At 35.7% G+C, this 72,089-nt stretch overlaps 3 protein-coding genes across 3 annotated transcripts; all 3 read left to right on the forward strand.

Moving 5' to 3' along the window:
* The first annotated feature begins 2,116 nt into the window (after positions 1 to 2,116).
* On the forward strand, positions 2,117 to 2,533 carry LOC140154446 (uncharacterized protein B0403.1-like). The gene has a single exon (XM_072177012.1). It carries the CDS (start codon positions 2,117 to 2,119, stop codon positions 2,531 to 2,533), a length of 417 nt encoding a protein of 138 aa, XP_072033113.1.
* An 18,171-nt stretch (positions 2,534 to 20,704) lies between these two features.
* LOC140155229 (nondiscriminating glutamyl-tRNA synthetase EARS2, mitochondrial-like) lies at positions 20,705 to 36,097 on the forward strand. The gene is made up of 15 exons (XM_072177981.1): positions 20,705 to 20,954; positions 22,006 to 22,078; positions 22,461 to 22,498; positions 22,707 to 22,754; positions 23,358 to 23,528; positions 24,010 to 24,084; positions 24,658 to 24,750; positions 25,232 to 25,326; positions 26,179 to 26,233; positions 26,867 to 26,971; positions 27,791 to 27,951; positions 30,600 to 30,669; positions 33,594 to 33,699; positions 34,924 to 35,090; positions 35,999 to 36,097. The coding sequence occupies exons 1-15, from the start codon at positions 20,730 to 20,732 to the stop codon at positions 36,086 to 36,088; spliced, it is 1,572 nt and encodes a 523-aa protein (XP_072034082.1). The 5' UTR covers positions 20,705 to 20,729; the 3' UTR covers positions 36,089 to 36,097.
* An 11,051-nt stretch (positions 36,098 to 47,148) lies between these two features.
* On the forward strand, positions 47,149 to 49,549 carry LOC140155230 (protein ABHD15-like). Its single transcript, XM_072177982.1, has one exon. The coding sequence runs from the start codon at positions 47,525 to 47,527 to the stop codon at positions 48,872 to 48,874; it is 1,350 nt and encodes a 449-aa protein (XP_072034083.1). The 5' UTR covers positions 47,149 to 47,524; the 3' UTR covers positions 48,875 to 49,549.
* Positions 49,550 to 72,089: the final 22,540 nt, after the last annotated feature.

The raw sequence follows: 72,089 nt of genomic DNA on the forward strand, positions 1-72,089 counted from the left end.
TTTATTAGTTTCTTTGCTTATTTTTTTCTTTCTTGCTGTTACCCCTTATTTTTATGCATTATGTATTTATTATGTCATGTTTTACTATTATTATGTTTGTTTATTTATTATTGCAATTTTATTTATTTCATTTATTTAATTAGCAATTAATTAATTTTTATTATTATTTACTTGGTTGTTTATCTAACATTTAGTATATTTCAACATTGCGTGAGGAATTATTTATGGTATATTGACGATAGGTTATAATAATAAAATTATTGTAAAAGATAATAGCTTGAAATAGCTCTGCGTAGGAAAGGGATGGGATATCTTGGAAATATTTTGGTATTGTCAACTTGATAAGGTGATTAGCGCAATGTCACATTGTACAATAGGAACAATAGCCGAATGGCTAGGATATTGAATTCTTTGGTATTAATCATTGACTAGTGTGCTATTATTTATCAATGGAAATCTATAAGTATAATCAGATTCTAATCATCGATATCAAGTTGAAGAAAAGTTATAACAGTAAGAAGAATAGTTTGGATTTAGTTTTGGAAATAACATAAAACATCAACAATCCCCGTTCATATCTTAAACGTATTGATGCGATGTCAAATAAAACACAAATCTCGTACTCCACCACCCCCCCCCCCCCCTGCCAACGCACCATGCTATGCATGCCTTCCGTTGCCCATCAACGTGCCTGCAAGTTGAAGCGATAGAAATTAAGTCTTATACTCCGTTGCCCACCAACGTGCCCCAGACTATGCGTGCATGCATGGGTTCCATTGCCCACCAACGTGCATTATGTTAAACGTGTCAAAATTAACACAAGTGCAGTGCTCCGTTGCCCACCAACGTGCTGTTAAACGTGTTGAAGCCTGTGAAATTAACACAATTCCCCGCATACTCCGTTGCCCACCAAGGTGCATATGTTAAGCACGGGTTCCGTTGCCCACCAACGTGCTTACCTATGTTAAACATGTTGAGGCGAATTGGAATTAACACAAGTCTCATACATGATGACAATAAACACGTACATACTAAGTGTATTAATGAACTTCTGTATTTTATAGACCCGCGCGCCGCGCCGTAAATGATGTGCTCAATTTCAGAGCATAAATTATAATAAATAAATAAATAAATAAATAAATAAATAAATAAATAAATAAATAAATAAATAAATATATATATAAATAAATAAATAATATAAGCAAGTCAATATTAATAGCGAAGCTTAAATCAAACCCAATGGAAAATACCGGTACATTGCTAAAATATTATTTCTTGGTACTGAAATCATTTTTATTTCATGTCAAAAATTTTATAGTCCTAAGACAATTTATCCATCCATTCCAATTTTTTTTTCATCCATTCCAATATAAAGAAGTTTTAATTAATTGTGTTTTAATAAATGCTCCGCGTGGTGGTAAGAGCTGTATTTAATTCGTACACGGAACCCCAGAAGTAACTACTAGAGCTTACTAGCAAGTATGACTTTTCTGTAGAAATACGCGGTCTGATCATGATTCTGTATCTGATTTTTCTAGTGATATTTACTCTCCACGAAAACTACTAGTTTCCTTTTTATCCGACTCTTTATTAAATTATAGATCCCAATGATCATGTTCATTGATAACACTAAATACCTGACAATCATTGATTTTATATAATACCAAAGAATTTAACCTACTGCGCCATTCTGCTATTGTAGGTAAGTGACAGTGCGCTAATCACCTTATCAAGTGGTCAATACAAAAATATTGCCATACCGTATCTCTCTATGCAGAGTTCTAATTATGATCTTGAAAATCATGTCTTGTTTATATATGGAATATTAATTCATATTACGATAGTATTATTTCACACAAAACATTTAAATGTAGGCCTACTAATTATGTTAGCTACTCAACAAAGTAATAATGATAAATAACAACAACTTCGTGCATGCATTTATCACTATTCATGAATGCACCAAGTGCACGGCGATTCTGGAGGTCGACTTGTCAGGGAGGTCGACTTGTCAGGGAGGTCGAGTTGTCCGTGGTCGAGTAGTCCGTGGTCGAGTAGTCCGGAGGTCGAGTCGTCCTGATACCAGCTAAAGTTCAATGTCGGGAAATGTGGAGTTATGCACTACGGGAGACAAGATGTTGGTAATACATATAGTATGAGAGATGGAGGAACGAGGGCTGATTTAGAAGTAAGAGATGAAGAGAAAGATTTGGGGGTTGTTTTTGACCCATCCTTGAAGTTCAGCAAGCATGTGGGGAAGGTGGCTAACAAAGCCAATAGGATTGCTGGATTAATTAGAAGGACATTCACGCACATGGATGAGAATATGTTTCTTCCACTGTATAAGACTTTGGTGAGGCCCCACCTCGAATATGCCAACTGTGTGTGGAACCCATTTCTTCAACAAGACATCACCAAATTAGAGAAGGTACAGAGAAGGGCTACTAAAGTGATTGCAGCTATCAAAGATCTCCCATACCAGAGTAGACTGGAAGTTTTGAACCTACCCTCCTTAGCATACAGGCGCCTATAAGGGGAGATATGATCCAGGTCTTCAAGATTATGTATGGTAGGCCTATCAATGATATGGACAAGAATAAGCTGTTTGTGATGAAAGATTCTGAAAGAGATCTTCGAGGTCATGGTCTAAGGATTCAAAAACAGCATGCCCGCCTGAACATAAGGAAATACAGCTTCACACACAGAGTGGTGGACCAGTGGAATTCACTTCCTAAGTCAGCTGTAGAGGCACCCTCAGTTAACTGCTTCAAGAATGAAATAGACAAGTTCTTCGAAGCTAAGTACAACAAGTTTGTCTATTAAGTTTGTAAGTGGCTAAATATCCCATGCAGTGGAGTTTGATTGAACTAAGGTGGGCATTATAAGCCTTTTGGTTTAATTGAGAGCCCGAGAAGACAGGTGAATACAGGTGAATACAGGTGAATACAGGTGAATACCAATAGATCATGCAGCCATCAATAATATTCATTACATCAAAAATTACAAATCAAATCTCCATTAATTGTGGAAATGGGCAGAAAGTTTGTCTTTACCCTTTAATAAAGTATTCTCTGTTTCCCTATTAAATTTAACATGGGCCCTAAATCCAAAAATACATAACATGCACGATTTGAGGTTGGAGATTCGGCATATTTTTTCGGTTCCCCGGGAACAAGGAACGGGATTAAAATGGTATAAAATAAACGTGCACTGTCTACAAAAATAGTTGGCTTATTATTTTGAAATTTGCAAATATAAATATAATATAATATAATATAATATATAATATAGGCTAAGGAATTTATCACCAAACATTTTATAATGTTGAACAGGAAAAATCAATATCATGCTTTATTGTTAACAATGACATAAATAAGCTCGTCCCAAATATGTTTCAAAGTTAACTGTCACAAAATACATGAACAATTGTCTCAGACATCTTATCACAAAAAGAACAATTTGGGGAATCTTTTCTTTTGATCTAAAGTGATACGGTAGCTCTATGAAATAAAATTATCTTAAAATAAAATGAACGGAGACGAGTGTCAATAGAACATTTAAAATTAGTAAGGTGAATTATTTCCCACTCTTCCCAAGACTCTAAAGAACCTGATTCTAGGTGCATTATTCATTTTCTTCGGAAGGGGCCAGGGCCGGATCATAAATATGTCGGTGACCGCAGTCAATTTTTCGGATGACCTCCCCTATCATATTTTTGCGAACCTATATCTCGGGTTGACAGACTCAAGAAAAATTATTCATTGCTGGAATTAAAGGCGCGGAGCGTGAAAAATTTTAGCGGCGTGAACTTGAGAAAGTACGAAGCGCGCAAGATAAAATCTTGATTGTATTAACTTGCCTGAGTGCACATTTTGACCGTGAAAGAATACGTGCGCAGCGCGCGAAAGCTGTTGCGAGTTGAAAGCTGCCCCTTGTTAACGGCTGGAACAAGGTACGGGTCAGAAAAGTTTTGGACCTATTAAAATAGCGGAGGAGGGGGTCAAAAAGCATTTGTACACAATATAGGGAGGATCGAATATTTTTGATGAAAATTAGCAATTTTAGCAATAAACATTTAAGGGTACATTCAGGTAAGATGGACCCTTCAGGTGAAATGGGCCCCTCAAACGTTTTGCTAATTTTTCGCAATAAAAAGGTCCATTCAAAATATTAACATTGTTATTTAAGGAATCGGATAGCAATGTTTGCACAGTATGTGGGACCTGTGAGCACATATCAGACATATCGAATTACATTCTGAATAATAAGAGGAATGCTTGTCCTTCTGATATCAAATATTTTTGGAAATTTGCGATATAAATAATACAGAATTTATGCATGAGGCAAACTTATTGAAGTTGATATTTTTGATACTTAACAGTCCTCGAAGTAATTTGTTATGAATAATGATATGTACTTAAAGTGTATGTAGCTATAGGATGAAAAGCCAATCATCAATTGAAAATATTGCCCTTTCATAATTATGAAGGTATACATTTTCCCCCCAAAGACCTAATTTTTGTGTGTGTTTTGGGGAAAAAATCTTTATCTTCAATACGAATTTTTCATTTCATTCCATCCTCGTTTTCAAAATCAGTGGCGTACCGTGGCCGCCCCTTCCCCGGGGGCCGAAGAAAATCCAATTTTGCCGCCCTTCCTCAACAGCCCGAAAAGGTTGCCCCAATTTTTTTTACGGTCGTTTGACCCCGGGGGACTGGCGCCCCAAATCCCCCTCCAAAATACGCGCATGAAAATACAATTCGATGTCTACCTCGACCTCATCGCCCCCCCAGAAAAAAATACGTGAAAAACATCGCTATCCGAGCCTTTATTAAACAATGTTGTTTTGGTTCACTTTACTTTACTCATCTCATACACCGCACACCGCCCCTGGATGAGGGGGACGGCACGGACCGTCATATTCGCCACCAGACCACCACACCCGCGCCCGCCTCTACATGGTGAGAACACTTTATGAAATGGAGGCGGCTGCCGTGAATCGAGTTCAGAGCAGGTGCCGTACTTTCTTGCATGCACTAGTAAAAACTTAGCATAAGAACGGCACCCAAGATGTGTGTAGGGGGATACTGGGGGAGGGGGCAAGAAAAATATTTTTGGGGGTGGGGTGGGAGGGGGATGACAAATTCCCCCTTGTCACCCTCCCCCGCGTGCCGCCACCGATTGTGATTGGGCCCAGGTTGGTGCAGGTGCACACAATTCGTCAAGGTCGGCTGCTGTGTTTTAATGTGTTACCGCCCAAGTCTAAGATATAATTGCATACGAGCTGTGTTTAGCTTAGTCGTCGGCTGCCGATTGCAGGGTGCACTACACTAAATCCTTCCGCATTTGGTGTAACCCTTCAAAGTTCCGGTAAAAATAGCACCTATGCGAAATATATCGGCGTCCCGAGGGAACCAAATTTGAGTGACTCTTGGTTGGTTTGATAAAAAAGATAGAATAGGAGCTCAACATTACATATCTGTTCAGAAAATTTTCTGGATCGAATGTGCATGGGTAATAGGCCCTCGGAACAATATCATGGCCGGAACTGGTAAGGAGGCGAGCGTGTCGGCTGAAATTCGGGATGGCGCTGTTCAGGAGTTCGTATCTCTCAAGTTTGTCTTAACTTGTCCCAAAAAATTAAATTTAAATAAAAGTTTAATCTTTATTTAAGACATTGGTTTGATCAAAATATTAAAAATGTTGTTACATGGGGTAGAAAAACAAACTTACTTTCTTGTATTTTCCCGTGTATTTCAATGGGACGATTATTTAGTGGTGTGTGCCCTTCGAAGACTCATTTTTAAATGCTATGGACATGATTCATACCTGATTTTAAGTGCCAAAAAGTTGAGATTTTTGACTGAAACTGATGTCTTTGCAAAGAAAAAAAGTCTGTTTTTCTATTTCCGTCTACAAATACGCGATTTCATTCTTAAACGCACGAGAAATTAGCTTCAAAACGCAAGTTCCCGTCGAATTGACAATTTAAGACCGTGCTTGAAATTGAGCTATTTTGGCCCCAATATCATAGAAGTGGTCACTTTTGGTTATCTCGGTGCAAAAAAATGAAACATCTTTGGAATTATTTTGATGCAAAATGTAATTATAAGATCAAAACTCAATTATAACCGTTTTGAAAATAATCACTGAACCTTTAATTGGGTCTCAATAGACATTTAAAGTCAAAGTATACTATATTATGGCCTAATGATGACAAAATAACGGCATTTTTATCTCATGACCAAATGTTCAATTCCCAAGAGAGAAATTTATCAATTAATTCTAATGATGGGGTTTCTTAATTTGAGATCTTGCAAAAATAATACACGCAACTTGGAAATTTAACATTTTAGAGTGTCAAATTACCGTTCTATCTACCCATAACACCCCCCCCCAACTTAAGGCATATACCTATTGACACGTCCTTATATTATGCATGATCTAAGAGTGGGGGGGGGGTGGGGGTGAAATGATCACATGTCGCTTTTCGGTCATGTTAAATTTGTGATTGTACATATATTTTTGTAAACAAAGTCACTTTCCTGATGTTAATGGGATTATAAATACAGTTTAACATGGTCAAAATGTTGCTCTGGCCCTTGAATGCTGAAAATTGCGAAAAGTATCATATTTTCACTCAGTCCGAGCTTGTTTGGAGCCCTGTTTTATAACTTAGGAGTGACTAGCGATTAAAAGCAATTACACTTTTTCAGGATGTTGACCACTGATTCCAAAAATAAAGAATATCAAAAATATTTTTTCTTATAAGGGTGCACTACACTAAATCCTTCCGCATTTGGTGTAACCCTTCAAAGTTCCGGTAAAAATAGCACCTATGCGAAATATATCGGCGTCCCGAGGGAACCAAATTTGAGTGACTCTTGGTTGGTTTGATAAAAAAGATAGAATAGGAGCTCAACATTACATATCTGTTCAGAAAATTTTCTGGATCGAATGTGCATGGGTAATAGGCCCTCGGAACAATATCATGGCCGGAACTGGTAAGGAGGCGAGCGTGTCGGCTGAAATTCGGGATGGCGCTGTTCAGGAGTTCGTATCTCTCAAGTTTGTCTTAACTTGTCCCAAAAAATTAAATTTAAATAAAAGTTTAATCTTTATTTAAGACATTGGTTTGATCAAAATATTAAAAATGTTGTTACATGGGGTAGAAAAACAAACTTACTTTCTTGTATTTTCCCGTGTATTTCAATGGGACGATTATTTAGTGGTGTGTGCCCTTCGAAGACTCATTTTTAAATGCTATGGACATGATTCATACCTGATTTTAAGTGCCAAAAAGTTGAGATTTTTGACTGAAACTGATGTCTTTGCAAAGAAAAAAAAGTCTGTTTTTCTATTTCCGTCTACAAATACGCGATTTCATTCTTAAACGCACGAGAAATTAGCTTCAAAACGCAAGTTCCCGTCGAATTGACAATTTAAGACCGTGCTTGAAATTGAGCTATTTTGGCCCCAATATCATAGAAGTGGTCACTTTTGGTTATCTCGGTGCAAAAAAAATGAAACATCTTTGGAATTATTTTGATGCAAAATGTAATTATAAGATCAAAACTCAATTATAACCGTTTTGAAAATAATCACTGAACCTTTAATTGGGTCTCAATAGACATTTAAAGTCAAAGTATACTATATTATGGCCTAATGATGACAAAATAACGGCATTTTTATCTCATGACCAAATGTTCAATTCCCAAGAGAGAAATTTATCAATTAATTCTAATGATGGGGTTTCTTAATTTGAGATCTTGCAAAAATAATACACGCAACTTGGAAATTTAACATTTTAGAGTGTCAAATTACCGTTCTATCTACCCATAACACCCCCCCCCAACTTAAGGCATATACCTATTGACACGTCCTTATATTATGCATGATCTAAGAGTGGGGGTGAAATGATCACATGTCGCTTTTCGGTCATGTTAAATTTGTGATTGTACATATATTTTTGTAAACAAAGTCACTTTCCTGATGTTAATGGGATTATAAATACAGTTTAACATGGTCAAAATGTTGCTCTGGCCCTTGAATGCTGAAAATTGCGAAAAGTATCATATTTTCACTCAGTCCGAGCTTGTTTGGAGCCCTGTTTTATAACTTAGGAGTGACTAGCGATTAAAAGCAATTACACTTTTTCAGGATGTTGACCACTGATTCCAAAAATAAAGAATATCAAAATATTTTTTCTTATAAGGGTGCACTACACTAAATCCTTCCGCATTTGGTGTAACCCTTCTTAGTTCCGATAAAAAATAGCACCTATGCGAAATATATCGGCGTCCTGAGGGAACCAAATTTGAGTGACTCTTGGTTGGTTTGATAAAAAGATAGAATAGGAGCTCAACATTACATATCTGTTCAGAAAATTTTCTGGATCGAATGTGCATGGGTAATAGGCCCTCGGAACAATATCATGGCCGGAACTGGTAAGGAGGCGAGCGTGTCGGCTGAAATTCGGGATGGCGCTGTTCAGGAGTTCGTATCTCTCAAGTTTGTCTTAACTTGTCCCAAAAATTAAATTTAAATAAAAGTTTAATCTTTATTTAAGACATTGGTTTGATCAAAATATTAAAAATGTTGTTACATGGGGTAGAAAAACAAACTTACTTTCTTGTATTTTCCCGTGTATTTCAATGGGACGATTATTTAGTGGTGTGTGCCCTTCGAAGACTCATTTTTAAATGCTATGGACATGATTCATACCTGATTTTAAGTGCCAAAAGTTGAGATTTTGACTGAAACTGATGTCTTTGCAAAGAAAAAAAGTCTGTTTTTCTATTTCCGTCTACAAATACGCGATTTCATTCTTAAACGCACGAGAAATTAGCTTCAAAACGCAAGTTCCCGTCGAATTGACAATTTAAGACCGTGCTTGAAATTGAGCTATTTTGGCCCCAATATCATAGAAGTGGTCACTTTTGGTTATCTCGGTGCTGAAAAAATGAAACATCTTTGGAATTATTTTGATGCAAAATGTAATTATAAGATCAAAACTCAATTATAACCGTTTTGAAAATAATCACTGAACCTTTAATTGGGTCTCAATAGACATTTAAAGTCAAAGTATACTATATTATGGCCTAATGATGACAAAATAACGGCATTTTTATCTCATGACCAAATGTTCAATTCCCAAGAGAGAAATTTATCAATTAATTCTAATGATGGGGTTTCTTAATTTGAGATCTTGCAAAAATAATACACGCAACTTGGAAATTTAACATTTTAGAGTGTCAAATTACCGTTCTATCTACCCATAACACCCCCCAACTTAAGGCATATACCTATTGACACGTCCTTATATTATGCATGATCTAAGAGTGGGGGGTGAAATGATCACATGTCGCTTTTCGGTCATGTTAAATTTGTGATTGTACATATATTTTTGTAAACAAAGTCACTTTCCTGATGTTAATGGGATTATAAATACAGTTTAACATGGTCAAAATGTTGCTCTGGCCCTTGAATGCTGAAAATTGCGAAAAGTATCATATTTTCACTCAGTCCGAGCTTGTTTGGAGCCCTGTTTTATAACTTAGGAGTGACTAGCGATTAAAAGCAATTACACTTTTTCAGGATGTTGACCACTGATTCCAAAAATAAAGAATATCAAAAATATTTTTTCTTATAAGGGTGCACTACACTAAATCCTTCCGCATTTGGTGTAACCCTTCAAAGTTCCGGTAAAAATAGCACCTATGCGAAATATATCGGCGTCCTGAGGGAACCAAATTTGAGTGACTCTTGGTTGGTTTGATAAAAAGATAGAATAGGAGCTCAACATTACATATCTGTTCAGAAAATTTTCTGGATCGAATGTGCATGGGTAATAGGCCCTCGGAACAATATCATGGCCGGAACTGGTAAGGAGGCGAGCGTGTCGGCTGAAATTCGGGATGGCGCTGTTCAGGAGTTCGTATCTCTCAAGTTTGTCTTAACTTGTCCCAAAAAGTTAAATTTAAATAAAAGTTTAATCTTTATTTAAGACATTGGTTTGATCAAAATATTAAAAATGTTGTTACATGGGGTAGAAAAACAAACTTACTTTCTTGTATTTTCCCGTGTATTTCAATGGGACGATTATTTAGTGGTGTGTGCCCTTCGAAGACTCATTTTTAAATGCTATGGACATGATTCATACCTGATTTTAAGTGCCAAAAGTTGAGATTTTTGACTGAAACTGATGTCTTTGCAAAGAAAAAAAGTCTGTTTTTCTATTTCCGTCTACAAATACGCGATTTCATTCTTAAACGCACGAGAAATTAGCTTCAAAACGCAAGTTCCCGTCGAATTGACAATTTAAGACCGTGCTTGAAATTGAGCTATTTTGGCCCCAATATCATAGAAGTGGTCACTTTTGGTTATCTCGGTGCTGAAAAAATGAAACATCTTTGGAATTATTTTGATGCAAAATGTAATTATAAGATCAAAACTCAATTATAACCGTTTTGAAAATAATCACTGAACCTTTAATTGGGTCTCAATAGACATTTAAAGTCAAAGTATACTATATTATGGCCTAATGATGACAAAATAACGGCATTTTTATCTCATGACCAAATGTTCAATTCCCAAGAGAGAAATTTATCAATTAATTCTAATGATGGGGTTTCTTAATTTGAGATCTTGCAAAATAATACACGCAACTTGGAAATTTAACATTTTAGAGTGTCAAATTACCGTTCTATCTACCCATAACACCCCCCACCCCCAACTAAAGGCATATACCTATTGACACGTCCTTATATTATGCATGATCTAAGAGTGGGGGGGGGTGAAATGATCACATGTCGCTTTTCGGTCATGTTAAATTTGTGATTGTACATATATTTTTGTAAACAAAGTCACTTTCCTGATGTTAATGGGATTATAAATACAGTTTAACATGGTCAAAATGTTGCTCTGGCCCTTGAATGCTGAAAATTGCGAAAAGTATCATATTTTCACTCAGTCCGAGCTTGTTTGGAGCCCTGTTTTATAACTTAGGAGTGACTAGCGATTAAAAGCAATTACACTTTTTCAGGATGTTGACCACTGATTCCAAAAATAAAGAATATCAAAAATATTTTTTCTTATAAGGGTGCACTACACTAAATCCTTCCGCATTTGGTGTAACCCTTCAAAGTTCCGGTAAAAATAGCACCTATGCGAAATATATCGGCGTCCTGAGGGAACCAAATTTGAGTGACTCTTGGTTGGTTTGATAAAAAGATAGAATAGGAGCTCAACATTACATATCTGTTCAGAAAATTTTCTGGATCGAATGTGCATGGGTAATAGGCCCTCGGAACAATATCATGGCCGGAACTGGTAAGGAGGCGAGCGTGTCGGCTGAAATTCGGGATGGCGCTGTTCAGGAGTTCGTATCTCTCAAGTTTGTCTTAACTTGTCCCAAAAATTAAATTTAAATAAAAGTTTAATCTTTATTTAAGACATTGGTTTGATCAAAATATTAAAAATGTTGTTACATGGGGTAGAAAAACAAACTTACTTTCTTGTATTTTCCCGTGTATTTCAATGGGACGATTATTTAGTGGTGTGTGCCCTTCGAAGACTCATTTTTAAATGCTATGGACATGATTCATACCTGATTTTAAGTGCCAAAAAGTTGAGATTTTTGACTGAAACTGATGTCTTTGCAAAGAAAAAAAGTCTGTTTTTCTATTTCCGTCTACAAATACGCGATTTCATTCTTAAACGCACGAGAAATTAGCTTCAAAACGCAAGTTCCCGTCGAATTGACAATTTAAGACCGTGCTTGAAATTGAGCTATTTTGGCCCCAATATCATAGAAGTGGTCACTTTTGGTTATCTCGGTGCTGAAAAAATGAAACATCTTTGGAATTATTTTGATGCAAAATGTAATTATAAGATCAAAACTCAATTATAACCGTTTTGAAAATAATCACTGAACCTTTAATTGGGTCTCAATAGACATTTAAAGTCAAAGTATACTATATTATGGCCTAATGATGACAAAATAACGGCATTTTTATCTCATGACCAAATGTTCAATTCCCAAGAGAGAAATTTATCAATTAATTCTAATGATGGGGTTTCTTAATTTGAGATCTTGCAAAAATAATACACGCAACTTGGAAATTTAACATTTTAGAGTGTCAAATTACCGTTCTATCTACCCATAACACCCCCCAACTTAAGGCATATACCTATTGACACGTCCTTATATTATGCATGATCTAAGAGTGGGGGTGAAATGATCACATGTCGCTTTTCGGTCATGTTAAATTTGTGATTGTACATATATTTTTGTAAACAAAGTCACTTTCCTGATGTTAATGGGATTATAAATACAGTTTAACATGGTCAAAATGTTGCTCTGGCCCTTGAATGCTGAAAATTGCGAAAAGTATCATATTTTCACTCAGTCCGAGCTTGTTTGGAGCCCTGTTTTATAACTTAGGAGTGACTAGCGATTAAAAGCAATTACACTTTTTCAGGATGTTGACCACTGATTCCAAAAATAAAGAATATCAAAAATATTTTTTCTTATAAGGGTGCACTACACTAAATCCTTCCGCATTTGGTGTAACCCTTCAAAGTTCCGGTAAAAATAGCACCTATGCGAAATATATCGGCGTCCCGAGGGAACCAAATTTGAGTGACTCTTGGTTGGTTTGATAAAAAAGATAGAATAGGAGCTCAACATTACATATCTGTTCAGAAAATTTTCTGGATCGAATGTGCATGGGTAATAGGCCCTCGGAACAATATCATGGCCGGAACTGGTAAGGAGGCGAGCGTGTCGGCTGAAATTCGGGATGGCGCTGTTCAGGAGTTCGTATCTCTCAAGTTTGTCTTAACTTGTCCCAAAAATTAAATTTAAATAAAAGTTTAATCTTTATTTAAGACATTGGTTTGATCAAAATATTAAAAATGTTGTTACATGGGGTAGAAAAACAAACTTACTTTCTTGTATTTTCCCGTGTATTTCAATGGGACGATTATTTAGTGGTGTGTGCCCTTCGAAGACTCATTTTTAAATGCTATGGACATGATTCATACCTGATTTTAAGTGCCAAAAAGTTGAGATTTTTGACTGAAACTGATGTCTTTGCAAAGAAAAAAAGTCTGTTTTTCTATTTCCGTCTACAAATACGCGATTTCATTCTTAAACGCACGAGAAATTAGCTTCAAAACGCAAGTTCCCGTCGAATTGACAATTTAAGACCGTGCTTGAAATTGAGCTATTTTGGCCCCAATATCATAGAAGTGGTCACTTTTGGTTATCTCGGTGCTGAAAAAATGAAACATCTTTGGAATTATTTTGATGCAAAATGTAATTATAAGATCAAAACTCAATTATAACCGTTTTGAAAATAATCACTGAACCTTTAATTGGGTCTCAATAGACATTTAAAGTCAAAGTATACTATATTATGGCCTAATGATGACAAAATAACGGCATTTTTATCTCATGACCAAATGTTCAATTCCCAAGAGAGAAATTTATCAATTAATTCTAATGATGGGGTTTCTTAATTTGAGATCTTGCAAAAATAATACACGCAACTTGGAAATTTAACATTTTAGAGTGTCAAATTACCGTTCTATCTACCCATAACACCCCCCCCCAACTTAAGGCATATACCTATTGACACGTCCTTATATTATGCATGATCTAAGAGTGGGGGGGGGGGGGGGGGAAATGATCACATGTCGCTTTTCGGTCATGTTAAATTTGTGATTGTACATATATTTTTGTAAACAAAGTCACTTTCCTGATGTTAATGGGATTATAAATACAGTTTAACATGGTCAAAATGTTGCTCTGGCCCTTGAATGCTGAAAATTGCGAAAAGTATCATATTTTCACTCAGTCCGAGCTTGTTTGGAGCCCTGTTTTATAACTTAGGAGTGACTAGCGATTAAAAGCAATTACACTTTTTCAGGATGTTGACCACTGATTCCAAAAATAAAGAATATCAAAAATATTTTTTCTTATAAGGGTGCACTACACTAAATCCTTCCGCATTTGGTGTAACCCTTCAAAGTTCCGGTAAAAATAGCACCTATGCGAAATATATCGGCGTCCCTAGGGAACCAAATTTGAGTGACTCTTGGTTGGTTTGATAAAAAGATAGAATAGGAGCTCAACATTACATATCTGTTCAGAAAATTTTCTGGATCGAATGTGCATGGGTAATAGGCCCTCGGAACAATATCATGGCCGGAACTGGTAAGGAGGCGAGCGTGTCGGCTGAAATTCGGGATGGCGCTGTTCAGGAGTTCGTATCTCTCAAGTTTGTCTTAACTTGTCCCAAAAAATTAAATTTAAATAAAAGTTTAATCTTTATTTAAGACATTGGTTTGATCAAAATATTAAAAATGTTGTTACATGGGGTAGAAAAACAAACTTACTTTCTTGTATTTTCCCGTGTATTTCAATGGGACGATTATTTAGTGGTGTGTGCCCTTCGAAGACTCATTTTTAAATGCTATGGACATGATTCATACCTGATTTTAAGTGCCAAAAAGTTGAGATTTTTGACTGAAACTGATGTCTTTGCAAAGAAAAAAGTCTGTTTTTCTATTTCCGTCTACAAATACGCGATTTCATTCTTAAACGCACGAGAAATTAGCTTCAAAACGCAAGTTCCCGTCGAATTGACAATTTAAGACCGTGCTTGAAATTGAGCTATTTTGGCCCCAATATCATAGAAGTGGTCACTTTTGGTTATCTCGGTGCTGAAAAAATGAAACATCTTTGGAATTATTTTGATGCAAAATGTAATTATAAGATCAAAACTCAATTATAACCGTTTTGAAAATAATCACTGAACCTTTAATTGGGTCTCAATAGACATTTAAAGTCAAAGTATACTATATTATGGCCTAATGATGACAAAATAACGGCATTTTTATCTCATGACCAAATGTTCAATTCCCAAGAGAGAAATTTATCAATTAATTCTAATGATGGGGTTTCTTAATTTGAGATCTTGCAAAAATAATACACGCAACTTGGAAATTTAACATTTTAGAGTGTCAAATTACCGTTCTATCTACCCATAACACCCCCCCCCAACTTAAGGCATATACCTATTGACACGTCCTTATATTATGCATGATCTAAGAGTGGGGGGTGAAATGATCACATGTCGCTTTTCGGTCATGTTAAATTTGTGATTGTACATATATTTTTGTAAACAAAGTCACTTTCCTGATGTTAATGGGATTATAAATACAGTTTAACATGGTCAAAATGTTGCTCTGGCCCTTGAATGCTGAAAATTGCGAAAAGTATCATATTTTCACTCAGTCCGAGCTTGTTTGGAGCCCTGTTTTATAACTTAGGAGTGACTAGCGATTAAAAGCAATTACACTTTTTCAGGATGTTGACCACTGATTCCAAAAATAAAGAATATCAAAATATTTTTTCTTATAAGGGTGCACTACACTAAATCCTTCCGCATTTGGTGTAACCCTTCAAAGTTCCGGTAAAAATAGCACCTATGCGAAATATATCGGCGTCCCGAGGGAACCAAATTTGAGTGACTCTTGGTTGGTTTGATAAAAAGATAGAATAGGAGCTCAACATTACATATCTGTTCAGAAAATTTTCTGGATCGAATGTGCATGGGTAATAGGCCCTCGGAACAATATCATGGCCGGAACTGGTAAGGAGGCGAGCGTGTCGGCTGAAATTCGGGATGGCGCTGTTCAGGAGTTCGTATCTCTCAAGTTTGTCTTAACTTGTCCCAAAAAATTAAATTTAAATAAAAGTTTAATCTTTATTTAAGACATTGGTTTGATCAAAATATTAAAAATGTTGTTACATGGGGTAGAAAAACAAACTTACTTTCTTGTATTTTCCCGTGTATTTCAATGGGACGATTATTTAGTGGTGTGTGCCCTTCGAAGACTCATTTTTAAATGCTATGGACATGATTCATACCTGATTTTAAGTGCCAAAAAGTTGAGATCTTTGACCGAAACTGATGTCTTTGCAAAGAAACAAAGTCTGTTTTTCTATTTCCGTCTACAAATACGCGATTTCATTCTTAAACGCACGAGAAATTAGCTTCAAAACGCAAGTTCCCGTCGAATTGACAATTTAAGACCGTGCTTGAAATTGAGCTATTTTGGCCCCAATATCATAGAAGTGGTCACTTTTGGTTATCTCGGTGCTGAAAAATGAAACATCTTTGGAATTATTTTGATGCAAAATGTAATTATAAGATCAAAACTCAATTATAACCGTTTTGAAAATAATCACTGAACCTTTAATTGGGTCTCAATAGACATTTAAAGTCAAAGTATACTATATTATGGCCTAATGATGACAAAATAACGGCATTTTTATCTCATGACCAAATGTTCAATTCCCAAGAGAGAAATTTATCAATTAATTCTAATGATGGGGTTTCTTAATTTGAGATCTTGCAAAAATAATACACGCAACTTGGAAATTTAACATTTTAGAGTGTCAAATTACCGTTCTATCTACCCATAACACCCCCCAACTTAAGGCATATACCTATTGACACGTCCTTATATTATGCATGATCTAAGAGTGGGGGGGTGAAATGATCACATGTCGCTTTTCGGTCATGTTAAATTTGTGATTGTACATATATTTTTGTAAACAAAGTCACTTTCCTGATGTTAATGGGATTATAAATACAGTTTAACATGGTCAAAATGTTGCTCTGGCCCTTGAATGCTGAAAATTGCGAAAAGTATCATATTTTCACTCAGTCCGAGCTTGTTTGGAGCCCTGTTTTATAACTTAGGAGTGACTAGCGATTAAAAGCAATTACACTTTTTCAGGATGTTGACCACTGATTCCAAAAATAAAGAATATCAAAAATATTTTTTCTTATAAGGGTGCACTACACTAAATCCTTCCGCATTTGGTGTAACCCTTCAAAGTTCCGTAAAAATAGCACCTATGCGAAATATATCGGCGTCCTGAGGGAACCAAATTTGAGTGACTCTTGGTTGGTTTGATAAAAAGATAGAATAGGAGCTCAACATTACATATCTGTTCAGAAAATTTTCTGGATCGAATGTGCATGGGTAATAGGCCCTCGGAACAATATCATGGCCGGAACTGGTAAGGAGGCGAGCGTGTCGGCTGAAATTCGGGATGGCGCTGTTCAGGAGTTCGTATCTCTCAAGTTTGTCTTAACTTGTCCCAAAAATTAAATTTAAATAAAAGTTTAATCTTTATTTAAGACATTGGTTTGATCAAAATATTAAAAATGTTGTTACATGGGGTAGAAAAACAAACTTACTTTCTTGTATTTTCCCGTGTATTTCAATGGGACGATTATTTAGTGGTGTGTGCCCTTGCATTGCGGAGATCATGATCTCGGTAGGGGAAATTTCAACGTTTTACCCCGTAGTATCTCTATATTAGCATGATTAGTCTCTGTTAAATCATTATTTTCCGTGGTGGAATAGTTCTAAAGTAGTAGCATGTGTAAAAATTAAAAATCATATCGTTTTGTCTAAACTTCCTCATTTATAAATAAAAGCTTGCCTTTGACTTTTTTGTGTTGATTACGTAGTGTGTTATGGCCAGGGACAGGCGATTTGCGCGGAAAAAAATAGCAAATTGCGCGGAATTGCGCGGAGCTCTTTTTTCATGTATCCCTGCCCATAGGAAAAAAAATACCCAATTGCGCGGAAAAAAAGTTCCGCGCAAATCGCCTGTCCCTGGTTATGGCAAATTGCAATAAGTACAATGTCAATGAAATAATGAGTAGGGCTGATTCCGGGGGCGGGTTTCTTCTTCGTCTTATGTAACAATACTGTTCTCCAAATAACCCGGTTGCTCTACCTATGGCGCTCTAGCTGAAATATAGGTATGCTAGGTGAATTCAAATTTGCCATCAAACTGCATCATTTTACATATCAAATTAAAGCCATTGAGTAAAGAAAGCCAAAACTGAAAACATTTTTGTCATAGCACTTTCCGTAACAAAGTTACCTCTTGTCAAAAATTGACTTTCATCAAAAAGATTCTGCTAGCAAAATTCCCCAAAACGGCATTTAGGGGTGTTTCTAGATCTTAGTCTCATGGCGATAGCAGCTTTTTTAAATGGAACTGCTATCAAAATCCCTCTAAAATTCCATGTGCGACTTGATTATCACCATAAAAAATCATATATTTGGGTCAAGTGAAGTATAGAAAACATTTATGTAGGTTTCCTTCACCGGCCTATTCTCGAAAAAATTTCAAATTTCTATGTAAATATGCATTGTGTTTGGGCCCCGGTCTCGGCGAATTTCGCTGACTAGCAAATGTGTTAACTAAGGTTTGCCTGGGATACCTATGAAATACAGCAAGATAATGTTAAATGTAAGAATAGATAGTAAATGTAAACCTGTATTTTAGCTAGAGTAGGCCTATCTTGAGCTAGTCATCAATCATCATCCATCCACGGACCATCCATTGCATCATCACCATGCATCATGTCCATGACATGAGTCTTGATTATCATTCATGAATTTGCAGATAATGTTGCATTGAAGTTCATTTACACGTCCAAATGATTAATGATATGGTTCGTTCTTCCTAGCTACTAGGACTAGTCTGCACGTTGGCTTATATACAAAGCTGCCTATTCTACCCTTGCCAACAGCTTAACGCGGCTGTGTACTCTAGCCATTGTTTCTTTCTCAAAATTGAGTTTTTATGATATGTTTGTACCTTGTTATGTTTTTTATAAATACAAGGAATGAAAATCCAGATTTGTAAACTCCAACTGCAATATTTTAAGGATTTTATTTCACTATTCCACTCGTGTTTGAAATTGAAAAGGAAAGAAAATCTTTGTTGTACCAGCAAGGTACACGCACAAGAATAACTCATCGCGTTGCGTATCGCGCAATTTGTTAACGCACAAATCGCGACGCATACGCTGACGCTTATCTCCATGCGCGGCGCATCTTATGGAAACACCACGGAAGCACTGATTTCACAAAAACCTAGTGGTCAAATGGCTCCGCTTTAGCTGATAAAATGTGGGTTTTTTCAAGTTCTTTCCCCGATTTAAATATCAAGTTATGAATGGATTTCGCTCAAACTTCTCAAGGGGCTGTGGATTTACCCGATGTTCACGTAATATAAGTTACAAAAACGAAAACTGTCGCATTCTCCTGTGAGATTCGATGAAAGTGCAAAATGTGACCACTTTAAACTTCAACGGCCATTATTTCAATGTTCATTTTCTCGGTAAAATGACGATTTAGGTACACGATAACTCAATAAATACAGCATCTATAGGTAAGCAAATATGATCATCGTAAAAAGCATGATCGACTCAAGAAACGGTTTTCTCATTTTTTATATTTTGGTCTATTTCCGATTTTGGGCATCATTTTGTGCAAATAGGCGTTTTTGAATTTTAAAAGTTCATTTTGATGCCTTATATGGTCAATATCTCAAAAAATAAGGCCAATATCAAAAAATAAAAAACCGTTTTTTGGAATGGAGCCTCAAGATTGAGCTAAAAACAAAATAAAATATTTTGGAAAGAGTGTTTTTTTGTTATGATGTACCTAACAAATATTGCCAAAAACTCACTTTTTTGTGATTTTCTTCAAAATTGTTGTTTTTACCCCAAATCTGTATTTATATTAAGATTTATTGATGTCTTGCCTTCATAAAAATGTATACTTTTATATGTTTTATGCTGAATAATTACAAAGTTATTGCACTTTTACTACATGCATGTCTGAGAGTACACAGCCACCTTAAGTAGTTTTATATTACTATTGCTCTAGTTGCCCAAACTTCCATAGCTCCTTTTTTTAAATTTGATTTGCTAAATTTCTCAAATACATTTTCTTCACCCAAGTCACACCACACCATTGACCAGTTTACACCTGTAAAGAGAAAATTCCAGTTGGTTGCCTAAAAACCATGGAAGGCCTTGGTGCCCTAGATCAAGGCATTCTTCATCACTTGTTGGCCTTGGTGCCCATATTTGTGTTTGCCCAGTAGCCTTTGAAATGGGTGCCCAAAAGAGTAAAATTCGAGGCCGGGTGGTAAACAGTGGTGTACTGGATGAAATGCTTTTAGTTGGTAAAATTGTGAGATCATCCTGCTGATCCAATCACAGATTTACTTCATTGGGACAAGTAAACATATGCAAATTTTCTGCTTTCTCATAGGCATAAGCTGTAGATTGCATGTTTTGGTCAATTTATTTAAGGGGGTACTACACCCCTCGATAAATTTGTGTCTATTTTTGCCTTTTTCTCAAAAACTAATAACACAGTGGTAACAAAAGTTATGTATATTATTGGGGCAAGGAATCCAATTACTACACTGGAATTTCAGTGACCCAAGACAAGCGGTTCGTTATTTATGATGAGAAATAAGGTACCGGTAGGATGTACCTCATTTCCGATCATATACTGAACCGCTTGTATTGAGTCACTAAAATTTCAGTGTAGTAATTGGATTCCTTGCCCCAATAATATACATAACATTTGTTACCAGTGTGTTATTATTTTTTGAGAAAAATGCAAAAATAGTCACAAATTTACCACAGGGGTGTAGTACCCCCTTAACCCACCTCCGGGGTCGCTTCAACTGGTAGCAATTCAGCCTACACTGGATTATGTCCATTTGGCAAACTTGTTATATCTTGTAATGTGGATGTGAATGACCTGTTAACTCAAGTTATGTGTATCATGATTTCAGATGTGACGGAACAGTAACAACCAAAATGTGGACAAAACTACTTAGATCAGCTTATCTAAGAATCCCAGCAAGAGTACAGCTAAGGTCTCTCTCTACGTCTTGTGTGTATTTACAAGATGTTCGGGTGCGTTTTGGACCAAGTCCAACAGGCTTCATGCATCTGGGTGGTTTGAGAACTGCTCTATACAACTACATATTTGCAAAAGCAAACAATGGTAAATTTGTCTTGAGAATAGAGGATACTGACCAGGTTTGTAGATGACATAACATTGTACCGTACTTTGGAATAGTCTCTTTTTACATATTTATGACATGATCAAGGGGAATGAGTCGGATGTCGCTGATATTGTTTTTGAGATATTGGCAAAAACAGTGTTTTTTATATTGTTTTCAGCCATTGATAAATTGCTCATAACTTGGTAACCAGATGACTGATTTTGATGAAGTTTGCATCAAAATGTAGCATTATAATTAGTAGACTGCCAGAAAATGATGTAAAAAACCTCTAATTGAAACTTGCCGACATGTGACATATTCCCCTTGATCACGTCACATATTTGTTTTTCAAGTATTGTGTAGATGTGCATCTGGAGGTTTTTTGTAAAACCAGTGCATTTGTGGTTATTATTTCCTGGGATAATTTCTGCATCCCTCAAACCTTACAGTGATGATCATTATGGACATACATCTGTGTGACCTACACAGCTTGAGATTGGTATATGACTGGGCATATAATGTATGCTTACCAAAAGTTCTAAGAGTAGACTTTTACAAACTTAAAAATTGATGAAAGTTACTGGTAGCCTATTTTCTTTGACACACCTGGTCCAGTTTACAATGTTCATAGTGGCTTATTATGTAAGAAAAGATGCAGTTTTGAAAGTTGCGTTTTAGTCCATTTAACTCTCAAACAATGCAGCAGGCCTGACTAATTCACATTTTTGTTTCTGCATGATTTGTGAGAGTTATATGGACCAAAGTGCAACTGTCAAAACTGCATCTTTTAGCAATAATTAGCCATTGTGAGTTTGTGACCAAATGAAATGAAGTGTGATGTTGTAAATAGGAGCAGGAATGTCAAAATAGGCTACCAATATGTTATATAATTTAGTAAAAAACATTTTGATTTACGGGGCGGACCTTAGAAGCCTTTATATTGGCTCAATAAACATGTGAAAATGGAAAGAGTTTTACATAATTGGGCAATATAACAAGTATATTTTTCTAAGTAGCCTAATTTATGAACTTTTGGTTCAGTTACATGTTTCGTATTAAAGTTATTTGTTTTGTTTTCCCATTAGTCCCGTCTTGTACAGGGTGCAACTAAAAACATAGAAGACATGTTGGAATGGTCTGGGTTATCTCCAGATGAGGGTAAGAGACTTCAAGCCAAGGTTGCTATAAAGACCAATAGATTTAATGCAGGGAAGGATTCAGGGTTTAGAAAATGATGTTAAAAACTTCAGACTTACCTGACTGAGTGTAATTCTCCTGACTGGAAGGCAAAAGTTGGGGTGCTATATAGTGTCCCTTACATGTTGTTCTGAAATAAATAAATAAAATGATAACATTAGGTAACAGAAGATTAATTATAGAGTTCCTATCAGGAGTGAATAGAATGCATTTGTGTAAAAGTCACAAATATGCCCAAACTGCACATTTGGATGCATTTTAAGGCATTGTGTAACAATCACTATATTTCTTAAAGAAACATTGAATTATTAGAAAAGATTCTATTGTTTTTCTATTGTTTTAGGTCCAACAAAAGGAGGTGATTTTGGTCCATATAAACAGGTAAGAGAACTGATATTATTTTTCCTGTGTTTAGTCTTTTCATTTCAGTCGCTTTTCAGCCATTACCATGATTACAAAGTTCTCTATGCTGAGACCTTTTGTTTGAGATTGTATTGGACATCATGATGGTAGTTTAGACCCAGGTTGACTTTAATTTATGCCCTGTATAAGAACTAATGATCCTTTTGTTCACATTAATTTATTACAGTCTGAGAGGCTACAGACATATCAGCACCACACAGAAACATTATTACAGGTAAGAATCAACTCAAGTTTATGTTTGAATTTTCTTCTTGGTGTTTGGTAACACAGGCAATCTTTCTTGAGGAAAAAAGTATTTTCTTTTGAGTATAAGCTCATCAATCAAAATTATTGTGGTAGAAAGCTTTGCATGATAAAACACATGTTTTTCTATATCAGGAAAAGCATGGTTTCACATTCCTCTGCACAAAAACGAGTTTGAATGAAGTGATTGACACATCGTACAAGACACTATCTGCAGACTGTATTTATTTGTTAAAGAGATGCAGTGTATCGTCAGCCTGCAACGCTAATTGCCCAAGTCATTTTTTGTAATGTTGAGAAAAAAGAACAAAATGTGGTTCAAGCATGCATCAGTTACGTAATCACCCTAATTATTTCGGATTATTCCCTTTCATTTGTATCATTATCATTTGTTCATGTGCAAAGATTGGTGAATAAATATGTTTAAATGCATGCTTGAACCATATTTTGTACTTTGTTCTCAAAATTACAAAAATTGACATAGGCAATTAGCGTAGCAGGCTGACAATATGCAAAACTTACAAACAAGATACTACTCGAAGACACAAATTATTTTTCTTGTATTAATCCACAGAATGGCACAGCCTATAGATGTTTTTGTACACCACAGAGGATAGAGTTAATAAGAAAGGAAGCAGTACGTAGTGGTCAAGTACCTAGATATGATAACAGATGTAGGCATTTATCAACACAACAGGTGCAAGAGAAATTACACAAAGGAATGACATACACTATCCGATTTAAGGTAAGTGAAATAAGGGACAAAGTTTGAAGGCATTTCACAAAGTGTTATGATGCTGCATCGGTTTCAAAAGCATTGTTGCCACACTCAACATCCTTGCTCCCCTAATGCAATGTTGATTTGGACAACATCATCACCATTTTTACATTAGTCTCCCAATATTCAAAATAGGGGTGGGGAAGTAGAAAGTATTTACTGAATACGTATTTTCAACTACTGTACAATATAAATTATGTGTAAGTATAACATACTTGGCTCTGGCGAGTGCATGCTTCTAACAACAATGCTGGTATGGGGGATTGTTAATCATTTTGTATATTTACGTTGCCAAAATTACAGCTGATGGCTTAACTATAGTCTGGGGTAATATGCTCTTGTCCTATCTGTGCAAATGTGTACAAGGTACTCAGTACACCACTGGATCCCCCCCTGTTCTTCAGAATGCTGTGATCACAATGATATGTTGTGTTCTTTCTTTGTTCAGTTAGATGATGCAGATGGATTTGATGACATTGTATTTGGTCACAATATTGGTACAGCAGCAGTTGAAGGGGATCCAGTAAGTATTATACAGGCTGCCATTGAATCATTTATTATTAAGTAAGAAATATATTTTTTGGGCTACCTACCTACCTACCTACCAGTCAGCGTCATGCATTTCTGCACCTGCTACCTGGCTCAAGAGATGCTTCCAAATCCTACGATCCATAGCTGCAACCTCAGCCTCCTCTACAGTCCATCCCAGGTCCAGCCTCAGCCTCCTCTACAGTCCATCCCAGGTCCAGCCTCGAGATGTCTCTGTGGTTCTTAAAATCCACTTGGCATAATTTTTATGATATCTGATTTGCAGATTTTGTGGTTCAGTAATCAAAAAGCTACTTTTTATTATTTTAGTGCTCAACTATTTTATTATCAATTGCCTTAAAACATTCTTATATTTTAATTGTTGAACAAAAATCAAGAATCAACAAAGTACAAAGAGTAAGAGGCTCATGGTCTCTACATCAGAATATCTAGTTTAAGGAAAGAGTATTAATGAAGGCACACATTAAGATTATGATTATTAACTATTTAATCCATTAAAGAAGAAACTTTAGTCACAGCTTTGGTTCCATTTTCCTTTTGTTTTTAGGTGCTACTAAAATCTGATGGTTGGCCTACTTACCATCTAGCTAATGTAATTGATGATCACCTTATGCAAATTACTCATGTCTTACGAGGAACAGTAAGTATATAGAAGTATCACTAGATGGTTTTAGTTTGTTGAACTTGTTAATTTGAATGTTCAATATTTGAGGACCTGTGTCTTAGACCCGGTCCCACAAGAGTGTGTTACAATCACATTTATGGGGATTTTTTTATATGTATTACTGTCCAATCATTTTTATACCGGATCTCTCTGTTATCTGGATGTGTGAATTTCACAGGAAACATGTTAATGTTTTGACATCTTAATTTCATGCTCTGACACATTCAGAATGACATCTGTGTTGCGTATATGACTCAAATACCATTTTCAGTATTATTACCCCATGTTGAGTAATCTTGTGTTCGATATTGGCACTTTGGTCATTCAATGAAGAATTACACATAATTCACTTATCAAGATGTTTTCACTTATCCAGCCAGCACTTAGTCCTATCATGATGGATAAAAGAGGTTAGCTAAATACTCTTTATGGCATTTTTGACATCTTTTTATGACAGGAATGGTTAGGATCTACCAGCAAACATCTATCTATTTACAAAGCATTTAACTGGACACCACCAACCTTTGCACATCTCCCACTCATTATTAACAAGTGAGTACCTTAAAGTTTTGCCATTAGTGATTGTCATAGCTTTTAGAAAGCACAACAAATGGGTGATTGAAATAGCACAGAATTGTACATTCAATAGCCTTCAATAATTTTTCAGCATGAAATATATTTTTATTCATTTTTTTTTATTCATTTTATTTTTCATCATCATCAATACATACATAATCAGCATAACAGAAATAAACAATGTTGAAACAATGTTACTGTTACTTCTTCATTGAAGTGACAATCTGCTGCCATGTCATACATATGTATGATGAATTAACCAATAGTTTGATGTTTGTCATTTGGTATCAATGTTTTTATTCTAAATTCTATTACAAACAAGCTGGCGATCGCACCTTTTCAACAGTGGGGCCGCACCTTTGGAATGAGTTGCCCACCACTGTCCGAGGTCAAGAAAATATTACCACATTCAAGAATCTCCTTAAAACCCACCTCTTTCCCACTGATTAGCTCTTTTTCCTTTCTTGTCTTTCTCTCTTTGCGCTTTCCCTACTTTTGTAAAAGGCGCTTTATAAATCGCATTGTTTATGTTTATGTTTAAGGGATCACAGACTTTCAGGCCTCTTCTCGGCCTTTCCTGTGATTCCTTCACTCTCACTTGTATTATGATTTTGTATGTATTCTGATTTTTTGCTATTTGATGAGTGAAAAAGTAAATGAATGAATGAATGTAAATGTAAAAAGGGGAAAGGCACATATTGTCGCTGGTTGCCTGTCCATGCTGTCAATCAATCCTGCCTTGTTCCCTTTTTGCCCTTTGTTGCACTTAAATTTTTTGTCACACTGATTTGATCAATAATTCATCATCTATTTTGTTTTGATCCCCAGAGATGGTAGTAAATTATCCAAAAGACAAGGAGATCTATTTGTGGACCATCTAAGGGTAAGAAGGGGTATTATAATCAACGATAGGGATAATTAAAGCTGGGAACTTTGATGTGATTGGATCAGATGGTATCACATAATTATTAACAAGCAACAAAATAGATTCAACTTGTCTTCTAAGATAGATGTGGCCTAAAAGTGACCAAATGGTGACCTAACCACTGGCCAGAAGTGGACACTTTTGTGTCTTGGTATGGAATGGGATCTTGTTTTGTGTCATATACTCCGGGGGTCACTCCCATTGTGGCCTGTACACCATCCGCGATAATGAAAACGCGTAAAAGGGTCATTTGTGGGTAAGCACGATCTGCCGTATCGCGTTTAGGGTGTCAAAAACATGAAAAATTGGAAAAAGGGTAGCAAAATTGCAATTTCTAAATACGCGGAAATGAAATTTAGGGTATGAAATTTGATGTTAGGAATGAAATCCCTGTTTAGGGTGTCGTTTTAGCCAAGGGTTAAATCCTTGTTTAGGGTGCTTTTCAAAAGTTGATTATCGCGGATGGTGTACAGGCCACAATGGGAGTGACCCCCGGGCATATACTGTGTTTGCTTTGCTTTGTATAACCAGTGTTTCTTAAAATGTTGATACATGTGTTTCAATATTTAACTCTGATATATTTTTTTGTAGAATTCTGGCTACCTTCCAGAGGCTGTGGTGAATTTCTTGACGTATTGTGGTGGGGGATTCCCAGATGGTCATGAGATTAACACATTACAGCAATTAATTCAAAAGGTGATTTAGTCTCTTGTTCTTATCAATGTTCTGTGAAATGACTAAATTCTGCAAGCATTTAATTTTTTTCTGATTTGTTTCTGAAGTCATTTTTTTTCTTTTTAATGCATTGCATAGAGTTAGAAGTTCTTTCATGGATATAGGTTTTGTTAGGCTTTTACCTCACCTTGTGTCCCGGGAGGTACTTGACCTATGGGAATGTGACGCAAACATGGGTCACAATTTGGGGTCTTTTGGTATATTAATGAGCCCTTTTCTAGGCCAATTTTAGTTTGTGGATATATCTTTTTTTGCCTCAATGTAGTGAAAAGTGGGAAATGTTGTAAAAATGCAGACAATTCGTGTTAAATTGAGCCAAACATTGTGACTTTTGGTACCGTATATCAATGGGTCACAAATTTCATGAATAATTGGTACATCGATGGGTCCACTTTCAAATTCTCAGCGGCACACTCTTACCCAAAGCAAACTTGAGTACCCTAGAGGCCTTGTGTACCAGGTGATGCATCATCAATATAATAATGCTATTGGACTTCTCTAGCAACAGAGGAGGAAGTGTTATACCATTTTTTACCCAAAGCACTTGAGTACACAAACTTAAACAGGCCACATGTGTGCGCGTGAAACAGCTGCCTTAAAATGTTATTGTTACTGCCACATCACTGTGAAAAATTGTATAGTATTGGAACACAAAACTTGGTTTCCATCTATATCACTAAGTTTCATATCTTACTTCATGTTCTTGATCTTACCATAAATGTTTGATGTTTGTCATTTGGTATCAATGTTTTTACTCCAAATTCTATCACAACCTTGCAGTTTGATATCAATGAAGTTAGAAGACAATCAGCAGTGCTAGAAATGGAATTGTTAGACCAGGTCAATAGAGGGCATATATTACAGCTATTGGAAACCAGTAATGGCAGAGAGCATCTTATAGCAGATGTAAGACATGAAGTGTTACATCAGTTACCAGCCAGGTAAAGGAGACTGAAGACATAGTTTTTACCCCTAGAAAAGAACTTTATTACATGTATTTAGGCCAAATTGAGTTAGTTATAAATTCATGGTGTATATGACAATAATGAATTCAACCATGAAAATAATCAATTTTATAATTATAATGTAATTAACTGTCATACACTTCAAACACTTGGTAGTACTCCTTTTAATTTAAATGATAATGATAACTTTAGTATATGTTTAATGTAAATAGAAACCTTGATCTTAATAAATTTAATGATAACTGTAATAAATAATTATTACGACTCCAATGATACATTAATGATAAGGTGACAGACAGAAAATTTAAGGCAAGCATAATTCACATTAACTCTCATAATTTAATTAGAAATTTTGATTCCCCTACAGACTTCCTTTAGCCTTGAATCATAAATTCTCCATAATCGCAATCAGTGAAAATTGTCATGATGTGAATGCTGTGCATCACTTTAATATGCACTTTTATGGGTACTATTTATTCACAATGTTTGCCAAAACAAAACAGGCATGAGTGTGGCATTATACATTAATAATAATCTAAATTTTGAACAATACTAATTTCATCCGTAGCACAAATTATAAGTGTTTTATATATAGAACTGATACCCATGCCCTTTTTTAGATAATCTTTCCACTTTTGTAAGTCATTTGGATGAAGAAAGCAGATTATTTGCAGTGATTTGAAATTAACATTGTATTCTGGCTCATTTTATCTACTCATATATATATATATATTAACAAGCAGACTCATATCATCACAAGATTACGAGCTGATCATAGTATACTCATATCATCATATTCACTATTATAAATATTCTTACTAATACAGAATCACTCCAGCAATCCCTTATGATGACACTGCAGATCACTGCTCAGTGTTTCATATCTTACTTAATTAAAATCTAATAATTATAGTTACATACTACACCATTAGGGAATGCAATCATATAACCATTGGGCTATTTCAGTTGAAATTCATACACCCCATATGGAAGACATGACCTTAATCTACCACACAGGGGGTGTAGATTTCAAATGGAATCACCCATTCACCCCTGTGCAAAAGATTAAGGTCAAGTCTTCCATAGGGGTGTGTGGATTTCATCTGGAATAGCCATTTGCAGCATGTGAACACCACACACTAGCAAGAGTGTCCTTAGAGTAAATTCAGCATATGATCTATACAATAATTTTATTTATAAATTCAGCAGCCTATACAATATAAATATCAATTAAATAAGGACACAGTTAATATTCCTAAGTAAACCTTGGATCATTAGAGGTATAATTAAATCTATTAAAACAAGAAACCTACTCTATAACGATATGTACTTCTGCTATCAGCAATTATATCAAATTGATATTCCTAAATAAACCTTGAATCACTAGAGGTATAAATTAAATCTATTAAATTAAGAAACCTACTCTATAAAAATATTTACTTACTTTCTGCTAAAATCAATTGTATCAAATTTCTCTTTTTCATACTCTGTTTAGTAAAGGTTGTAGTGTTTACTATAAGCATATATTATTGGCTTATATAACTATTATGTTTATATTTAATACTGTCACTATTACCTATATACTGCTGAATATCTACATTGTGTAAACCACATTATCATCTTGTGGTGAGCAGCATTGAGAACTAGATATAAAAATCTAGGACCCCTTTTTTTAATTAAACATTTTTTTTGATCAACTTCACTAAAAATATTTGAAATTTGGCGAACATCTGGCTTTTTGTTAATGATTTTTGAGCAAAATTAAGCATTTTTAACCATTTTTGGTGAAAATTTCTCAAAGTTCATACAAGTTGGTCAAAATTCAAAATAATAATAATAATAAAAAACAGGGGTCCTAAATATTTATATCTAGTTTTTAAAAATTAATAGAATTGTTTTTATTCAAGATTTTTTTTTGGGAAATTAGCAGTTATGAAGCCCAAAAGTTTCCATAATTCCATAAGGTTAAGACCAACCCTTGAAAAGCTCTCAAAACTTATCTGATGATAAATTCTGACTTGTTTTTATATTATACACTTGCACCATCATTCTTCAATTGTCTTCATAGGTGTAGATCCTGGGGGATATTGGGGATAAATTCCCCAATATTTTGCCAGGGTGATGGTTCATACAATCATCCCCCAATGTTGATGCCTGAATATGGGTTTCTGACCAAATTAACCTCATATTTGCCCATTTTAGCCGCCCCAAAAGTGCAAATTCAAAATTTGCACCATAAACTTATTCTGTCGGCAAAAGGTGCTGGATTCACTATATTTCCAAGAATTTTTTTCCAACCCCATCCCCCTAATGGAAAAAAGAAATCTACGCCAATATCAAAAAGAAATCTACGCCACTGATTGTCTTCATTGACATTGTAGTTCAAATTTACATGTAATTGAATTATTCTATAACTTGACAAAAATTGTGATTGTTGTAGGTGTATTTTGTTCTATGCAACATGAACAGGTTTTTTTTTTATAGGAGGTTCCCCTTGCTTTACAAGTTGTAATTATTATTATTTTATATGTTATTATTATTATTCCTCAGAGGATCACCAAATGCCATTCAGTGTTTACTGATGACGTGTACAACCCATTAATAGTAGTATTTTTGTTTAACAGGTATGGAGAGTCTTTGAAGCTTAGAGATTTAGATGATGACTACTTAGGTAGAATACTGATGACAAACAAGGTAGCTAAAACAACCTCACAAGTCAAATGCAGTACCGTAAACGTTCGCCTAATGGCGCTATATGGAGCTCATGGAAATGAGAGAGCGCCATCCCTGTAAAAGCCGACTATTATCACTGATCATTAAGGGTATGTGTAGTTAAAGGGTGAAACCTATCGACACATACAATTATGAACAAGATCGAACAAACTTATTCATGATAATGCGGTAATCATTCACCTGATACGTTGTGGCCCAGTGAGCAGAGCATCAGACTATAGTGCTAGGATAAAGAGAACTTGTGGAGAAGATTGATGGTTCGAATCTCATGCAGTAATTTCTGACAGATTATGATGTCTGTCAATGTTTGTTTTTTCTGATTTGAGGAAATTTTATTCTCTATACCTTGATTTTATCTTTAACATTGTTTATATAATTTTATTATTATTTTATCTTGTATGCGTCTTTTTTCATGATTCTTTGTTTTTATCGTTTCATTTTAGAGTAACTCAATCCATTCAATCAAATGTTGTAATGAACCTATTTGATTGTATAGGCATTTGTTATGTGTGTGAGACGAACTGTCGCGTACGACAAGTCTTTCAATTTGCGCGAGTGTCCTTGCCTATGCATCAGTGGTCATAAGAGGTATATCATTTTATTCGAAAGGGGGGACCCAGATATACGGGGTCATAAAGTCTTGGAAAGAATAATAGGAGGCGGTCATACAATGTTTTATGACCAAAATGTAGGGAGTCACACGATGACCACAGAAAGTGTGTTATTTTATTCAAAAAGACTGATTTCAATACAATTTTGGGGTTTGGGATCATAAAATTTATGTTGCCGAATTAAGGGTGCGCAATTTTATTGACGCATACTTTTTGTAAATTTGAGACCCCCTTCCGAAAAAAATGATAGCCCTCTAAGAGGATTCAAAAGATAACCTCTGCCCCAATAATCCCTAGCTATATTTGTTTGAAACTGTTCCACGGAGGATGTATCATAATAGGCTCAGTCTTCAAATGATATAAATAAAATTTGAATGAGTGAATGAACAAAATCATACAAGACCAATACAACTGAATAGAAGCTGTGCATATGACGTATCATCCCGTAAATATGGCGGACTACTCAAATGCATTCAACAAAAGCATGATTGCATCTACCGCGACAGTTCGTCTCACACACATAACAAAATGCACTACGATCAAATAGGTTGATGACAACATTTGATTGAATGGACTGCACTGCGCCATGATTACGGGAAGAAACCGTTCAAATCCTTTGTTTGGAGCCAATCGATAAACGCATAAGGCCTCTATAGCTATCATTGAATACTGGCTAGGATTCCACAACACAATGAGAACATGTTATAAGGCGCTTTGGAAGGCACACAATACCCCAATGGCATTCCATATTATGTGCACTCAACAACTATTCACTATCAAAGCCCAGTATCGAAGTTACGTAATGTTACTATGTCAACGGGATCACGCGCTTAAGTAATGAACCACGATCGAAACAATCAGTACACAAAAAAGGCACACCAAAATAGCGTGATCGTAATGATCGCCATACAAACAGTGCTTGGTTCCGATACCATCACGGAGTTACGTAACTACTTCGTGGTCTGATAGTTATATGATCAATGGTCTGATCTACTTGGGTTCGATCCTTTTAAGAAAAGAAAAAATAGCTTATCATTTATAATGAATAAAGTAATGTAGTTACACAATTTGAAACATTGAGGCCGTTCTATTTTTCAAAGGTCATTAAATGTTAAATGTAGTGGAATATATCACGCATTGATAGGTAGCAGGTGGAGCAAATTTTGTTAGAGGTTTTGTTGCCGTTTGTTCAGCAGTGCCTATTTATCTCCAAAAAATAAGAAAATTAAAATAAATGAAAAAAAAAATCACAATATTCGTTCGTAAAATGGGGACAAAATCCAAAAACATTTCTTGACCGTTCTTCACATAAAAGTGGGGGCAGAAATCAAGATTCGAACAAGTACCATTCGCCATTCAAGGCGCACCCTCTACCGACTGAGCTAACGGGTCAGACAATAGAAGGGTGTAATTTTGAACTGAAGAATATTAAAAAAATATGAAGAAATTACAATGTTATAAAAGATTTACCAAAATGAGTTAGGTATAACGTGTGAATCGATTTATAAATTAAGTCCAATGGCACTTTGAGAAAGAATACCTGAAGAAACCCCAAAACATTTGCTGCTCTAGCAACTAACCTAGTGACCTAAAGTATTGGGTCATGTCACAATATTTTTTTCTGCGGCATTATGTCCAGGTTGCTCAATTTAACATACACATATCCTTAATGCTGTCGAGATTTTACAAGGATGGCGCTCTCACATTTCTAAGAATCCAAAAGCGCCATTAGGCGAACGTTTACGGTATATGCTTTGTTAAAGGAGGATGGTCATATCAACAACTTTATCCCTAATTTTTCTCTATCAAATTTGAGATTTGGTATTAGTGAAAAGCCAAGTTTTTTCCTCATTAACCCTATAAAATTTTATGAAATCAAATAGCTGAAAGATGTTTAGTTTGAATTTTCGTAAGCCAAAATGTATGTTAACAATGAATGGGTTAACCTACATTTTGGTGATTGAAATTCCAGTGTGAAACTGTATAGGTGGGGGGGAGGTCTAGGTCATTCAACCAGGGGGAGTAGGGCAAGTGATGAAATTGGATCATCCTCCATTACTAGCGATGCATAAACAATTTCAATGAGTAAACAGAATGTTTAATACTTGTATTTCCACTACAATGAATGGTAATTTTGAAATTTTAATTTCATGATACTGCAAAATTTTAAAAATTGTGTGTTGTAATCATCTGAAATATTACAATTACAGTACTCCATTTGTTACCATCTCGCCAAAATCACTATTCTTACCTTATTTCATATTTTTCTTCCAGCATCGTATAAATAGGATAAGAGATTTGACATGTGAGGAATTTGATTTCCTGTGGAGACAACCAAATGTAACTGTAGAAACACTATTGGAAATATCACCTCAAGCAGGTCAGTATTGGATCTAATTTACAAAACAAGCAATGAATGTGTGTGTGTATTTGTGCATGTGCAACTCAATTCATTTCAATTAAATTCAACTTTATTTCATCACGGAAACTCAAGTCAAGCAGATGTTTTTCTTCCTTGGGGCCATGGGCACAATACAACCTACAAAATATTATAACAATTACAACATTGCTAATTTGATTTTAAGAGAGAAAAGAAGCAAATTCGTAAGTAAAAAATCTTAACATTATCAATACACTAATGAAAATCTGAATGAGAATCATCCAAAGAAAACAAATCACCATGTGCTCAAAATGTTAGAACACTTTGAATAGGGTAATGTAAATGAGCCCCCATTCCCTCAATCAATGTTGAATACTGCAGTGTAATCTAAACTGCTCAAATAAAGAAAGTCTGCAGTCATGTAACCTGTACTACACCAAAACCTAATCTTGTTATGACAATTTAATTGATCCGATCGTGTGCAGAATCGTGTTAGCTCCAATTTGATACCAAATTTGTTCCCAAACACTCTAAATTCAGAGAGATTGATACTAGTATATGAAATTTGGTGCATCTTCAAAAGTTGCAAATTAAAAACGGACCACGCGGATCTGTAGAGGTGAATGGCATAGAGCGATCATTGACATAGCCCGAAACAACCGCTAGGTCATATCGATCGCATTGTGCCCTAGTATTCATCAGTAAAGCACCGTAGCAGTCCACGCGTTTCAAATTAACAATTGAACGAAGCGCGCACTTGGGATAGTCGACAGCTTGACCCCATTGCCACGCTAAGCAATTTGAACCCCGTGGCAATGTACGCCGTGCATAGTTTTGATTTGCAACTTTTGAAAATGCGCCAAATGCCATAAACTGACATCAATCTTTGTCACTTTTGAGTGTTTGGTAGCAAATTTGGTATCAAATTGGAAATAACAAGATTCTGCACACGACCATATCAATCAAATTGTCATAACAAGATCAGGTTTTGAGCAGTTTATAGTAATCTATAAAGTACTTATCTCAACATTGATTGGTGGGGATTTGGGAGGGTTGGGAGGTTAGGGAAGGGTTCAGGTTTGATACCAAAAACAACCAGCATTTCAGCTTGCTAAAAAAATGGAAATACAGTAAACACTGGAAAACATTGCAGCCCTAATTTAAATATAGCGACATGATTACATATTGAAAAAATATCTTGAATGCCTTGATTATATTTTATAGATAACATTCTCTCATGTGTACACCAAGCAATGGCCGATACCCCAAGTGATTCATTTAGCAAAGGTCAACTTGTTGAAAACCTGAAATCCATCCATAAAAGCTCATTTCCAACAGAAGCTATGGGAAGCTACATGAAGTTACTACGTATGGCTCTGAGTGGACTGAAGGTAAGAATAAACAGTCATGCCTATGTCATACTAAGGCAAAAAAATGTTGTATTGGAGTTAACGAGCCATCGCAAAATAGGTAGACGGGTAGATTTTTTTCCTTTTCCACTTCCTGTACCATATTGAATATACTTTTTTTGTAAACAGTTTTTGCCAACTCTGAAAAGTGCTTTATTTTGTACCTCTGTGTCTGCAATTGCAATTTTCCATATTAGTTGTATTCCTTTTTGAAGAGGAGCACCTCATAGTGTTTTTAAGTCTAGGGTCAGGTCCAATTTTAGGGTAGGGCGGTTACTCCAATACAACAAATTTTTTTGCCAAAGCCATCATTTGGTAAAAAGGATGTCTTAAACTTCTTACGGTTTATTCTTTTGGTTTTTAATGCATATTGAGGATGTTGTTACAGGGTATACACAGTAAAAAGTTTTAACACAAAATTTCAAAATGCTAAACTTAAAACAATCCAATAAAGACAATCTAATTTTAGTGGAACTCCGGTACAGAACACACTCAGTCTGTTTCTTGCAGAATATTGGCAGTGAATTATCATCTTCCAAACTAAATCTTTATTTCTGCATTTTTGTTTTTAAAGTGTGTAATAGAATCAATAGTGGAATGATTGCACGTTTGCACAGGGTGGTTGACACATTCCCAGAAAAAATATGTTAATATATTTTTTATAATTGGTTTTTGGTTATGCATGTGAACAATGTATTTAATTTGAGTGTCTACCGTAGGAATTTTGAAAAGGACTGAAAAATACTGATGATACAAATTTTTGGATCCTATGCACCCTATATGATACATTGCAAATAGCATTACACTTTAAAAAGTCCTTTTTTTTTTCACTAAAAACAGTTTTGCCATGATATTAGAATTTAAATTAATGATTTTATTTTTGTTTACAGCAAGGACCAGGAGTTGCTGAAATGATGGAATTATTGGGCAAAGAAGAAGTTAGCAGAAGACTTAAAGAATATTATGACTCTAAATCATGATGAAAAGCTTATGACTCTAAATCATGATGAAAAGCTAAAACAAAAGGTTACCTAAGACATGAAGATATATTATAAGACTATGTCATTATGCAGAGATATCCAAAAGAAGTTTCCCAAAGACTGTGTAATGAGGATTGAACTAGTTTCTTATTATATCATACAATTTACATAGCCTGCATGGTAAAAGCCTTGAATTAGACCTGATACATCAACTTTCAAATTATGAGTAAATATCAAGATGTTTAATCATTAACTGAAAAGGTGTTGGAAATATTATATTTTTGTAAAATTTTTATTTTAAAGGCCAAAAATTAGCAGAGTGGTATATTGGTTTGAACAGCTTGATTAAGTTTGCTTGGGTTAGATGCATTTGAACATTTGTATTCGGGAGTAACTCAAGTTTGGTTTTGGTAGGGGTTGACATTTTGACACATTGATATACCAAAAGTCAAAATCTTCTTCCAAATTTAACCCAAATGATCGTAATTTTTACAAATGTTCCCCCAAGTTTGGGCAAAATTTCAAAATTTTTGACTAGATTGAGGTAAATTGGGCTATTTTCCGAAAACCTTGAGACAATTTTGAAAAAAGGACACATCCATATACCAAAATTGGCCTAGAAAAAAAAGAGTCATTGATATACCAAAAGTCCGAAAATGCTACCATGTTTGCGGCACGTCCTGGTATGGTCATTTGTTCTGAGTACCTCCCCGGGATTTGTATACAGAACCGTATCTAGCCAAGAAGCCAAAATAAATAAATACAAATAAATTTCGGTATTTATATAGCACCTTACCACTGATCACGCAGTGTTCAAAGCGCTGTAATTTAGTTGGACCCAGCTCATATTCAGACCCTTTGGCAAACCTTTTATGAATTAAATTGAACATTTTCATTTATCTATTAATTATGTTAGGAGCTGCATATTACTTACTGTTGATAATTGTCTCATTATACACTTGCCCTAGGCACTGTATCAACAGGGCTTATGCATTAGACATGCACTGATTTGTCTAATGTCTCTGACAAGTAATATACATTTTAACCTGTAACCACAAACATAATAATCATAAGGAAAAATTGAAAGTTGAAACATCCATAAAACTCATCAGAAAGAGGAAGTGGTTCTTTGAGAACTTATCATTGCTTCATTCTTTTGCAATTCTATGGAATTTAGGAACATAAGGTGGGTCTGAGGGGGTATGACCTAAGAGTATATGCACTCAAATATTGAAACAAATATAGCTGACACACACAAGAAATTGTATGGGTTCTATAAAGGAGTTCCCAAAGCTTGATATAAGGGGGTGTTATTTATGCCCCATGTGCATGATTTTACTTGGCAGGGAGAAAATGAGAAAAACTTTTGTTTTGAAATATTGTTGGCCTTAAATCAAGAACCGCAAGATCTATCGAATTACAAATGTGATTGTTGGCTTCCTTTAAAATCAGTGTATTTAAATAGCTATAACTGTAAAAATATCATAAATATGGCCCCTGCTATCCTACTCGCCTTAATAGGAACAGTTTAAGATTTTTTGAACAAAATTAAACGTCGCCTCTTGAGCAAATCTGTCGGTATTGCTTTAATGTTAGGGATCAAGCCACAAGTTCAATGATGTCCTCTGAACAAAAGTCTTTTTCTTAGGGAGAGGGGTTAAAGAGTCTGATTAAGTTTTTAAAAAACAAGTTAAAATATCACTCAAAGATGATCTTTTGGGTTGGAATTTTCAACATTTAACAATTACTTTTCAGGGAATGGGTGACCCTCTTGAAGAAAGCATTTACGCTTAAGGACATCATTGAACTTTCGGTTTGTTCCCATAGTACTGGGAATTTGGTTCTAGCAAACCATTGCAAGTCTATCAGTCGATAACATCAGATTTGTTCACATGACAACATTCATTGATTCCGACACTCAAGTCTGGTGGCTGCCATTTATATTGCATGTAGACAGAAAGTCTGCAAAGTTGACTTTCATGCTATGGGTGGTCTTTTTGAACTTTTCCAAGTTTGTGAAGGTAAAACAATATTATGATAAAGGTCAGAATTTAAAAAAAAAGTTGACGATTATGGTCAATCAAATTCCGGCATTGCCTGTGATAGGGTAGTATCGGCTTTTAAGGGCAACGCCTCTGATGTGTAGCATATATAAAGTGGCAATGAGATGTATAGCCTCTGATGTGTAGTGTATAAAAGTGGTAATGAGACTGCTTTACCTAGTTATGTGATACTAACCATTCACGGGCAGTGGGGACTTTGATTGATAAGATTGGAGGCAACAAATTTCTGGCTTTCTTATTGCTAGCCTAGTCTTTAAGGGTAATCCATACTGGCATTAGGCAGCTACCAATGTTGACAGGGTACCTGCTCAAACTCTGAATTTTTCATGTGAAATCTGTCATCAATTAAATGAATATTTCATAGGACAACTGACAAGATAATAAATTTGAAAGTTTTGTATACATTGTTTGCTGTTGTTGTTTCTTTGTAATACAATGACTCACACTTGTTTGGTCCATGGTAGTAGACAAACCAATATTTATCTAACATTGGTAATTAAGTATTTATATGAAGAGCTTATTTCCAAACCGTGAAGTCCACAAACCCATGTGTCTCATTTACTTGTGACATACAATCACAATTACTTCGACAAGTTTGACATTAGCAACAATGAGTTGTAACATCAACAAGCTATTATTTACCATAACAATGCTGCATAACAATATGCAGACTATTGTTCTTATTTGGGAAACAAAAGCCTCACACAGTATTGTTACTGTGCATCCATCCACTGTTGCTTTGTAATGGTGCATCCAACTGAAATTGCAATACCTAGCATCACAACACATTGCAATATCGCACAGGGAAATCAGAAACATGGGATAGTGGACTTAACACGGTTTGGAAATAAGCTCTTCATATGTGATAAACTGAAACACTTGGAATTTGTTGGTCTATTTAACAAATGTTCTTGGAAATAATAAATATTTGTAACAGTCTTTTGATAAAGGCAATAGAAGCTTTTTTTGTGGTGACTCCATCCCCATGAACTTTGGATTGGTAATGACTGGGGTCGATGGTAACTAACTTGTTGACAGACTTGTAAAGGAGTTTTATCCTCTGGGCTGCCCTGTGGTATTCCAAAGGCTCCCATTCAAGTTGAGTCGAACTTTTTCTAACTGAAGTTTTTAGTCCTGATAATGAATCCCACATTGTTGCACAGTACTCAATCTAACCCTGGCCTATATAAGTTTTATATGCCATGGAAGGCACGGATTTCACTTCAGCTGAGCAATTGTAGCATGTTTGTCAGTATTTATCTGCAATGTATCTGTAACAAACTGAAACATTACATTTAGTAGAGGGTTTATATTTAATGCTTCAGTTTTACTGCACAAGTGGTTTCTGTAAACAAAAATGTTGCATGATTTTGGACAAAGACAGGACTTGTTAATCACAAATGGATCAAATTGGACCCAAATATTACATCCATAATCCATCAGTAGCATAGGCGCTATCAGGATGTGCAACCTCAACCTCCTCTTTGCTCTCCTACCTTATCCCTTTCTTGTCTGCATCCTCTCTACTCTACTTAACCCAGCATGCTACCTCTATGTTCCTGTACTTCTTCGCTATTCTTACAGGTTTTAGGTACAAGTGGCACTTCACATGCGCTCCTGTCCAGAATCGACTTTTGGCATATTTATTTATTTATTTATTTATTAAGTCATATTTTACCAGGGTATATACCCAACCTCACTTCCACAAAGGCTTACACATGATATAGTAAGCAGTACATGTCAACCATGTCCACCAGGATGGCGGAGCTGCAAGGTTTATAAATGAACTGACAGGGTCCTGTGGCAATGATCTCTCTGGTTTGAAACTAATCATTGTTTTAGTGACTAGTTTTGCTCATAGCATCAACGGTCATCCAAGTTAATGACAACTTTGCTTGCGGCAAAACAATGCAGAAATGTCAAGTAATCCCACTTACCAGGATAGTACTGGGGGAGAACTGAATGTTATTGCATCAAATAATATCAAACAAACAAAACATAATGGAGATGATGCATCTGAGACAAGAGCCTGAGAGACAATGCATCCCTTATACAGTACGTATCAAAATAATGTTAACAGTTTGAAAATGCCACTAGATTAAAAAGTATGAGGTATTTATTGGGTCAAAATGCTTTAGTTAATAACTGAATCAACATCTTGTCTCCCCACATTACTGTAAGATCGCTGACATGTGACCATTAATAAGGACGTTGTGGCTATGGTTACGAGCCGTGTAAAAATGCAGTAACACAAAGTCAATAAATATAACATGAAAATCACTACTGACATATTCACCACTTTCTTTACAGTAAGTGACAAAATGCCTTGCAGTTTTGAATTGTTTGGCAATCGTGTGATTGCTTTGAATCAGCAAGTGGAATGGCCCGTGGGATCTCCTGATTTTACACCTCTGATTTCTTCATGTGAGGCGATCTAGAATCAAAAGTCCTGCAGACTTTGATGAACTCCAGAGACACATAATTGCACAAGTTGACCTCAGGCTGGACAGACCTCTCGCTCTCATAGGACATGGTGTGAATGCCATGTTGAGGAGAGCTGAAATCAGCTTACAGAGGAATGGTGGCTATGCTAGGGTGGCTATATGGAAGATGTTGCTTTTATTTTTTGACTTTGCGCAACTGCAATTTTACTTGGCTCACAAAACTAACCCCCAAGCCCCTATTAGGGGCTGTGCAATAATTATGAGCCCTGGGGAGGGTAAAATTGGGGGGAGGAATTTTTGGCGAGCGAAAGGGGGCAAGCAATTAGTAAAACCGTACGGAAATTAAATATGCACATTTTGGCATGTGCAGGGGTGGGGCAAAGATTTTTGGTGGGCAGAGAGGGGGGGAAGCGATTTTTGGCCGGCCGAGGGAGGGGGAAGTGATTTTGGCGAGCCGTTTGGAAATTTTACCCTCCTTGGGGTCTCATAATTATTGCACAGGTCAGTGATTGTACAGTTGTGGGAGGACAAGATGTTGATTCAGCTAAGATACCTCACACTTTTTAATCTAGTGGCATTTTTCAAACTGTTTACTTTATTTCGAAAAAGGTAAAAGGGCATTTCGTGATCCACAGCATCATCTCCCCCACTTTTCTCCAAAAAAGTTGAGATTTTTATATCAGTGGAAACCTCTGGCTACATGTTTATGTACAAAATATTTCTTGTAGAAGAATTCGCTTAGCAAAGATATCGTGAAATTTGTATTTCGTTCTGGTATACCAGAACGAAATTACAACACATTGTCTATGGAACAGTGTAATACACATAAATCATGCATAACTCGCAAACGCAAAATCGGAATCAACTGAAATTTTGGGAATAAACTTTTTTCGTGGATATCTACTGACAAATGTCATAAAAAGATGATGCTAAGATCACGAAATACGCCTTTAACAACATTTATTTTCATTTTAGACTTTTTATAGTCTATATTTTCTTCATTTCAGCTTAATTTAGCAGTTGTCATGGTTGTGTGCAAATTCCTATTACTATTAGATACGTTGTAATAAAACATGATTTTAAACATTTGTATATTACTTTTCTCTGAGGGCTTGCAGCAAAATTGATATTTTATTTTCCTTGGTATGGGTTTGTGGCTAGTAGTCAGGTAATGATGATGATATGATGATGATGACGACGACGACGACGATGATGATGATAATGATGACGATGACGATGATGATGATGATGATGATGATGATGATGATGATGATGATGATGATGATGATGATGATGGATAATACAACTGATGTCAGATGATTATTAGAGTCGTGATGGTGACGATGATGGCAGTGATGAGGGAGTTAATTTAGTATGAAATTCTCCCCCCTCCGCACCCACCAGTCAATGTTGTTTTGATACTGAGACAGGAACGGACAATTGGTCTAGTATTGGCTCCAACATTGCTTTGGGGGGTGCAAGCAATATGAAACATTAATGTTTGCCACTCATGTTACTTGCAATGTTTAAACAAAGAGCACGTTTCTATATGGTATCAGTCACAGTATATGTTTTTGCTTAACACGTGTGCTATGACCCAAAAAATACATCATCTCCAAATACACAGTTCAGTGACCTCGAGGCCTCCATTCAACAAGAAAGTTAACCTGTTGTTATAGAAGGACATGCATTTATACCCAATACACTCAGAGGTCAATTTATGAGTGCACAAACATTATAGGGTCAACAAACTGTGTCTTTATAATCCGAACAACATGTGACATATTTACAGCAAGGGCCCGTGCCAAGGCCAAATCGACTTTTACAATGTTTATTGAAGAGATAAGATATGCATAATCTCAGTTTGCGAGTAGATAAGAGGTCAAATTTTTCCATGTTAAAAATAGAATTACATGCTACAGATGCTAGGCATGTTTGTTCCTCTTTTTCGTTTGTGTATTAATCATCATCATCATCATCATCAGCAGCAGCAGCATCATCGTCATCGTCATCATTATCATCTTTGATTTGATTTGATTTGTTCATCATCATCATCATCATCATCATCATCATCATCGTCGACATCGTCATCATTATCATCGTCGTCGTCGTCGTCGTCGTCATCATCATCATCATCATATCATCATCATTACCTGACTACTAGCCACAAACCCATACCAAGGAAGATAAAATATCAATTTTGCTGCAAGCCCTCAGAGAAAAGTAATATACAAATGTTTAAAATCATGTTTTATTACAACGTATCTAATAGTAATAGGAATTTGCACACAACCATGACAACTGCTAAATTAAGCTGAAATGAAGAAAATATAGACTATAAAAAGTCTAAAATGAAAATAAATGTTGTTCTTTAATATAATTATCAATAATACACCAAACAGAGTTTCTTTTCGTTCTCAAAATTTTCATCTTTTCCCACCATTTTTGTCTTAATTCTTATTCTATAAACTGTATATTTGTGTTGAAATTGAGGGCGCTATTTAGATATATTTCAAATTTAATTTAGCCCAATAATATGAGTTACTCCTTTCAGTTCATGATAAAAAGTAGTTTGAAAATTATTACATTATAATTATTATATTACATAATTATAAATTATTAATATTTCTAGCAAAACATAACAGAATTTTCAATTCTAGAACTTAAAGGAGTATTTCGTGATCCTAGTTTCCTCTTTTGATGGCATATTTCACAGATGATGGTGGATGCGATATCGCTATTTTGACGTCGCCATTGGATTAACACATAATCATGAAATCTTCACAAACAATTCTAAATTTGTTATGTGGTGTCAAAGCAAAATTATCTTACTCTAAAACCGTTGGGGTTCTGCAAAGTACCCCACTGCAAGTATGTTAATTTTCCATTTATAATCGCTAACCGTGTATTGTGAATGGGGCTGTCAGCCCTGTATCTTCGCCAGCCTCGTACGTCCGTGTTGCGTGTCCTATGCCGCCTGATATTTCAGTAGATATCCACGAAAAAAGCTTATTCCCAAAATTTCAGTTGATTCCGATTTTGCGTTTGTGAGTTATGCATGATTATGTGTATTACACTGCTCCATAGACAATGTGTTGTAATTTCGTTCTGGTGCACCAGAACGAAATTAAAATTTCACGATATCTTTGCCAAACGAATTAATCTGCAAGAAATAATTTGTACATAAACATTATGTAGCCAGAGGTTTCCATTGATATAAAAATCTCAACTTTTTTTGAGAAAAGTGGGGGGCTGATGCTGTGGATCACGAAATGCCCTTTTAACAATACCGACAGCTATCACACTAATATATACGTATATTTTTAGCTATTTTTTTTTAACCTAGAGTTTCTTTTCTTTCTCAAAATTTTCATCTTTTCCCGCCTTTTTGTCGTAATTCTTATTCTATAAACTGTATATTTGTGTTTAAATTGAGGGCGCTATTAATATATATTTCAAATTTAATTTAGCCCAATAATATGAGCAGAGATGCCAGTTTTCAGGTTTTAACCTGAATTCAGGTTTTTTGTGAGTTCAAATTCCCGCATTTTTATTTATTTTCAGCCCGTTTTGAGGATTTTTGGCCTGCATTCACATGCTTTATCAGGTTTTTCAGGTTTTTTGAGTGAAACTGACTGGCATCTCTGATGAGTTACTCCTTGCAGTTCATGATCAAATGTAGTTTGAAAATAACTATATGTTAATAATTGTTAAGATATACAAGCCATTATATATATATATATGTATATGTATACATATATATATATATATATATATATATATATATATATATATATATATATATATATATATATAAAAGTGTTCACCCTGTGTATAGTTGCAATGGCGCCATTGTTTCAACTTTGCTTAAAATGAATGCAGTTTTACATGTCATCAAACAACCATAGTGAATAAATGGTCAACGGATCTTGTCAATAAACCAGCATGGTAATAGTATGTAATTCTTTACTATACGAGTCAAAAACGTCAAGTACGTTATATTCATAAGAGTCTACTTGAAATGATCTTAAGTTCCTCCTTCCTGAAGTTTGAGATTCCTAATGAATTATTATTTGTGTGCATTTCCTGTACAACAATATATTTCGAATACTAAATGACTAGGGAACAATATATCGGATACAGAGATGTTTTGGGCAAATCATGAATAATTCTGTTAAGCACTAGGTTAGATTTTTGTCTTAACGCGATCCTCCGAAAGTTGGCATCAGGCACACGTGTTAACTTACACCAGTATTATGTTTATCACCAGTTCAGGGGCTATTTTAACGTGTCTCACTGTCACGTACGTGCCGAGATAAAATATTCGTACAGTGACAATTAACAATCCGTGTAGGTATGCTTTAATAGTAGACAATGGTAGAGCCTTTCTTACGGTCACATTCAGGTAAAAATGTCAATTTTTTATTTTTGAAACGCACTCTACTTCATCAACACTTTTATCTCATTGCACGAACGTGACAGTGAGGCACGTTAAAATAGCCCCTGCACCATGACACAGGTCACCGATGTCATTCAGTCTGTGAAACAAACAATTAGTCTTGTTTGCCTGTCTCGTTTTGCTATTTCAAGCACACTTCTTTCAATACTGTTTTGAGACACACGCAACTTCTGCTCCATTCTATGAGTCATGACCAAAGTTTCTATGCCGTACGTCATGGCTGGGTGGACACATTGGTTGTAAACTTTCTTTTTAAAGACATTCAAATTTCCAAAAACACCTCATCCTGCTCTTACTCTTCGTCAAAGTGGTTATGGCTCATTTTGACAACTTTTCCCAAATACATATATTCTTCTACTTCTTCCGAATCTGTTGAACATGCTTTTGGTCTTGCTCATGTTGATCTTCAGTCCCACTTGGCCACTTCCATTGTTGAGGGCTTGCAGCATAGACTCATCAGGGTTTTCTGCAAAGATTAGAATATCATCTAAAATCTCAGGTGGCTTATCCTCTTTCCATTGATGTTGAAAAGGAATTCCAGTGTCGTTCAAACCAAAGAACCCCTTGCGGCAAGCGCTGGTCCCTCCCAAGGACAAACAACCAAAGGACAAACAAAGCAACATTGTGTACGCAATTCAGTGCGCAGTACGCAAGGACAGTGGATGCGATGACCTTTACATAGGGGAGACCAAACAGACTCTAGCGAAGCGCATGTACCTGCATAGGAGAGCTAACACTGGTTGTGGAGACTCTGCGGTTTACTCGCACTTAGACAGCGCTAATCATTCATTCGACAACAAGGATATCAAGATATTAGATCGTGAAAGCAGATGGTTTGAGAGAGGAGTCAAGGAAGCGATTTATGTCAAACAGGAGGAGCCTTCACTTAATAAGGGAGGCGGGCTACGACACAACTTGGCAGGGGCCTATTGTTCAGCGATAAAGAAGATCCCTCAGAGGTTTTGCTCATCTTCGACCTGTGACGTAACATCCTCTCTTTACAGGTCAACGATCTTTTGCCACTTTAACATCAGTTGGCCTGATGATGCATCCGAGATAGGATGTGAAATATTGCCACTCACAAACACAAAAACGTAAGTCCAGTAGATCAGATTATAACTCTAATTTCATAATTGAATATCAAGAGTATTACATGATTGACCGCGAGTTCTCTGAAAATGAACATCATGGGTGAAGGTGAACTGAGAAATAAGATATTATGGTGTACCTGAAATCGCGAGCAGAAGATGGTCTGTTCACCAAGTAGCTAGTTTATTCCAGCTTAGGGCATTCATCAAATAAAAGCGAACCACATTAGCGATTAACAGTTAGTTCCACTTAGTGCCACAGCGCCACCATTAGTGTCACTTGCTCACACACACTTCCAACCAATCAGAAGTCTGGTGCTAATTCATTATTCAAAGGATTTTAGCAGCATAATGTCTGCTACAAGATTGGAATGGAGTAAAGGTGGTCCTTTCATATTTAATATCAACATTATCAATGGACGGGACATCTAATCGTATTCAGTTGCACTTAGGGATTGATTAAGTAATGGTTTACTGTAAACCATTGCCACTTGTTTAAAGTTTATACACGACACCGCCACCAAAACACACCCTTCATTGCACGACTCATATATTTGAGAGGACCGCGTGTAGTTTGGAATATCAACAATTGTGCCACTAATGTAGGTTTTCCTGCCCCGGATATCCTCACAAAAATAATATGGTAGGAATGTACAGCGTGCTGAATTACAGTCACCTATAACAAACACTCGAACACCCCAATCCATCCATCAATCAAACACTTAACCACCTACTCCTGCACACATCACAAACTTTAATCAAAATACTTATGAAAGGATAATGCCTATAACAAGAAACCCTTGTCTCACCAACGAAAGCATCTGGACTGTGATGTAAGATACTCATCGGTGATTATAAATGACAGGTTATGTCGACCTCTTTCAAAGCAACTCTTGCATTTTCTTTTTCACTCTGCAGTAATTCCTATAGCTGGCACTGTTGCCTACAGAAATACTAATACTAATGCTAATACTTGCACGCTACTTAATATTCTGCAATTATGTTGCTTTAGCGCTGATATAAGGTCACCGAGTATAGGAGCGAACTTGAAAAAGAAGTACGCCTGCGCCAGGGACAGAATGACGTCTAGTAGTGACGTTGATTTTCTATCAAGAGTATAAGTGATGGGATAGATATGACTGAAAACTAATATTCAGTCCTGTCCATTCCGTACTTAACATTACTGGACAAACATGTTAAAACCAATTCTTTATCCGTCAAATCTCTGGAAATCATATTGCACTAATATATCTGCATTTACACATCGTTTGTTACCATTCTTTTCGACGAAGCATAGTTTCCAAGCTTTCACCGACAAATAGAATACACTTGGTGGTGGTGTTTCAGCCTGCTTTTGGCAAAAGTGACGGCGCCAGTATATAATGTATTCCACGCATGCTAGTCGCCTGCCAGAGACAGTGAATAATGTAGCAAACACCTTTTCAATGGGAGATGCGACACGACGCGAAAAATTTTGCTTCTCTGTGAGCACCGTAGCAGAAATACTTAGTGGGCAGGTCGAGCATGTTGAAAAAGAAACGGCACATTCAATGTGTGGCATGTTTCTACGCACCCTGGCTTTTTTCGTAGCCGTGGTATCTTTGGCTGGCAAATGGGTCAAAGATTTATTAAACAGCGCTCAGAAATGCGGGAATGGATTACCAAAGCTGTATTACACGAACTCTCCATTGTTGGAGTATTTGTTGAATAATTGTAGGATTTTGTCACAGCCCTACCAGCCAACGTTCTGGGCTCGTAATGGCCATGTGCAAACTTTGATGTGGAAATTACTACCTCACGAACAGATGGAATTTCAGCGTGAGTACATAGAAATGAGAGACAAGGGTATCGTGGGTATTGACTGGGTAAATTTACCCAAACACAACAAGATGATGTTTGCTAGACGACCTATACTTATTATCATTCCAGAAATAGCATCAGAATGTTTCGATGTTGTACAAATATGTTGGGAAGCAGATCAACATGGATATCGACCTGTGATTTTTAACAGAAGAGGACATGGTGGTGTTCCCTTAACAACTCCTAAGCTACAAAGCTTTGGTGATACAGCGGATTTGCGTGAAGCAATAAGGTACATACAGAGAACAAACAAGTGTTCAAAACTTACTGCTCTTGGAATATCTACAGGGTGCTCATTGTTGCTATCATACTTGGGTGATTTTGGATCATCAGCAAATCTCGAAGCCGCGGTGTGTATATCACCGATGTATGATTACCACGAACTAGCCAAAACTACCCGACAGCCATACCATTGGTTAAAGCTCCAGAAGTACAAGTATTTTCTGACTAAACATTGCAATGTGCTTGGTGGTTCTATCGACCTTGATAAGGCGTTTGCGTCATCTTCTCTTGGAGAATGGGAAAAATCCGTTTACGGACGTATGTGTAAACTAGACGATGAAGATGAATATTGGGATGAAAATAACCCATTACGAGAGGTAGACGAAATAGCCGTACCTCTATTATGTATCAATAGCAAAGATGACCCTATTTCAACATCAGGTCAGATTCCTTATGACTTATTTACTACATTGCCTAATTTACTTCTTGTTACGACGAAACACGGAGGACATTGTGGATTTTATGAAGATGTAAATCCCCAATCCTGGGCGTTTAGATTAAGCATGGATTATATTGCTTCTGTTCTTAAGTATAGTGCAATTGTTACTAACTCTATCAAATTTCAGAACAACAAAGTACTATTTCGATGATCTAAATGTGATTATAGATTACTGTTGTTTTTATAATGTTAACTGCATTGATTTCTCACATATTCCTGAGGTAGCCGAATCCAGCTGAATATATCAAACTTTTCATTCAACTGATTATTCAAGATTCGGTCCCTGGTGTACACTGTTTATGTCTAGAGAAGCCGACAAAATGTCAACTTAGCAAATTTATACGGAAATGACGCTTGCTAGCATTCAATACCTGCGTCAATTGTCAGATTTGCATCACAGTTAAAATAGTGAAAAAAAAAGCCAACAACTTAAATTTTACTAAAATAATCTGAATTCAAATGATAATCGTTTATTATATCGTAGCAAATGTATTGTGTAAAGCTGTTGGAAACTGGCGACCAAGTTTTAAAGATTGTACAACGCATTTTGAAAAGCGTTAGCCGTTTCAAATCGAATTTACCCAGGACGCTATTTTCTTGTTAAGTTGACTGTCTATTTTTGTTACATTTTATACGTTTTCAGATATTGATTTTCAAATCTAATTATTACAGGTTTTTGAAACAAGAGTCCACAAGAATGTGTAGAATGAAGCGTAACAACACAAGAGGAGGAAATGGATGTGTACCTTGTCCAATTTGGTACAATTGTTTAATCAAGGGATTGCGAGTTGCAAGCAACAAATAAAACAAACCACAGAAAATCTTATCATGAGTACAGTCTGCAAATATATTTCTTCAATACTTATATGTAAAGTAACAAGTAAAAGTCGACTGATTTATATTTATTTTTACTCTGTGTTGTGAATAAGTATTTTAATGTGTTACAAAACTTCGTCTGCACAACACATAGTAAAAATGAAATAAATGGTATTTAAAACTATCATTATATAATGCTTCTTCTAAAGTCCTTGAATCTGAACATAGACATGTACTTGAAAAGCAGGTCGTAAAGTACATGTCTTTGAATGGTTGAAGAAGCGTAATGACTAGAAGAAAATGAGATTACCCTTGGGATGAAATCGAAGAAAAACAAGTAGTCGGTTCAAGGTGATGCAAGACGTTTACCTATACTTTTTACTTACGATGTTTGTCTGAAGTTCTTGAAATTTCCCAATAATTCCTAAAGTATTACTCTATCAATTTTATCCAGGTAGCTGCGTCAATTATTACTAGATATCATCAATGTGAGCAGTTTTCTGGTATTGAGATGCTTCCACCAGCTATACTGTTTGACCTTTAGGTTTCTGTAACACAATTTTAAGCACTTTAATTTTTCATTTACATTGTGAAAGTACAGAATATCTTCATTGGGCTAAACAACTGAACACTAAAGTAAACAAATAAAAACAAAGAGTAAAAACCTGAGAGCATTTAGATTCTAAACATTCGTATAACATGTTTACTTTTAAATTGTTTAGAATGTAAATGTATAAACATATGTTAAATGTTATGAATTTAAAACTGTCAGGTGTATACTTTGCTGTTTAGGTGTTTAGCTCAGTGAAACTGTCCTATACCTTAAAAAACTAAATGACGAGAGTGTTTAAAAAGTGTTACAGGAACCCTAAACACTTTAATTTACTGTATAGTCAGTGAATGTATGTTGCATTTTGTACTTTGAGAAAGGCAATGTAAATTGCATAACCGTTCACAAATTGTCATACTCTATTATCAGAAACAAATATGCAGCAACCACCTGTATTGATAACCTTCAGCTTGATATTTTCAACTGAACATCAATCTTTCCGTGTCATGTTCATCTCGCTATCACCGTTATCTTGTATTATCAATTTCCTTGCATCTTGGGCATTGCATAAATATGAACAGTAGCAGGTGCTCTGTTGTTAACTTTTGAATTACAAAATAACACGTCGTGAATTATTGCAACGACCAGTTTATTACTACGAGGGCATATTTCTTTTAGTATAGACCACTTGGCATGTGATGTCATTGCCCGGCAGTATGCGCGCGCATCATGGCAATTTCCATTGTTCTTTGCCCTGCAGTGTGCGTACGCATCGTAGTTAGCTAAGGGCACATGCATTTTAAATCGCCCGCCACATTTCATATAGTACAAGAAAGCTATTGAACAGTGTAGCGGCTCGTTCAAGTATATCGACAGACGAGTCCCTCGCCTTTGTTGATAAATAGTGATGTCAAGTGGTCTATATTATCGTTGCCAAAGCGTAAACTCCGCACAAACTATTAAGATGATACCTATCTGGTAAAATAATTCTCTTTCCGATCCTATCAGGCAAGATAATTACGTTCTCTCAAGGTAAACAGAAAGAATTTAAATGCGTGTTTAATACGCGTAATCGGACGTTGCTTCACGTACGGTAATGGAATAACTGATGATGGGAGTTTTCGAGCATGTCGAACAGCAACAAACATGACAAATCCAACCAACGTCATATTTATAAACCCTCCAAGCCAAGAAACAACTGGATCAATGGATGTTTTTGACTCATTTGAAACGAAGATTTTTAAAATTCTAATAGAATAGCAAATATTACCTACCAGACAGCACCATGCATTTCTGCACCTGCTGCCAGACGTAGGAGAAACGTCCATATGGCCCGGTCCTTGGTAGCAACTTCGGCTTCTTTCTTCTTCTTCTTCTTCTTCCTTGTAAGTGCCTCCCTCATATGTATGAGTATTGTCGCACTGAGTACAGACAAGCTGTACTTATTTTTTACTCTGGAACCTAGAGTAGATGAGTGTATTTTGAAGTACAGTCAACATGACCGGGATGATCCCCTGCTCTTTTCGAATAGCCTGTGACGTTCTTTAACGTGCACACTACATTAATGTGAGAAAATATGCATGTACACAGGACCGACAGCTTAAAGTGCCCTCCGAAGCACTAAGCAAGTAGAGTGAAGTGTCTTGCTCAAGGACACAAAGAGCCGGACCTGGGATTCGAACCCTTGACCCTTGGGTTCACAGTCCTATGCCTTAACCGCTAGGCCACGCTCTCCTCGACTACCTGCTGCTAAGTCTATCCAAATCCCTTTGAAAAACATTACTCCAAGTTGTCCTCTCTCCGTGGGTGGGAGTCCAGAAGTAGAGTGTTCCTGAGATGCGACTTTCGTCCATTCACAGCAGATGGCCAAACTACAGTTAGCCAAAATATTAAGGTACCAGTTGTGTTCACCCCTGTATATCCTAAATAAAGAAACAAGTGTCGAAATTAGAACAAGCAGCCAATACCTGTACTCTTTAGCTCTGATTTAAGACCTCATTTGTTGAAATTGGTTGAGAATTAAAGAAACGGTGGTCTAAAACCTAATAAAGAAACGAAATTAAAAGTTGTACTTTTGTGTTCTAATTAATAATTGTCTTCATCTTTAACTTTCCTGCCCTGGACATCTTCACAAAAATAATATTGTAAAAATGAGTGTTAGGGCTAGCCAACCCTGTAAATTGCTCCGATATATTTTGTAAAATGTAGAAAATACTTTATACTTATGTGTCTAATGTTACCTAATTATCTTGGTTGGACAGAAATTTACTCAACGCGATGATAAATGCAAATAATTTACATGAATTTGATGAATTGGAACATCCACTATTTGTAGAGAAAACAAATAGGCCTAATGTGTCTTACTTAAAAGTTGCAGCATACGAGAGATTCAAGTTAGACGTTAATTTAAACTGAGTAAATAATATCTGATACGAAGATAAAAATCAGGTCCGTACATATTATGTATGCTGTCATGGAATATTAAGAAAGCATTCAATGTGGAGCCAGTGTGACAGACGTTAACGATATAATTTTGTTTTTCCTGCTTCAGTAATAAGACATAATGTTGTTTCTGCTGATATCAAAAAGCATCAAAAAGTAATATAAAATTGTGGGATAGGCTTTTACGACGGGAATTCATAACAATTAGTAGGTTTTAGCGGGTTCGCCGTCGGACAAGTTTAGAACTGTCAAGCTTTCGTCAGGAGTAGCTCTGACTTCTTCAGGACAAAGTACCTAAGAATGAGACATGTAGACCGCCCTTGTCTACTGATGACTCTGAAAAGAGCCGTTTGCTGAAGACTGCCCCTTGTCAACAGAAACTAGCAGATCTCGCCTATCTGCTGATTTTGTAAGTTTTGGTGGCTCTGAAAAGAGCCGTTCAATGAAGACTGCCCCTTGTCTACAGAGAACTAGCAGATCTCGCCTATCTGCTAATATAAAGGTTTTGGTGGCTCTGAAAAGAGAGCCGTTTGCTGAAGACTGCCCCTTGTCTACAGAAACAAGCAGATCTCGACTATCTGCTAAATATGTAAGTTTTGGTGGCTCTGAAAAGAGCCGTTTGCTGAAGACTGCCCCTTGTCAACAGAAACAAGCAGATCTCGCCTATCTGCTGATTTTGTAAGTTTTGGTGGCTCTGAAAAGAGCCGTTCACTGAAGACTGCCCCTTGTCAACAGAAAACAAGCAGACCTCGCCTATCTGCTAAATTAAAGTTTTGTTCGCTCAATTGGTCCATGAGTGGCCAAACGGTTCCTGGTAAGCCGCATACTTCTATTACAGTATATGCAGTCTTCATGTTCTCTGTTGACAAGGGGCAGTCTTCATTGAACAGCTCTTCCTCAGAGCGAAAAAGTGATATGATCGAGAAAACAAAATGAACAGATTGAGACTATTGTCCATGTAAATTGTAAGATAACAATTTTCCTAGTAACAATAACGTCATATAGTATATTAGATCCGAGTGGCACAGGAAGGAAAATTGACATTGATTGATCATCTTTTCCTCATCCGCCGTCTGATATTTTGTTAGGACGTCCAGAGTATAATTACCTGTTTGACAAAAATTGCTCTGTTGATATACAGATGTAGTGTTTGCCCGGCGTTTCTTTATATTTTTTGGTATCATTTCAGTGGACACATGCTGAATCGCCTTGACGTTGCTATGAATAGAACTAGTGCTATACATTAGATATTTTCAACCGAAAAGGAAAAAATACCATTACCATTTCTATGTCACTCGTAGTAATGTCTTGAATTATTTAGCTCATTAGAAACGACACGCTCATGTCGCAACAGATATGTCACTTCAATTCTACTGCGGAAAAAATGCCGTGATAAATGAAGTCAAATATCATACCAGACTTTAGTATGTTGTGTGATGACTGATAAAGTATGTAATGGCTATGAAGTCGATAAGTATGTACACTTGTGCGATTAAGAAAAAAGGCGGGAAAATGCTGAATACATTACGAGAGATCCGTTCCCAATGCACTTGCACGATTATTAAAAAGGTGGGTAAGTTATATTGCTTAAAATTATATCAAGCATTGTTTCATGTTCTGAAACTAGGAGATTCTGAATGAAGTTCGTGAATTCTCTGTCATATCTGGCACTAAACTTGAAGGCGTTATCGTGGAATGTATATAACTGAAATCATTTAAAAACAGAAATGAAAAAGAAATGACAACATAGTAAATTATAGCCCATAAAGCACATTGTTTGGTACTGCTGCATACATACAGCCACATGCTTTAATGACATTTTTGGTCAAAGTGTGTCACAATTACAATATTCAAGTGTAAACACTGGTTTTGTTGCCATAGTTACGGCACATACACATTTTCTTGTCTCCTGCGACTGTTCTACAAAATGCCAATAGAAAGCCATGGTCATTTTTGATCTTCAGTGAATTTTCGCCGAAAAAGACATAAAGTGAAATATTTTGTTACGATTAGAAACAGTGGCGGCGCTATGGGGGTGTTTGGGGATTGGCATTTGTCTTCCCCCCAGTTTGTCACCCCCACTTTTGACCCCCAAAGCACGTAAATGTTTGCGGCAATTTTGTGCAAATTTGGCCAATTTTACCCCCCCTGAAATTCACTTTAGCCCCCATGCCACCCGAAAAAATTTCTGGCGCCTCCACTGATTAGAAAATATAAACGCGTACGACATCAGTTTTAGGATAGGTAAAACCAAATTGGCAATGGCTTGTTGTAATAGCTTGCCTTCATTAATAATAATACCTTTTCTTTCTTTACCAAAAATTTCTACACAACTTACTTGGTTGTAATCCTACTAGTTCGCACTCATAATCAAGAACCAGTTGTGTGGATAAATGTTTAATCAGCCTCATTTGGTTTTGGTTCACCTGTTTATTGATTTAGCTTTCTTATCTTCAAAAATCTGCACAAATATCATAATATCAATTATATGTATAGTTCATTAATATATTCTTGTTCCGTGATTGGTTAAAAGTGGATCACATGCCCAAACAAAAATAGTTCTACCATCAGTATTTCAATATTAATATCTTACCGTGAGCTGAGAGCAGAGCTATTATATATATTTGAGAAGATAACTCAGAGTCACTAAATATCATAAAATCTGAATGAAAAACGTTACGGTATATTAATATTTGAACATTTTAAAGGGATGTGTGACCTGGTAGCGATTCAACCTAGCATTGTCAGAGTAAATAATGCAGTGTAACATGTATAATCAAAGTTGAGAGACGCGCACGTTGACATTATTTAACCTCGGCGGTAATATGCTATTCTTATCGTCGAAAATATTTTCATATCACCGCTTCTTTGGCAATGAAATGTTTACTTAATTTCCCTGCGAATTCGAGTAGAAATTATGACAGAATATTTGATATCAGACACTTGAGAGACGCGCAAAGCCGAAGATTCTAATATTTGGTGACTCCATTTCCAAGAGGATAGATAGTGAACGACTTTCACGTAGTGCCAAAGTCATCAATCACAGCGAAAGTGGTCGTCATATTGAACAAGTTTGCAATGATATTTCTGTGAACAAGAGTTCTGATGCTGAATCTATCATCATACATGTTGGTACCAACAATCTTCAAAGAGACTCTATTGAAACTATAATTGACAAATATAACACCATGTGTGAGCGCGTGAAATCTGAAATGCCCAAGTGTTCGGTTGCTATTTCATCAATCATCCAAAGGACAGATAAACCTCACCTCAAACCTAAGTTGGATGCTGTGAATGATAAATTACATAATATATGTACTCAGAATAACTGGACATTCGTAGATAATACTGCAATTCAGGACTTGGGGAATGACAAACTTCATCCTAATGCACGCGGTATAAGCTTTCTTGCCAAAAACTATCAGGATTTTTTGAGAAAGGCGCATCCCTCCCTTTTTCGGCAGGGTCGGAAATCGTATCAACAACGAACTGTACCACAAATTCACACCCCGGTGAAAACTGCAGGTCTGCTGGGAAATGCCCCAACATGGTTAACTTTCTTAATGTCGGAGATACCACGAAACTTCGAGTCTGTGAAGTATCCTACAGCCTGAAGTCTTGCAAAGTTGATCTAAAATCAAACTCTAAAACACCTAATGATAAAGTTAATGAAAATAATATTAATGATGTTCTTGTGAATGCAAGTTTATGTACTTTTCATGATACATGTTCTCATAATTATGATATGACTCTTCTTAACACAAATTGTTCTAGTTCTGGTAATGATAAAATGTTCATAACATAACTTTAGATGCCAATTTGTCAACTACTGATGATCATAATATCACTGAAAATATTTCAAATAATGGTGATACAGATTTGAGTTCTCAATCCCATCATCCTGTCTCAACTATCACTGTTAATAATCATGCAGTTTCAAGTGCTACTAACAATTCATCTCAACAAACCACTCCATCTATTCAATCTCCATCAATAACTATTGACCATTGTACTAATACTATAATTGACAAAGGGTCTGAGCAGGTAAAGTTTACTTGTACTGATGACAAACATGTTTCTTGTCATCAAACAAATAATGTTATTCACCATGTTCCAAATAATTATTCTCGTGATGTAAAAATATACAAAATAATATTCATAACAATCATTCAAATATTAATTTGTCTAAAGCTGAGAATTTTTTTTTCCTGTTCTCGAAAAATTATAGCGTCTCAGCCTATAGTTTCTTGTATACAATGTTCTCTTCATTTTCATATTAATTGTTTACCTACTGATTACAACTCTAGTGCCTCTTATTGGTGTAATTCTTGCTTCTTTAGAACTTGTCTATATGAACTTCCTTTTTGTGAAGAACCATTTATTGATTTTAATTGTAATGTAACTAAAGGATTCAAAATTGCTCACCTCAATATTCAATGCCTGCGCTACAAAGTTGATCACTTAAGAATTCTGCTTTATCAGAATAATATTGATATTTTATGTTTGACAGAGACTTGGTTAACAAATGATGATACTGATAATGAACTAATTATTGAAGGTTACAATTTATGCAGACTTGATAGAATAGGAATGCAGCATGGTGGTATTTTATGTTATGTGAAAGATGGTGTTGTTTTTAAAGAAAAGTCTAATTTGCATGATGATAATATTGAGGCACTCTGGATCGAGATCAATTTGCCACATACAAAGCCTCTCCTTCTTGGTACAGTTTACAGAGTACCCAACTCGAAGGTCGATTACATTGACAAATTAGATCAAGTATTTCAAAACTACACCTCCTTATATGATGATGTAATAATTGTAGGTGACTTTAATTTAGACTTATGTAAAAGGTATGAAGCAAGTAAAGTAAATACTCTTGCCACTCACAGTAACATGAAACAACTTATTAAAGATTATACAAGAATAACTGAAACAAGTAAAACTAAAATTGATTTAGCATTTGTTACCAAACCAGATAAGGTATCATCTTCAGGAGTTCATAATCTTGGTCTTAGTGATCATTGCATGATTTATGTAATACGTAAAAATAAACAAATTAAACTGCCTCCAAAAACAATTAAAACTCGTTCATTCAAAAAATTTAATGCTGATGATTTTATTGACGACATGAAGAACATAAACTGGAATGATATAATGAATTATAAAGATGTAAATAATGCTTGGGATGTTTGGAAGAAGACATTTAATGATGTTTGTGACAAACATGCCCCACTTAAAGAGAAAAGAATTAAAGGTCATCTTCCTGAGTGGATTAATGGGGACTACATTAAACTGACTAAAGATAGAGATTACTTCTTTTCAAAAGCACATAAAACTAATGATCCAGAAGATTGGAAGATGGCTAAGTCTTTAAGAAACAAAGCAAATAACTTAAATAGATACTTAAAAAGAAATATTGTACTGATGCCATTGAAGAAAATGTAAATAATAATACTAAATTATGGAAAACAATAAAGAAACTAATTCCAAGAAATACCGTAAACGTTCGCCTAATGGCGCTATAGAGTTCATGGAAATGAGAGAGCGCCATCCCTGTAAAAGCCGACTATTATCACTGATCATTAAGGGTACGTGTAGTTAAAGGGTGAAACCTATCGACCCATACAATTATGAACAAGATCGAACAAACTTGTTCATGATAATGCGGTAATCATTCACCTGATACGTTGTGGCCCAGTGAGCAGAGCATTAGACTATAGTGCGAGGATAAAGAGAACTTGTGGAGAAGATTCATGGTTCGAATCTCATGCAGTAATTTCTGACAGATTATGATGTCTGTCAATGTTTTTTTTCTGATTTGAGGAAATTTTATTCTCTATTTTCTTGATTTTATCTTTAACATTGTTTATATAATTTTATAATTTTATCTTGTATGTGTCTTTTTTCATGATTATTTGTTTTTATCGTTTCATTTTAGAGTAACTCAATCCATTCAATCAAATGTTGTAATGAACCTATTTGATTGTATATGGTCGAATCCAACGAAAAGTGTACACGGCATGTTCAGGGCCATAACTTAAAAGTATTAATCAATTGGCATTCGTTTTTGTATTCTGTTTATTCGCCTTGATCATACGCTTCGCGCCATATATAATAAGACCCCCTTCTGTGAAAAACTTAGACAAAGAGACCCCAAAACATGCTATTTTTACCCATTTTTTCAAAATATTTCTTAAGGTATTTTTAAAAACATCTAAATCAGTTATGAAAAGAAGTCATTGGATTGAATCTAAATTGATTTCCTGAAAGGTGTGTATTCAAAGATTGCCTGTTCAATTTTTCACATATTTGTACATAATTATGAATTTTTTGTGATAATTTTTTGAGTGGTATTTTTTTACATTACCTACGAATACAATTTTTCATAGCACTAGATATATCTTTAAAAAATGGAAATCACTAATAAATGCGCAATTGATACAAGCTTTGATATGTCCAATACTGAAATGCATTGCATTCGGACATCTTTATTATTGTGTTTAGCTGCCAGAAATTCTAAATGGCACAAAGGTAGGTTTGGTAAAAAATATGCATTACCTCCGAATACATGTTAAAAGCTGTGCCATTTCCACAAAGTGAGAGAATAGTAAACAATAGTTAAGCAATAGGTGCAGGGTAATACACTCTTTATTTCTACCAAGTTTCAATAACCTGCGTTTAAATATTTCTGAGATGTCAACAATAAAAGCAAGTATTCGTAGGTAAATTTCGGTAACCGAATGTTACCTACGAATACACTTTGACATCATGACAGTATTGTGAAACACCGCCATTCATGCCAATGCCCATATTGGTACATAACGAAGGCCTGTATGTTTGCTATCAAATCATATGTCAATGAAAGTTGCGAATTCACATACATGCCCACCATGCAAAACTGAATACGGCTTAATTGGTGAAAAATATGTACTGAAATAGACGACGGTCTGCTCATTTGAAAGAAAAATCAGATTCAAAGAAGATTAGAAGGGGTAAATACTTGGATTTGTCAACTGTCATGTGTGCTTCATTTTAAATGTTTACCGACCTTCTGGTTTCTTAGTAATTTGTGTCCAAATTGATTTATTCGAAGGTAACTTTTGACGTTTTCGCTAAGGTTACCTACGAATACCATGGAAAAAAACGACTGTTCTCATTGTCTCATGATCTAGACAACACATTGATGGACCCTGGTATAAAGCTAATTGTAGTTGCCCTCAAACGAAAGGCCACAAGACGTAACTGACTCCAAGATGGACTTTACAAGTCTGCAATAACGGTTTTAAGCGATTTGTGTGCAATTAAGCAAATTAAAGTCACTTTAGTGCCTTTGTTTCTTACTTCAATCCTCTTTCAACCGTTGTGAACCGACATTATTAATACATGATAGGGTCTAAAGTATCAATAAACGCACATAAAGAAAATAATACATTCAAAGTGCTTTATAAAATGAAGTTTTGATTGCGATATCCACCAAAAGTCTAATTCTTACCTACAAATACTGAAATGTTACTTACGAATACAGCATAATACATGACATGTGTAATGAAGTGTCCCTACCAATGGAAATTAATTGTCAAAAACTTTAAGCGGTACCCCAGGACACTATTATTACCCATATATGGATTCATTCAACAATTATTTATTATGTAAAATTGCTGATTAACTACTTGTATATCAAAATCTTGCTAAAAGCATCAAAAAAATTTTGATCTAAGGTAATAGCATTTATTCATTTGGACGTACCATCTGAAAGGGATCTAAAAACTACCATTTTATTAATTCATTACCATAATAGCAAAATTTAAACCTATAAAATCAATATAGATATTGTTAAATCGCTCATGTTACCTACGAATACCCGGGTTTCTTCACCATTGTATAAAGCGTTAGGTGTATGCGTATAATTCCTAATATTCTTGAAAACATATATCATACTCGTTCTTATACAATGTGTAAATTGATTCATACTCATTTGATAAATAAAATACAGAAACTGACCTAAACTTCATTTTCAAAAATAAAAAATAAACTAGCATAAATTGACTAAGATCATATTGATCGCGTTATAAAAATAAAAACAAATATTTTCTGGTTGAGTTAGCATTTTCCTGACACCCTGTGGTCTACATTACACGAAAAAAGCGTTAATGGGAATATTCCATTTGTTTTAGGTTGATTAGTATTGCGATAGTGAAAGCATCCTAGTGGTATTCGTAGGTAACATTGGGTTTTGATATCACATTTACTATCACACGTCCTGGATTTATTTTTCAAGATTAGTAATGGCACTTTTGGTTCCTATAAGGCCAATATGTCATCAATCAATGGGCAAAAGGAAAAAATTGTGGAGACATTTTTATTTCGGACTTTTATTTTTGGCCCGTGGACACTTTTGGTTGGATTCGACCATATGCATTTGTTATGTGTGTGAGACGAACTGTTGCGTGCGACAAGTCTTTCAATTCGCGCGAGTGTCCTTGCCTATGCATCAGTGGTCATAAGAGGTATATCATTTTATTCGAAAGGGGGGGTCCCAAATACGGGGGTCATAAAGTCTTGGAAAGAATTATAGGAGGGGGTCATAAAATGTTTTATGACCAAAATGTAGGGAGTCACACGATGACCACAGAAAGTGTGTTATTTTATTCAAAAAGACTGATTTCAATACAATTTTGGGGTTTGGGATCATAAAATTTTTGTTGCCGAAATAGGGGGTGCGCAATTTTATTGACGCAGACTTTTTGTAAATTTGGGACCCCCTTCCGAAAAAAAAAATGATAGCCCCCTAAGAGGATTCAAAAGATAACCTCTGCCCCAATAATCCCTAGCTATATTTGTTTGAAACTGTTCCACGGAGGATGCATCATAATAGGCTCAGTCTTCAAATGATATAAATAAAATTTGAATGAGTGAACGAACAAAATCATACAACGACCAACTGAATAGAGGCTGTGCATATGACGTATCATCCCGTAAATATGGACTACTCAAATGCATTCAACAAAAGCATGATTGCATCTGCCGCGACAGTTCGTCTCACACACATAACAAAATGCACTACGATCAAATAGGTTGATGACAACATTTGATTGAATGGACTGCACTGCGCCATGATTACGGGGAAGAAACCGGTTCAAATCCTTTGTTTGGAGCCAATCGATAAACGCAAGGCCTCTATAGCTATCATTGAATACTGGCTAGGATTCCACAAGACAATGAGAACATGTTATAAGGCGCTTTGGAAGGCACACAATACCCCAATGGCTTTCCATATTATGTGCACTCAACAACTATTCAGTATCGAAGCCCGGTATCGAAGTTACGTAATGTTACTATGTCAACGGGATCACGCGCTTAAGTAATGAACCACAATCGAAACAATCAGTACACACAAAAAGGCATACCAAAATAGCGTGATCGTAATGATCGCCATACAAACAGTGCTTGGTTCCGATACCATCACGGAGTTACGTAACTACTTCGTGGTCTGATAGTTATGATCAATGATCTGATCTACTTGGGTTCGATCCTTTTAAGAAAAGAAAAAATAGCTGATCATTTATTATGCATAAATGAATAAAGTAATGTAGTTACACAATTTGAAACATTGAGACCGTTCTATTTTTCAAAGGTCATTTAACTGTTAAATGTAGTGGAATATATCACGCATTGATAGGTAGCAGGTGGAGCAAATTTTGTTCGCAGTGCCTTTATCTAAAAAAAAATAAGAAAATTAAAATTAAATTTAAAAAAAATGTATAATATTCGTTCGTAAAATGGGGACAAAATCCAAAAACATTTCTTGACACTTCTTCACATAAAAGTGGGGGCAGTAATCAAGATTCGAACAAGTACCATTCACCATTCAAGGCGCACCCTCTACCGACTGAGCAAACTGGTCAGACAATAGAAGGGTGTAATTTTGAACTGAAGAATATTTAAAAAATATGAAGAAATTACAATGTTATAAAAAGATTTACCAAAATGAGTTTACGAATTACGTCCAATGGCACTTGAGAAAGAATAAATGAAGAAACCCCAAAACATTTGCTGCTCTAGCAACTAACCTAGTGACCTAAAGTATTGGGTCATGTCACGATATTTTGCATATTAGGCATTATGTCCAGGTTGCTCAATTTAACATACACGTATCCTTAATGCTGTTGAGATTTTACAAGGATGGCGCTCTCACATTTCTAAGAATCCAAAAGCGCCATTAGGCGAACGTTTACGGTAATGCAAGTGTCAGATCTATTCAAACAGATGATGGGTTTACAACATGTAATAAAGATATTGCTAATGAATTCAACTCATTCTTTACATCAATTGGAATTACTCTGGCTCAAAAATTTGACAATGTAAATAATAGTGACGATGATTCATGTAAAAATGTTACTAATGATGAATGTAATGATGATGATGTATCTAGTAATTTTAATTTTGGTTTTATTACTCCTTCTTTTGTATTTGACGAAATTTGTAATTTTTCAAATAAGAAGTCCTCTGGTCTTGATAATTTCAATGTGAAACTCTTGAAACTTTCTGCACCAATTATTTGTGACTCTCTTGCCTATATATGTAATCTTTCATTGTACACTTCTATATTTCCTTCTGATTGGAAACTTGCAAAAGTCACACCTATTTATAAAGATGGTGACAAATCAGATGTAAGTAACTATAGACCTATCTCTGTATTATGTATAATTTCTAAGATTCTGGAACGTGCTGTCCATGACCAATTGTATTCTTATTTATCTAAACAAGGTATTCTTCACCCATCTCAATCTGGTTTTAGGAGTAACCACTCAACCACTACAACCCTTCTTGATACCTCTGACTACATTCTTAAAAACATGAATGATAGAAAATTAACTGGTGCAATTTTCCTGGATCTCAAGAAGGCTTTTGATACCATCAACCATAGTCTTTTAATTAACAAATTAAAGCAATGTGGTATTTCTGGCTCATGTCTAAAATGGTTTATTTCTTATCTCAGTAATAGGTCTCAAGCTGTTAACATTTCCTCTATTATGTCTGACTTTAAAGATGTGAATATTGGTATTCCGCAAGGTACAATCTTGGGGCCTTTATTATTGATCATTTTTGTAAATTCACTTCCAAACTCTGTAAACTGTAAAACTATAATGTATGCAGATGACACAACTCTTATTTGTAGTTCTAATGATGCAGCAACTCTTCAAGCAGAATTAAATGAAAATTTGTCAAATGTTGCATCTTGGTTGAATGAAAATAATCTCACCTTGAATATCAAGAAAACAAAACTCATGATTTTTGGTACTAGTTATATGCTGAATACATTTGATGACATTGATGTTTCATACAATGGTAATAATATTGAAAGAGTTGATAAATTTAAGTATCTTGGTGTTGTATTTGATCAATTATTATCTTGGCATGAACATGTAAACCATCTCTCTTCTAATATCTCAAAACGTATTGGCATTATTCGTAGACTCAAATATTATCTCCCAAATGATACCCTTAAAATGCTTGCCAATGCCCTTGTCATGCCACACTTTGACTATTGTAGTCCTGTTTGGACAAATTGCATAAACTCTCTTTCAACTTCACTTCAAGTACATCATAATAGACTTGCTCGTATTCTTTTATCAGCGGATATAAGAACACCTATTAAAGACATGATGGATTCTCTTAACTGGGATAAACTTCATACAAGATGGGAGAAACAACTTTTGATTATTGTGTTGAAGTGTCTTACCCATAATGCACCATCATATTTATTTTCTCAATTTTCTTATATGCAATCTCTTCATACTCATGGTACTAGAAGCCAAACTTTCAATTCTCTTGTCATTCCAAAATGGAACATAAATCCTGGTAAGAGAACTTTTCACTACAGATCATGTTATGCTTGGAATAGACTCCCCCAAGACATCCGTGGAAACTTTGATTCTATGACCGTTCATACTTTTAAAAACTGTATTTCAAAATTGTGATTTGACTTAATTCTTTGATTTATTGAACTTGTTTTGTCTTTTACTCACTATTTGATTGTAAAACTTGTACAATGTTATCTATTCTGTATAATGTAATTATTACTTGACCTGATGTACAATGTAAATACTGTATTTAAGTAACTTTTGCTTTCATGCATTGCTTTTAATTGTTATCAAATTCTTTTATTATATTGTGTGCTGTAAATTGTCACTCAGGGCCCCCTTGGAGATCAGTACCAGTTACTGAAGGGGCTACCCTGGTTAAAGAAAGAATAAATAAATAAATAAAGGTGAGTGACCCGATTGACAGTCTCATTTCAACACTTTGCCCATCACAATTGAGAGTTTGGAATATTAAGAAAGTTTACATTTGCTCATAACCCTAGTAATAAGTAACATCATCTTGTTGTATGAAGAGGACATTTAACAACTGTTAAGCTACAAAGATTTGGTGATACAGCGGATTTGTATGAAGCAATAAGGTACATTCAGAGAACAAACAAATCTTCAAGACTTACTGCTCTTGGAATATCTACAGGATGCTCATTGTTGCTATCATACTTGGGTGATTTTGGATCAGCAGCAAATCTCGAAGCCGCGGTGTGTATATCACCGATGTATGATTACCACGAACTAGCAAAAACTACCCGACAGCCATACCATTGGTTAAAGCTCCAAGAAGTACAAATATTTTCTGACTAAACATTGCAATGTACTTGGTGGTTCTATCGATCTTGATAAGGCGTTTGCGTCATCTTCTCTTGGAGAATGGGAGAAATCCGGAGGACACTGCGGATTTTATGAAGATGTAAATCCTCATTCCTGGGCGTTTAGATTAAGCATGGATTATATTGCTTCTGTTCTTAAGTATAGTGCAATTGTTACTAACTCTATCAAATTTCAGAACAACAAAGTACTATTTCGATGATCTAAATGTGATTATAGATTACTGTTGTTTTTATAATGTTAACTGCATTGATTTCTCACATATTCCTGAGGTAGCCGAATCCATAAAAATGAGCTCAATATATCAAACTTTTCAGTCAACTGATTATTCAAGATTCGGTCCCTGGTGTACACTGTTTATGTCAAGAGACGCCGACAAAATGTCAACTTAGCAAATTTATACGGAAATGACGCTTGCTAGCATTCAATACCTGCGTCAATTGTCAGATTTGCATCACACTTAAAATAGTGGAAAAAAAAACCCAACAACTTAAATTTCACTAAAAATAATCTTAATTCAAATCGTTTATTATATCGTAGCAAATGTATTGTGCAAAGCTGTTGGAAACTGGTGACCAAGTTTTAAAGATTGTACAACGCATGTTGAAAAGCGTTAGCCGTTTCAAATCGAATTTACCCAGGACGCTATTTTCTTGTTAAGTTGACTGTCTATTTTTGTGACATTTTATACGTTTTCAGATATTGATTTTCAAATCTAATTATTACAAGTTTTTGAAACAAGAATTCACAAGAATGTGTAGAATGAAGCGTAACAACACAATAGAGGAAATGGATGTGTACCTTGTCCAATTTGGTACAATTGTTTAATCAAGACATTGCGATTTGCAAGCAACAAATAAAACAAACCACAGAAAATCTTATCATGCGTACAGTTTACAAATATATTTCTTCAATACTTATATGTAAAGTAACAAGTACAACTCGACTGATTTATTTTTACTCTGTGTTGTGAATAAGCATTTTAATGTGTTACAAAACTCCCTCTGTATTGTGAATAAGCATTTTAATGGTTATTCACAACACAGAGTAAAAACGAAATAAATGGTATTTAAAACTACCATTATATAATGCTTCTTCTAAAGTTCTTGAATTTGAACATAGACATGTACTTGAGAAGCAGGTCGTAAAGTGCATGTCTTTGAACGGTTGAAGAAGCGTAATGACTAGAAGAAAATGAGGGATGAAATCGAAGAACACTTTAATTTGCAGTATAGTCAGTGAATGTAAGTTGCATTTTGTGTTATGAGAAAGGCATGTAAATTGCATAACCCTTCACAAATTGTAATACTCTTTTATCAGAAACAAATATGTAGCAACCACCTGTATTGTCAACCTTCACCTTGAAGATATTTTCAACTGATTTTTCCATTGCCATTATCTTGTATTATCAATTTCCGTGCATCTTGGGCATTGCATGATATGGACAGTAGCAGGTGCTGTTAACTTTTGAATTATAAAATAACTCGTCGTGAATTATTGCAACGACCAGTTTATTACTAGGAGGGCATATGTAACCGTACAGCACGAATGAGCCGTACCTTCCCTAAATTGTATTCTGAGTTACAGTGTAAAATGTGTATGAAGGTCGTTTTCATAAACTGGCGCGACATCTTTCTCATTTTGATAGTCAAACACCAATCAATAATCCTATTGTTGAAGTGGATAATAAGCTTCTACCTTAAATGGCTATAGAATTTTTAATAGCGCTGGTCTTTGTTTGTTTTGGCTAAATCCTGTTACCAGGCAAAGTATTTTATATAGGTATGTATAACCAACAATTAACAATACAAGAACTTTCTTAAACCTCGTTGACTTGGGGATGATTTGAAATGACCGCTAATTATGACTGTTTGATATTTATTGCCAGCAATGTGGAAAAACAGACTCAGGTAGAAACGAAAGAAGCTACCATTTTGTTGAAGGAGCAAAGTTTAATAAACCATAACCCCGCTTCTGGATATCGTTTGAAGTCAAATGATATACCATTTTAAAGCTTATGATGTATATTTTCTAAACACGAAATAAACAAAATTGGCCGGGGGAGGAATTTAGGGCTCATTCGCCGTGTACGGTCACATATTTCAATTAGTATATCGTTGCCCAAGCGTAAACCCCGCACAAACTATTAAGATGATACCTATCTGGTGAAATGATCCTCTCACCAATCCTATCAGGCAAGATAATTACGTTCTCTCAAGGTAAACACAAAGTATTTATGCGTGTTTAATGCACGTAATCGGACGTTGCTACACGGAGTCTTCGAGCATGTCGAACAGCAACAAACATGACAAATCCAACTGAGCTAATTATATGTAATATTTATAGATATATAATCCTCCAAGCCAAGGAACACCTGGATCAATGGATGTTTTTTGACTCATTTGAAACCAAGATTTTTAAAATTCTAATAGAATAGCAAATATTATCTACCTACCTACCAGACAGCACCATGCATTTCTGCACCTGATGCCGGACGTAAGAGAAACATCCATATGGCCCGGTCCTTGGTAGCAACTTCTTTCTAAGACTATCTGGTGCCAAGTCTATCCAAATCCTTTGAATAACATTATTTCAAGTTGTTCTCTCTCCGCGGGTGGGAATCCAGAAGTAGAGTGTTCCTGACGGGTTCCTGAGATGCGACTTTAGTCCATTCGCAGCGGATGGCCAAGACCATTGTAAGCGGTTCTTTCTAATGATAGCAGTGAGCCTCTGTTTCTTTGTCATGGATCTTATGAAGTCGTTGGTGATATGTTGTGTCCATTTGATGCGGAGAATTTTATTTTTACATCTCTTATCAAATGCATCAAATCTTTTATCTAAAAGGAAAAAGAAACAAAAACGTGTGACTTGTGACACTTTGACCATGGCATTATTTTATAACTGCCTTCCAGTGCAATGGCCTAAGATGAAGTCAAACAAATAAGTGATATCATCTTTAATTTTCATGCCCTGGACATCTTCACAAAAATAATATTGTATGAACGTACAGCATGCTGAATCGTGCTAGTTGTGTGAGGTATTTATTGTTTTTTTTTTTGGTTTTTTTTGGCGAGTGTGTGCCATTGTGTGAGAAGGAATATGTATTTGCCCTAAAATGGCTAATTAATTGATTGCGCATAACGCACTTTGCCACCCAAAAGACACTCGTCGGAGCATTATTCACCACAGAAGTGTCAATTGTCAAGTGGATCACGCTTTTGAATTTTGAACCACGATCAAAATGATCTCCACACGGAGCATCTTAGCACTTTGCTGACAAATAGTGGGCGAATAGCATGAATAGTATGACACATGAAACTCAAAGGTATGGGTAGCCATGTTTGTTTCCTTTGCTTCGCGTGACAACGAATAGAACGTACATTATTTCGGAATAGGGAATCACCACTTTGGTTCTACCTTTCTATTTCCAAACAACATGTTTTTGCAACACACACCATACCTTAGTCGTAATGGGACTGTCTGGAGCTCAGGGTTAGGAGGTTTAGGGTTAAGAAACGATCAGGGTTAGAAACACCATCAGTGTTAGGAGCTTTAGTGTTAAAAACGATTAGGGGTTGGAGCTTTAGGGTTAGAAAAACGATCAGTGTTCGGAGCTTTACGTTAGAAGCACGACTAGGGTTAGAAGCTTTAGGGTTAGAAACACGATCAGGGTAAGGAGGCTTAGGGTTAGAAATACGATTAGGGTTAGGAGTTTTGGGAATCCGATCAGATTAATGAACTTTGGGAACACGAACAGGGTTAGGAGCTATGAAAACCCGATCAGGGTTGGAACTTTGAGAACACGATCATTGTTAGGAGCTTTGGGAACACGGCCAGGGTTAGGAGCTTTGGTAACCTGATCATGGTTTAGAAATTTGGGAACACGATCAGGGTTAGGAGCTTTGGGAACCCTATCAGGGTAGGAACTTTGAGAACACGATCATTGTTAGGAGATTTGGGAACATGGTCAAGGGTTAGGAGTTTTGGGAACTCGACCACTGTGATAGGAGTAGAAAATCGAGGGTTGATGATAGGAGTCAGATTTAAAACAAGGATGAGTGATAGGGATAGTCAGCCCTGTAAATTTCTCCGATATATTTGTAAAATGTACAAAAACTTCCGTTTCTAATGGTACCTAATTGTCTTGGTTGGACAGGAATTTACTCACTGCGATGATAAATGCAAATAATATACATGAATTTGATTATTTGCCATTTTAAGAGAAAACATATAGGCCAATGTGTCTTATTTTAAATTATCGCATAAGACAATTCAAGTAAGACGTGAATTCAAACTGAGTAAATAATATCTGCAAAGAAGATGTAAATCAAGTCGGTACATATGTATGCTGTCGTGGAATATTAAGAAAGCATTCAATGTGGAGCCAGCGTGACAGACGTTAACGATATAATGTTGTTTTTCCTGCTTCAGTAATAAGACATAATGTTGTTTCTGCTGATATCAAAAAGCATCAAAAAGTAACTCAATAGAAACATAATGTGAAAACAAAAGGAACCCATTTGAAAATATTGTACATGTAAATTGTAAGATAACAATTTTCCTAGTAACAGTAACGTCATATAGTATATTAGACACGAGTGGCACGGGAAAGAAAATTGGCATTAATTGATCATCTCTTGCTCATCCAACGACTGATATTTGGAAAGGACGTCTAGAGTATAATGACCTGTTTGACAAAAATGCTTCTGTTGATATAGAGATGTAGTGTTTGCTCGGCGTCTCTTTATATTTTTATCAATAATTTGGTGGTATCATTTCACTGGCAAGATTCTAAATCGCCTGGAAATTGCTGTGAATAGAACTAGTGCTATATATTAAATATTTTCTTGGTTGCTTATAAAGTAGTATCGTCAACAATCATTTTGAAGTATTTTTGACGCACACGTACCCGTAGATGGTATAACAAAAGAATAATTTATTCTATTATGTTTTGTTATGAATCACACATCTGAGTTACTAAGGTATAGTAAGCAAATAACAATATAAGGCCAAAATGATATACTAAGATGTATAAAAGCACTTTGTAGGTAGAGATATTTTGTAATTTGAGGCCATAAGGCGATGAACTTTTTTATGTATTTCATAAATTTGCAAGAAAAAAAAAGGAAGAGGGGTATTGGTGAAAATCGTGATGCTACGTAATTCTCCGCTAAAGTGTTCAAAATGCCATTTCTCTGTCGCTCATAGTAATGTGTCGTGTTCAGAATTATTTAGTTCGTTAGAAACGATACGTTCATGTCGCAACAGGTACGTCATTTAAGTTCTACTGCGGGAAAATGCCGTGATAAATGAAGCCAAATATCATACCAGACTTTAATACATGACTGACTAAATATGTAATGGATATAAAGTCGGTAAGTTTGTACACTTGTGCGATTAGGAAAAAGGCGGGAAAATGCTGGATACATTAAGACAGATTCGTTAACCCCAATACACTTTCACGATTAAGGAAAAGGTGGGAAAGTTATACTGCTCAAAAACCGAGTACGCTGCAAATAATTATTACTCAACTGTTGAGCAAAAAGGGAACATATCAACAAAATGAGTGAATTAAACTCAATCAATGTTGATCAAATTGTAAACCAATATTGAGTTTCATCTGACTCAGTTTCCTTTGTACTCGACATTGGGTAATGTTAACTATTCTCAGGGGTGGATCCAGGAATTTTCAATACGGGGGGCGCCGAGTCACCGCCGGCAGCGGCTCGGCGCGTACACAAAATCAGGCGGGGCTCTGCAAAAATACACAGAGGCAGGCGCTGCTCTACAAAAATTAGAGGGCGCGCGCCGGGTGCGCCCCCTGTAAATCCGCCCCTGATTATGTTTTTTATTTAGAGTACATGTATTGTTTCGTGTTCTGAAACTTCGAGATTCTGAATGAATTTCATGAATTCTCCTTGGTTAGTACTTTGTCAGTAACTTTATCGGGTAATGCAACTTAAATCGTTTAAAAATGAAAAATTATAAAGAAATTACAAAATAGCAAATTATAGCCCATAAAGCAAGTTGTTTAGTATTGCTACATATACATCCATATGTTACATATGCTTTAATGACATTTTCTGTCAAAGTGGGTCTCTATTACAATATTCAAGTGTAAACACTTCTTTTATTGCCATAGTTACGGCACATTCACATTTTCTTGTCTCCTACAACTGTTCTACAAAATGGCAATGGGAATGCATGGTCCTGTTTTGCTTAGAAGTGATTTTTCGCCGAAAAATACAAAAAAGGAAAATCTTTTTTTAAGATTAGAAAATATAAACGCGTACGACATTAGTTTTAGGATAGGTAAAAGCGAATTGTTGTAATAACTTGCCTTTATTAATCTCGAAACCGCAGTGTGTATATCACCGATGTATGATTACCACGAACTAGCAACACTACCCGACCGCCATACCATTGGTTAAATCTCCAGAAGTACAAATATTTTCTGACTAAACATTGCAATGTACTTGGTGGTTCTATCGATCTTGATAAGGCGTTTGCGTCATCTTCTTTTGGAGAATGGGAGAAATCCGTTTACGGACGTATGTGTAAACTAGAAGATGAAGATGAATATTGGGATGAAAATAACCCATTACGAGAGGTAGACGAAATGTACCTCTGTTATGTATCAATAGCAAAGATGACCCTATTTCAACATCCAATCAGATTCTTTATGACTTATTCACTACATTGCCTAATTTACTTCTTGTTACGACGAAACACGGAGTACACTGCGGATTTTATGAAGATGTAAATCCTCAATCCTGGGCGTTTAGATTAAGCATGGATTATATTGTTTCTGTTCTTAAGTATAGTGCAATTGTTTCTAACTCTATCAA

Source organism: Amphiura filiformis, chromosome 6 (genome assembly GCF_039555335.1).
Source record: "Amphiura filiformis chromosome 6, Afil_fr2py, whole genome shotgun sequence".
NCBI lineage: Eukaryota > Metazoa > Echinodermata > Ophiuroidea > Amphilepidida > Amphiuridae > Amphiura > Amphiura filiformis.

Excerpts from the sequence above, each read along its gene's own strand:
- LOC140155230 (XM_072177982.1), top strand. The coding sequence starts at position 47,525 with ATGTATTCCACGCATGCTAGTCGCCTGCCAGAGACAGTGAATAATGTA.
- LOC140154446 (XM_072177012.1), top strand. The coding sequence starts at position 2,117 with ATGCACTACGGGAGACAAGATGTTGGTAATACATATAGTATGAGAGAT.
- LOC140155229 (XM_072177981.1), top strand. The coding sequence starts at position 20,730 with ATGTGGACAAAACTACTTAGATCAGCTTATCTAAGAATCCCAGCAAGA. Across the intron at positions 22,499-22,706 it reads ATTTTGGTCCATATAAACAG|TCTGAGAGGCTACAGACATA; the intron begins GTAAGAGAACTG and ends AATTTATTACAG. Across the intron at positions 24,085-24,657 it reads CAGCAGTTGAAGGGGATCCA|GTGCTACTAAAATCTGATGG; the intron begins GTAAGTATTATA and ends TTTTGTTTTTAG.